The 60,948-nt window shown below is 44.5% G+C and overlaps 2 protein-coding genes and 1 long non-coding RNA gene across 3 annotated transcripts; 1 reads left to right on the top strand and 2 right to left on the bottom strand.

The window, feature by feature from the left end:
• Nucleotides 1-1,229: 1,229 nt before the first annotated feature.
• Nucleotides 1,230-8,290, bottom strand: LOC102507471 (cytochrome P450 2A13). Its single transcript, XM_032485994.1, has 9 exons — nucleotides 7,992-8,290; nucleotides 7,557-7,719; nucleotides 6,360-6,509; nucleotides 5,954-6,114; nucleotides 4,579-4,755; nucleotides 3,710-3,851; nucleotides 3,057-3,244; nucleotides 2,500-2,641; nucleotides 1,230-1,968 (listed from the first exon to the last, which is right to left on the bottom strand). The coding sequence occupies exons 1-9, from the start codon at nucleotides 8,274-8,276 to the stop codon at nucleotides 1,787-1,789; spliced, it is 1,590 nt and encodes a 529-aa protein (XP_032341885.1). The 5' UTR covers nucleotides 8,277-8,290; the 3' UTR covers nucleotides 1,230-1,786.
• Nucleotides 8,291-10,244: 1,954 nt separating this feature from the next.
• Nucleotides 10,245-38,801, top strand: LOC116665694. Its single transcript, XR_004322331.1, has 3 exons — nucleotides 10,245-10,307; nucleotides 27,473-27,563; nucleotides 38,678-38,801. It is a non-coding gene; the product is annotated as an uncharacterized LOC116665694 (long non-coding RNA).
• LOC102507195 (cytochrome P450 2G1) lies at nucleotides 21,772-31,836 on the bottom strand. Its single transcript, XM_006189824.2, is given in 10 exon segments — nucleotides 21,772-22,745; nucleotides 23,843-23,918; nucleotides 23,920-23,985; nucleotides 24,112-24,299; nucleotides 25,574-25,715; nucleotides 26,995-27,171; nucleotides 27,422-27,582; nucleotides 28,915-29,064; nucleotides 30,392-30,554; nucleotides 31,150-31,836. Coding segments are annotated over 10 exon segments (1,485 nt in total). The 5' UTR covers nucleotides 31,330-31,836; the 3' UTR covers nucleotides 21,772-22,563.
• Nucleotides 38,802-60,948: the final 22,147 nt, after the last annotated feature.

Genomic DNA, 60,948 nt, shown 5'->3' with positions numbered 1-60,948 from the left:
TCTCTCTCTTCCTTCCTGGGCAAAGACCTACTAGCCACTGTATCTGCCCCTGGAGATGTGCCTCATTGGCCGAACCCAGTTAGCTCCAGCCCCTCCCTTCCTTTATCAGAAGGAACTTTCAGCTTGGAAAACTGATGCTTGCCACCAGAGGGACTGGGAATGCCGTTCTCAAGGATGCATGCAGGGAGAATCTCTGATGCTAAAAGTCTGAGCATCAAGAGTTCCAACCATCAGTAAATTCGAATACTCTGAGTATAAAGCTCTAGGAATCCGAGGTTCCAAGGTTATGAATTGTGGACTCTGCAGTTCCAAGATTCGGCCATTTAGTTATGCCACAATTCTAAGATTCCCCTAGTTGAGGTTTCTAGAAGCCTCTTCAAGGGACATGCACATAGATGGATAAGGTTTAATTCTGACACTGGATTGTTAAATAGTGTGTTTGTAATAATAAAGAGTGTGACCTCATGGATCCTTATTCCTCTCCAATAAACTGAAAGCAGCCAATTCACGGATCCCAAGTTACCAAATGCAGATAATGGCAATTCAGAAACTTGAGCATCATAGCCTGTTATGAAACTTGTAGAGTTCAAAGGATCACTGATGTCACTTGATCTCAATCACTGGCCCTTCAAGTATGGCAAATTTTGTGGATCTAAATCTAGATCTAACACAAAGATCTAAAGCTGATGTGTATGAATGTTCAGACTGGGCAATGCTGAAGGATACCACTGTGAAGGGAACATCCACTAACTTATTTGAGAGTCAGCAGGTGATTCGGAGACTCTTAGCTAAATCTTACCGCAGATCCCAGATCCGTCAGAGAGATCCTCACCTTCCGAAACTCATAGGAAATACGAGTTCATGTATATATACTCATGAGATTATGCAATCATATACTTGCATGCTTGTGGGCGCGTGCGCGCACACACACACACACACACACGGCTGTGCTGTGACCAAACTTATCTCAGCATTCCCAGAAAGTGTTTCTCTCCCCTACCCGTTTCATTAAGATGCCATCTCCTGTCCCTGGGTCTGACTCTGATTGGCCTTATCTGTTGGTGGGCACAAAATATGCCCTGGCATTCAAAGTGTGCCCGTGTGGGTAAGGTGTGGGCAAGTGTATAGAGAAGTTAGTGAAGCCAGGTCGGCTGCCTATCAGGGCTCTGCAACAGTGCCCTGGACAGAGCTGTTCAGGTTGTGTAACATCATCAGTTTTTTTTTTTTCCCCACTGGAGGAAGGGGTACCTTTTAGGAATCGACCCAAAGAACTGTGGGCTAAGTACAGCCATCCCTGCACAAATCTAGGTTCACGTACATGCTGAGTATTTACTTGTGTTCTGTGGGACCTCAGACAGAGACTTAAAACACTCTCTGAGCCTCATCTTTGTCACCTGTAAAATGAGTGTGACCACTGTTCCCCGTCACATAGGTTCGTGAGCATTAAGGGAGATGAACGTATGACGCTTTTAGCATAGAGCTGACACAGAGTATTTGCTTAATAAATAATACGTTATTCTTCTTAAAAGTATAGTATAAGGTCTCTCTCATCCCACCTCTGAGGGCTCTGTCTCTAGCAAGGTGAACAGACAGAGCCTGTTCTGCTTCTTCCTCTTCCAACCACCTTGCTCCTTCTCTTCCCCTACAGTCCTCATCACCTATATTTAGCCCCGCCCCCAGTCCCTCCCACAGCCCCGCCCTCACTAACCCTCCCTAGCCCCGCCCTCCATAGCCCCACCCCTCTTATTTGCTCCTCCCACCAGCCCCGCCCAGGCACAGCCCAGGCTCAGCGGGGCAGGAAACTCATGGTGTAGTTTCGTGGGATGGTGGCAAAGCCCACGTGTTTGGGGGACACATCGATGTCCTGGGGCGGCTGCGGGAACTTGAAGCGGAAGTTCTGCAAGATGGCGGTGAGGAAGAGGAAGAGCTCCATTCTAGCCAGGCCTTCTCCGAAACAGTACCGCTTTCCTGTAGGGACAAGATGGGAGTGGCCCGGGGATGAGGCCTACTCTCGCTGCTGCCTCGCCCCACTACCGAATCCCAGCTGCATTCTCCCAGGGAGGAGGGGCTGGAATATCGAGGCCTGAGAGACTATCAGAGAAGTCTCTAACCCTCTCTGAGCGTGTCTCCCTGGAACATAGGATAGGGCTGAGCCACACCAGGCTGTAGCAGTGGGACCATTAGCTGCCCCCTCCCTCCAAATACACACTCAAATATGGCTACTCTGCTGTCATGGCCTTCCTAGGAATCTGAAGAATTTAAGTAACCTTGGACAAATCTCTGACAAAATCCAGAGGTTTCCCCCATCTCTGAAATGGGTGCGATCATCACTTTTCTTTTGCCTGGGCCCAGGTTCTTACCAGTTATGGTGGTTGCAGCTAGTTGGCTCCAGAGTAGATGGTAAGAGGGACCTCCAAGTTGGACAAAGATACTAGGCTACACCTTAGTGATGAAGGAGGTCCCTGCTGGTGTGAGTGATGGCTTGGAGTGATCTCTTACCAATGCAGAAGGGCATAAAAGCATCATTCTTCTTAAACTGCCCCTTCTCATCCAGGAAGTGCTGGGGGTTGAAATCTTGGGGGTTGGAGAAGAACTTGGGGTCTCTCAGCACGGAGCCCAGAATAGGGAACACTTCGGTACCCTGGTTGGGAGAAGGGAGAGAACTCTGAGAAAGTGGAGTGGGGGTTGGGTGTGCTGAAAACACCTGGTGGGTGGAGGGGGAATTCAGGTGTTCTAGGGGAAGAGAAAAGGGAGGCACGGGAGTTGGGGTGCTCTGACAGAGGCGCTTTGGGGGGCGTGAGATTCATGTCCCTGAGACAGGAAGTTTGGCAGACATGGGTTTAGGTCCCCTGAGAAGGGAAGTTTGAGGAACACGGGTTCTGTGTCTCCTGGGGCACAAAAGGTTTGGGGGACATGCAGTTCATATCTGAAGGGACATAGTGGTTGGGAAAGTCTTTGACAGAGAGTGGGACAGGGCTTGGGAAGTTTCTAAGAGGGATGTGTGCTGGGTCACAGGGAGTGGGTTGGAGGACCCTTTAGGCTGAGTGGGGCAGCACCTTGGGGAGGAGGAAGTCCCTAAACTTGGTATCCTTGGTGACTCTGCGGGCCAAGCTCAGGGGAATCATGTCTCCAAATCGCTGGATCTCGTGGATCACTGCCTCCGTATAGGGCATCTTGGCCCGGTCCTCAAACTTGGGCTGACGGTTCTTGCCAATCACGCGGTCAATCTCCTCCTGGATTTTGGCTGGCGGAAAAGGGGGCATGTGTTTAGGTTCTAGGTGTCTCAGAGCAGGGATGATAGTACAAATACGTACAACTGGATGTATGACATGCATGATGTCCATGTGGACATAGACATAGACCGTTCCAACCAGATGTCAGCTTTATGCACTGTTGGTGCAGGGTCCTGTTCACCTGGTCCTTCCAGAATCATTGGGGAGGTGCAAGGGAGGAGTCTTGGGGGATGGTCTGGAGGAGCAGGTGGTGGTGGGCTCGGCACAGGAGCTATATACCAATCAGTTCCGATATTTTCAATATTTTAACAGCTACTGAAACTCAGCTGGTGCCTATCAGCCAAGTATCACCTAGTCTCTGAGTAGCAAGGCGTGTCTGAGAGTGCAAGGACCCAGGAGAGGTGGGACCACTGCAGCAGGCTCAGAGGACTTTTGTGGGTCTGTGGTCCCCACTTCCCTGCCCCATCCAGCCTTACCCTCCACATCTGGGTGCTTCATGAGCAGCAAGAAGCCATAACGCAGGGTGGTGCTGACCGTCTCGGTCCCCGCAAAGAAGAGACTCACTGTGGTCATCACCAGGTTCTTCATGTAGAATGCGGTGTTGGGGTTCTTCTTCTCCTGCATGGAGAGAGGGCTTCAGGCTGAGCTCACCACCCCGGTGCTCTCAGTGCCCTTCTGGGGTTTTTCCCTTTGGACCTGCCTCTTTTAGATCCAGACCAAAGGTGGAAAGAGGGACCCTAGTTCTGCCAGGCTCTCTCAAGGTCTCCGAGCCTTTGCCCAGACTGCAGGTTTGCCCCAAATGCCCTTCTCACAATCTTTGCCAGTCTACTATCTGTCCTTTAATTATCAGCTTCATTGTCACTTTAATAAAAAGTGGGATAGAAACAGACAGTGAGTGAGAAATAGGAACAGAGATGGCACGTTAGAACGAATCAGACAGAGTTAAAGAGAGGCAGATTTTTCTGAGACACAGATGCAGAATTTTAAGCAACATCCTATTCTCTCTCTCTGGGCCTCAGTTTCTTCATCCGTAAAATTGGGGTCATAATAAAGCCTACTCCCAAGAGCTGTTGTGGGTGCTAAGTAGGTGAATACCAGAAAGCCCTTACAGTAGTGCTTGGTGCACGGTAGTGTTACAGAAAAGCTTGTCATTACGGTTTGCACGCACAAGTCCTGCTTGTGGGCAAGGGCTCGGTATTTGGAACAGTGATGGCTAATTATAATTGGGATTGTGGGGATTATTAGGGTGGGGGATGATTTGAATGTACCTCTGTTCTGCCCCCCTCCCAGCCTGATTTCCCTCTGCCTGGCTTTGGACCGCTCCGTCCTGGCTGTTGGGGTGTACCTCCTTCATGCGGATGAGGAAGGAGTCGATGAAGTCCCGTGGGGAGTTGGGATCCAGCGTGCGTTGGTTCTGCTCCACTTTCTTGACTATGAAGTCCTCCAGCCCCTTCAGCTCCTTAAAGGCCTGTTGCTGTGGCCCTGGCAGGTGTTTCATCACTGAGTAGAACATCTCATAGAGCTGAGGGTGGAGAGAGAAGGCAAGGGAAGGGAAGGACAGCTGTCAGAGGGCAGGACCCAGTGGGGGTGTGGGACCCATCTCAGGAAGACACTGGGCGAAAGGCACCTGTCCAGATGTTGAGGTATTTCGATGGGGCTGGATGGGAATAGAGACCTAAGTGTTCGTGTGAGTTAAATGTGAGGGCTCCTGTCCAAAAATTAAGGTGAGATAGATTGGGACACATATGCAGGTCTCAGATGTTCAGGTGATGCTAGCCTGGAGCACACATCTGAGTGTTCATATATTCAGGTGAGGTTGGGTTGGGAGACACCTGGCTAGCTGTTTAGCCATTCAGATGGGACTGGTATGAGGGGTCACCTGTCTAGGTGTTTGGGTACTCGGGTGGTCTTAGTTGGAGACAACTGTTAAGATATTTAGAGGATCTGGATTGAGGCAGTCTATACAGGTGTTGAGGTATTCAAGTGGGGCTAGTGTGCAGGCGTTAAAGTGGGGAGATACCTGTTCAGGTATTCAGATATTCACATGGGCTGAGAGGATACTTCTGTAGGTGTTTGAGTGACAATTATTTGGGTGTTTGTGGAACAATCTACTTAGGTGTTTAGGGGTCTTGCCTAAGGACCACTGTCTAAATGTTCAGATATTTAAGTGAGCTGGGTAGGGGACACTTGTCTAGATATTCTAGTGGGCTAGTTTGGGACACCTGTGTAGATAGCAAATGATTTTGGTGGGCTGAATTTTGCAGCACCAGGTGTTCAGGTGGTCAGGAAGGGGCTGAGGTGGTCACTTGTCCAGGGGTTAAGAAATTCAGGTGGAAAGATGGAGTATCTTAACTGAGAGAAGCTGTTAGATATTAAGGTAATGAGGGGTGAGAACATCTGCCCCGTGAGAAAGCTGCGTGCAGGGCATGTGTTTTGCCTGTAGGCTCTGTTTTCTCCTTCTCCATCTCCTTCTTTTTTTTTTTTTTTTTTTTTTGGTGGGAGCATCTTTTGAGATATCCAGGTGTCCTTGGAAACTGAGTACTGGGCACCTGTCCTGGGTTCTGGTGCAACTGTTCAGTTGTCCAAGAGTTGGGAGGGTGGCTGGTTTTGAGGGCACCCTGTCTGGAGGAGGATGGGAATTTGGAGCACCTGTCCCCGTGCAGGAGAGCACTTGGCAGGTTGTGGTAGGGGCGTGGTAGGGCCAGGCTGGGACGAATTACCTGCCCGGTAGACGTGGCTGTGAACTGGAAGACTCCCAGCATCATACGCAGCAGTGACAGGAACTCTTTGTCCTCATAGTCAAAACGGTCCCCGAAGACAATGGAGCTGATGACATTGCAGACGGATCGACTTAGGAAGAAGGTGGGATCGATGAAGGCTCCTGGGGGATGGGGTGGGGTTGGGGAGAGACGGGGATTTGGGGGAGAGTCAACTCGGCGGTCTGATGCCAGTCAGAGAATCTGAGGAGGGCCCATAAGTGATGAGCCGAACTTCCAGCACAAAACACCGGAGCTGGGAGCCCGGACGCCTTCCCCCGGTCCTAGCCCCCTTCCCGGGCCAGAACGCGCGTATTGGCGCCTGGTGTTTTCCTCCTCCTTCTCGCACAGCCCGGGGGCCCGCACTCACCGCGCGTGCCCCGGAGGGCCTCGATGAGGAAGCCCGCCTCCTCCTGGATGCGCTCTTCGATGCCGCGCTTGCCCACCCCGAAGTCCCGCAGCGTGGTGATGGAGAAGCGCCGGAGCTGCTTGGCGATCTCCCCGTTGCTAAACGCCACGCCTGCGGAGGGAGCGGAGTCGGGGGAGGGCAGAGAGGGTCGGAGAGCCCCACCAGCCCCCCTTCGATCCCCCCGATAGGTAGAGGATAGGTGAGCGGAGAGAGTGGGTGGGAGAAAGGTGGCAAGGGAGAGAGAGAGAGAGAGACAGAGAGAGAGAGAGAGATGAGAGAGCGAGAGAGAGAGAGAGAGATAGAGAGATAGAGAGATATAGAGCAGAGAGAGTAGACGCAGATATATAGATACGTAGATAGAGAGAGATCAGAGCGATACGACCCGAGAAAGCCAGATATACGACGAATAGAGATAGATAGAGAGAAGAGCTAGCGAGAGAGAGAGGAGATATAGCGAGAGAGAGAGAGAGAGAGGAGATACTAGAGATAGTATAGAGATAGACTCCCGACCTCCTTTACTCTCAGAGTCAGATACAGAGTTAATCGAGGAGAAGTAAATATCAGGAGAGATGCAAGACAGAGACACTAAAGAAGAATTAGAGTACTAGAGACACTACACAGACAAGAACAGAGACAGTAGGAGGAAAGAAAGGAGGGGGAGTGAGAAATGTGGAGATCTGGGGACTAGATATAAAAATTGTGAAGGATTCTAAAACTGAGCTGGAGAAGAGAGAAAAATAGAGACAGAAACAGAGAGGGTCTGGGAGGCGGAGAGACTGTTCCCTGGAGATGGAGGCATGGGGATTTTGAAGCAGAAGAAGAAGAGATGGAGAGGGAGAGGGAGAGAGAAACATGGGGAAGCACAGAAGCTGAAAAGGAGAAGAGAACCAGAAAGGCACATGGAACTAGAGGACAAGGGCTCTGAATCAGAAATCCCCAGGGCTTCTAAGAGATACAGAGAAAGAAGAGACATCTAGTGAGAGAGGCAGGGAGAAGTAGAGATGCTGAAACTCTAAGACAAGTTAGAGACAAAGGCAACGATGGTGCAACAGGGACAGAGAATACCAGGGGAAGGTGAGTCTGGAGAAGACTGGGAACACTGAAGCCATCAAGTCTGCCTGACCACATCCCCCTGCCCCCCCACAATGTTCCCCTCACCATAGCCTTTGAAGAGCCAGTTGAAGGTGGCCTGATCCCCTCGCCCACTGAATTCCTCAGCCTGATCCAGCAGAGCCTCCTTCACAGCCTCGTATCCACACAGCACCACAATCCGCCGGGACCCCAGGTGGACCGTGAACACAGGGCCATAGTGCTCCCTGATCTGATGGAGGTGGACAGAGGTGGTTAGAGGGAGCAGCCGCTACTCTGAACTGGCCCCGTACCCAGACCTCACATACTAGGATCCGTTTCTCCAGAGGTTCTGACAGTCAGGGGGCTGGACATCCTGAGATCTAGTTTTCCTGGCTAGGACCTCGATGTTGTGTCTTCAAAGACTCTGGTCTAACATTATCAGTCCCCTTCCACGAAGCCCCAGCTAAACTGAGCAGGTCCCCACTCCCATCTCGTTCCACCCATCTTCCAGCCTCGTGACACCTTCATGAAGGAGTTGTACATCTGCTCTGTGTTCAGCTGCAGGTAGTTCCCAATGAAAGGCAGTGGGGTAGGTCCAGGAGGCAACTTCCCCCTGAGCTTCCTCTGATGCCAGACGGACATTAAAACCGTTATGGTCAGGCAGGCCAGCAAAGCCACAAGCAGCAGCCCTGAGGCCAGCATGGTGGCACTGAGAGTGACAGTCAGATGGTGATGTCTGTGATTGTTTGCTTTTATACTACCAGGAGAGAAGGGCAGACTTTGATCCTTATTATGTAATTGTCTCATTTCACCTCCCAACTGCACCCTCCACTAGGCTCCCCACCTAGCTTGGGACACAGCCAGCAAGGAAGGAGATTAACAGAATGTGAACCTCAAGATGGAATTTGTGGTCAGGAAGGGCCATCCCCCCTGGGCTGTGGACTTTGGGGGGCAGTAGAACTGAAGATTTTGGAATATTTGCATGGGGGAGCCCCAAGGCTTTGGATTTGGGGTCTCAGAGTGAGAAGGGACCCCAAAATTGTTGATTTGGGAGTCTTGGGAAAGAAGAATTCAAAGATCTGGATTTCAGGATATTGGAATGAGAATAAAACCAAAATAAAAAAGAAAAAGAAAGGATATTGGAATGAGACAAGAGGTACAGCTGTGGATTTGGGGGTCTTTTGGTGAGAAGAGATGGATAAGGGTCTTGGGGCGAGGGGAAATTCCAGGGAATGGATTTGAGGGTCTTGAAGTGAGGAAGAACCCTGGGCTGTGGATCAGGGTTCATGGGAGGAGGGTCCAGCTGGATCATGGAGTCAGCACCTGATGCCAGGTGTTGACTTGCTTTAATTTTGGACGCAGGGCTGCCTCTTGATGCCCAGAATCCTTGCTGGAGCCTCAAAGCGAGGTCAGGATGGGTGTCACAGAACTGCCTGTCTCTGGTTGAAAACCAGAGCTGCATTTCAGTAGAACTTTCCACAGAATTGGAGGAGAGTAACTCATGATCTCAGTTGGCAGAGGGACTGGCTGGGGCTTAGGAAATAGTAATAACCACAGATATGATCCCCAGAAAATCCCAGTTGTCACAAGGGTCAGAATTCACAGAGGGCTCCATTGGGTCCCTACCTTGATCCTTAGGGAAGCCCGCTAGGGTTGATTGTATCATTTCCAGTATTATTGTTATTATTATGATTAATATGACTGATGTTTCCCATTACATATATGGGTATCCTGGGGACTGGAAACAGAGTGGGCATGTGGGACCGCTGTCTCTCCTGCTCTGCTCTCATTTCTCCTTCCTGGGGCTGGGTTTCCCCCCAGTGGAAAGGGAGTATTTGGGAAGAGAACATTGTATTTGAGGGTGTGTGAAATCCCCTTTAGGGGTGATTCTTGCTTTGTCAGGGCTGCTGTTGACAGGCAGAGGGAACTCCAGCGTCAGGAAGAGAGAAGGGCCCTGGGATGCTGAAAAGTGGGAGCTGTCCTTCCTTCACCGACACGCTTCCTTAATGATGACGGTTACCCTTGGCAAGCACTAACTGTGAAGATTAAGGGTATGGCTGCATGATCTTACTGAATCCTTATAACAGTGGGGCTGGTTCATTATCAGCTTCATTTTGCAGTTGAGAAAACCGAGGTGCTATAAAGCCACTTGCTGGGGGTCACATAGGTATTAAGTGAGGGAGCTGGGATTTTGAACCCTCCTTCCCTCTTCTTCCATTGACTGGCCCAGCCCACCCTGGGGGCCAAGTGGAGGTCAAGCTGATTAGTGGGTGGATGCTGAGATTGGTATCAGCATTGGACACAGGGATTGCATTAGCATGCCCTACTGTCATGTTGGCATCGCGCTTGCCCTCAGGGTAGACGCTAGAATTGAAAATAAGTTGACACTGAACTCGATACCAGGAAAACAGTCATAGAACCACCTCTGGTGTCAAGAGGGCTCTAAGAGTAGGCACAGGTGGCCGTTGGCAGTGCCTTCAGGAGGGCATGAGGGTGGCACTCATTTAGGCTCTAAGGTTGGTCCCAGCAGCCTCTGACATGAGCCCCGTGTGGGTGCTGAGACTGGTCCTAGGTGGGCCTGAGGGGTGCCACAGATGGGCACCGGGCAGGCTCCGACAGTTGGACAGCCCTGCTCAGGTGCCACCTTTAAACTTGAATGAGGCCAGGTGAGTGAGGTTGGCACTCCCAGGGCTGGCATCTTGCTCAAAGTTTTCCAGGCGGCTGAGCTCTGAGTCCTGTTGGGAGGGGACAAAGGGCAGAGAACAAAACAGAGAGATAAAAGTTGTTTGTTGGTTTTGGAGCCGGAAGAGAAGAGGAGGATTACTACAGGCTTGGCAGGTATCAGCCCCCCTAATCCTGATCAGCAGCTCGCACCTGGGCTGGCTGGAAGCCCGGCCCCTCCTCTTCCCGCTTCTTCCCCGACAGGGAGGGAGCTAGAAATTTGGGGAGTTTGTTTTTTAATGAGGTGGACACCAGGAAGAGCATTGAGTGTTCAGACAGGTTGCTGGGAGCTGGGTGGGGAAGGGGGTGAGGGGATAAGACCAGGAGAAGCACCTGGGACAGAGAGGTCAAGGGTATTTGGCTTTACTGATGATCCTGCAACATGGAACGAGAGGTCAGTGCCAGTCATCACATGCCTTATCTCCTAGGGGCAGGACACGTGCCAGCATATGGTGGCCTGGGTCTCGGCTTCTAGGGTATCCAGTGGTGAACCCAGGAAAATCCTTTTCCCTCTCTGGGGCTCAGTTTCCTTCTCTGGACAATGGAACAGTGGTTAGGAGCAAGATTAAGACATGGATTGGAATCCCTTACCCCTTTTTTGTTGTGTGACCTTGAACAGGTAACCTCACCACTCTGAACCATATGGGCCCAATGACAGTAGTCTGTTTTGGGGAGGAGTCAATAGGTTAATGCACATGAAGGCCATGGCAATATAAGCACTCAATAAATATTAGCTGTTCTTATCATTAATCAGAGGGATGAAGGCAATGGATAAAAGTTTCTCTAAACATGGTATAAAGTTCCAAAATGTTTCCTTTGGAAAAGGAGGAAGAGAGAAAACGTTTCGGGGGAATGTCCCACCCCATTCTCTCCTCAGTACAGCCTGGCCTTACCCTCTACAGCTGTGCTTAGGAAATTGATATTCTAGGTGCCTCCTGCAGGGATGGTAGTTTAGGCAATAACTGATGATGGGTGGGTCAGGATTAGATCCTCTGGAACCTGCCCATCCATCCCATTCTCTCTCCTTCCCCTCATCTCTGACTTTCTGTGTGTCTTGCTCTTTCTCCTTCCCTGCAAGTCAGCCAGCCCTTCAACCCTCTTGTGTGTTTCTAATCTCTTTATGTTTGCACCATCTTGCCCAATGAGTTCTCCTAGATGCCTCTGTCTTGTTTCTTCTTATTTATACATCTGCATACGTGTGTCCTTCTGGCTGCATGTTTCGTGTGTCTGTGCGTGTGCATGTATGTTTCAGCAGGTCGGTGTTGAATTCATGCATCTCTGTGGAGGGTGTGTCTGTACATAAGTGAGTATCCAGACCTGTGTATGGCTGTACGGGCACACCTGTGTGAGTACATGATGGAACGTGCACGTATACATTGCCAGTGCGCCCGAATGCATGCCAATCTTTGCGTCTGTCTGCGGATAACATTAGTACGTGCTTTCGGGATATGTCTGCTGGGGGATATTTACATGTGTGTCTCTGGGTCCAACCTGATATGTGACTATGTATTCACACCTGTGTGTATGCGTGTACAACTCACGACTGTATATGAGTGCATGGGTGTTTTTGTGTATACGTTCTGGTATAGCATGTAGGCACATGAGCCATGTCGTAAACACTGGAATGTCTGAAATCTGCTGTGTTTGTATTCCAACAGCCCTGGCCCTGCCCCATTTCCCTTCTTAAAAAAAGCAAAAAGTTACCTTATTCTTCAGGGTATTACTTCTTTCAGTTTTCAAGGGTCATACTAAGTAGAAAAAGCCTCCATAGGACAGGTGTGTCCTGAGAGCATTCTGAGGTAGGTCACTCCCACTGGATCAGCTTCTCAGAAAATTCTTTTCCCCACGGTATTATCCCCAGGCTCCTAAGCCATTTAAAAGAGTCAGTGTTCACTGAACCCACTACTCCATGCCAGACTGTGTTGGGTGATGCTGAGGACATGGAGGTGACCAAGACAGCCCTGGGACCTGCCCTCATGGAGCTGTCACTCTAGAGGGGAGACAGACCAGTCACCAGACAATGACAGTTTAGAATGGATGGTGCTGGGATGAGAAGGCACAGGCAGAGGGCTCAAGGCTAGCAGAGGGGTCAGGGTCAAGATGAAGGGCACAGGCAGAGAGGTCAGGGCTGGGAATGAGAAGGAACAGACAGAAGGGTCAGAGCTGGGATTGGAGAGGCATAGGTGTCTATGGGAGTCCAGAAATGGCACCTGATTCAGCCTTGTAGATTCAGGGTGAGCCACTAGAGGGTTCAGTAGGGAGTTTTCCATGGAAGGATAGAGTTGGGAGGGAGAGTTCCAGGCCGAGGAACCTGAGGCCAGTGGATTATGGTTGAGCTGTTAGAGCATGGAGATCTGGGGCCATGTTCACTGATGAGTCTGGAGCTGTGAGCAGGAGCTAGATCTGGTGAACCATTTGGGACTTGGTGGGGAGTTTCAGGACTGTCCTGAAACAATGGGGAGCCACAAAAGGGCTTTAAGCGGGGAACAAAATGGTCAGATTTGTGCTTCAGAAAGATTCATCAGATTTTTGGTGACAAGACTAGAGGCCAAGAGATGAGGAAGTGACTTCTATAGGCGACCAAGTGAGAGAAGATAGGACCATGAGGATGGGGAGAGACGGTGGGCTGGAGAAAGATATGAAACATATGGAAGGAAGAACTGTTTCTTACTTGGTTATATGTTGGCCCTGTGGGGGTAAGTGTGAGGGAGGAGTTGGGGAGAGAGGGGGGTGCTGTTTACTGGTTTGGGGACACAGATCAGAAACAGGTTGAGACAGGAGGTAATGAACTCAACTTTGGACATGTTGGCAAACCAGGCATAGTTCCTGCTCTTAGACTCTTGGGAGGGCAGACCTGGATCAATTAAAATCCTCAATGATCTTATTAGTATTAATTAATAATTATTAGTAATAAATTACTACCTAGGGTTGAGGATTGAGAAGGCCTCATAGAGGAGGCATCATTTGAATTTGGTCTTGTGGGATGAGTTCACAGGTAAGGGAAGAGAGGAGGGCAGTCCAGGCAGAGAGAGCTACACAGGCTAGGTCTTAGACACTCGAGATGGATGGGACAGAACCGATATATTTGACAGCATCACCCCCTGCTCCCTCTGCCAACCTCGTCAGTCAACTCTCTATTCTCTACCCACAAGCCTGACCCAAAACTCTCAGGAAAAACCCGATTCATGCCCGTAAGTGTGCCTGAAATCTATGACCCTGTCCAGATGAAAATCTTTCTCAAGAAATTAAAGTGAAATTGACCTAACATAAAATGAACCCTTTACAGCAAAGCGTTCAGCGGCATCTGGCACATTCAGTGTTGGGAAAGCACCGTCTCTAACTAGTTCCAGCTCATTTCCAAATGAGAATCCTAAGTGAGCCTTCTTGTTTTAAATTTAAATACTATGCAATAATGATATCATTCATCAAACTTACCATCTTACTGTGTGAAGCTTTTTATGAGTGTGATCATATTGAAGTCCTCCTAGCAAGCCTATGAGGTTGGTTTTTTTCACCTCCATTTTGCACCTGAGTTAAGCTTACTTACTTAAAGCCCACCCAAAGGGTTGGAAGTGAGTTGCTTTGGGTTTCACAGCCAATAAAGGTAGAGCCTGGACATGGCTTTGTGTGACTAAATTTCATGCTCTTTGCCACTTGGCTCTGGACTGCCAAGCCCCAACTTTTTCACTTTATGAGTCATCAGAAAACTGCCCCTGGTAATCCCTGTAGTTTTTGAAAAACTTCCCTGTAAGCCTGAAACAAAACATTCCAAAATATTAAATATACATACATACATATATATATATATATATATATATATATATATATATATATATATATATATATATATATATATATATATATATATATATATATAATCTCTTACTAGGAGGGAGACTTGACCTTCTGTCATTTTTGCATTCTTTGGAACATTGACCAAAGACCTGGTCAACCAGTGTTACTGCCCAGGCTATTGGCAGCAGATGGTGAGTGAGCCAGGAGAACAAGAGGTCAGGGAGTGAAATGTTTGTGTTTCAGATTTCAGTGACGACAGGATTAGGACAGGGCTGGTGGGAGTGTTGACTGAAACAGAGTGAAGAAGAAAGTCAAGGTTCTTTTTGATTATTTGGCCAGCTCATGCCCATGGCCACTGAAGGAACTCCTTCCCAGAGGAATCTTGGGTCTTAGAGTAGAGAGAGGGGGAAAGGTTTGCTAGATGACAGGGATGAAGGGGACAGACTCAAAAAAGAAAGGATTTTTATAAGTGGGTGGAGGGGGTCATACTCTAGAAGTGCTCTGAGGAGTTTCTGATTCGGTAACAGCTGAGTAATTCCTATTGGGTCAAAATAACAACTATAACCTCAGAATAAGACATTTAAAACCCAATTCCCTGAAATCACTGGAGAGGGAATAAAAGCACGCAGGTACTGAAGGGAGCTGGAGGAAGAGAATTTCCTGTTTAATAGAGATTTTAGCCTGAAGGCAGGCCCTGGATGGGGCCATGCACGTGGCTAAAACCCAGATAGAAACATTGGAGATTTTCTGACTTGAAGAACCAGAGGACAGAGTTTAGGATGATAACAGCACCTGATGGTAGTGGTGGTAGAATCTCAAAAAAGGGAGCGACAGAGAGTGGGACATCCAAATTCCACGTATAAACTCTGTCCAAATTTTTGACCGATGAACTATTTATGTGCTGGAAAACTCCAAGTTGTGCCAGCTAAGGCAAAAAGAACTGACGGGAGACTACTGCTCCATGAAAACAAAAGAAACCAATATCCTTCAACAGAACATAACAGAATCCAGAGATTCTATGATGTATCACTGCAATATCCAGAATAAAATCCAAAATTACTAGGTACCTGAAGATACAGGAAAATATGACCATACTCAAGAGAAAAGACAACTGGTGGAGAACAACCCTAACATGACCCTAATGTTGGAATTTAGCAGACAGAGTTTTAAAAGCACCTATGATGTCTATGCTCAAGGATGTCAAAATGGTATTGAGAAGCGAGAGGTACTGACCCTAATTCTGACCCTAGGTCTCACTGAAAGTGATTAAATGAATAACCTTCATTGGAGAAAGTGCTAGAGAAAGCTGTGCTCTTGAGAGGAGAGCCTATTCAGAGTAGGACTAAGAAATGGAGAGAAAATTTGGGCAAGTGGTTCACTTATTAAACAGCTAGTAATAGAACACCTGTTAGAGTGGCCAAGATGGCAGAGTAGGAAGACCCCAAAAACACCACCTCCCATAGGCACACCAAAATTGCAATGATTTGCAGAGCACCTACTGATCAGAAAGACCTGAAGACTAGCAGAAAAGATCTTCTACAACCAGCTGTAAAGAAAGAAACACAATGAGATGGGTAGGAAGGGTAGAGATGCAGTGTGGTCAAGACCCACACCCCCAATTGGTCATCCCACAAATGGGAAGATAATTAAAGTGGCAGAGGTTCTCCCAAAGGATTGAGGGGTTCCAAACCCCACACTGGGCTTCCCAGCCAGGGGGTCCTGCACCAGGAAGTTCAGCCCCCAGGACGTTTGGCTTTTTAAGACCAGTGGTGGTTACTTTCGGGAGAGCCAGAGGGCTGTGGGAAATAGAGACTCCACTTTAAAGGGCACACACAGAATCTCACATGTTTTGAGACCCAGGGCAGAAGCAGTCATTTGAAAGGAGCCTTGACCAGACCCACCCCCTGCTGATCTTGGAGAGCTTCCCAGGGAGGCAGGAGGCAACTGCAGCTCACCTTGGGGATGTAGACACTGGTGGCAGCTATTTATGGGACACTGGTGCTGGCAAGTGACATTTTGGAATCCTCCCTCTAGCTTATGAGTGCTGGGACCTGGCCCTGCCCACCAGCCTGTTGACATCAGTGCTGGGACACTCTCAGGTCAAGCAGCTAGCTGGGCAGGGATACAGCCCCACCCACCATTAGGCTGGTGATCTTAGAACCCCCTGAGTCCCCAGCTGCCCTAGGACACGGCCTTACCCACCAAAAGGCCAACAACAGCTATGGGACACACCAGACCCTGCATCCAGCCATGTCAGGAACTGGCCTAACCCACAAGCAGGCTAACAGTAGATCTGGGAACTCTGGCTCTGCAACCAGCCAACCCAGAACCCAGCTTTGCCCACCAGTGGACCAACACTAGCCCCAGGTCCACCTAGGGCTCCACAGCCAGCTGCTTCATGATCTGGCAAGACCAGCCAGCAAGTGGCAGCCTCTGCATGAAGTAAAGCCTGACAACCAACCAGAATGGGGCTGGCGGTGCCTACCAGACCACCCACAGTAGTCAGTCTACCAGGACAGAAGGGCCCAGGCCACTCTGAGGGGCCGCCTTCAGAGCACCCAGCTCTGGTGACCAGTGGGGAGTGCACTGCTAGGATCCACAGGATGTCTCCTACAAAAAGCCACTTGTCCAAGGTCAGGAAACATAACCAACCTACTAGATACATAGAAATAAAAACAGCAAAACAGGCAAAATGAGGTGACAGAGGAACATGTTCCAAATGAAGGAACAAGATAAAACCCCAGAAGAACTAAGTAAAGTGGAAACAGGCAATCCACCGAATAAAGAGTTCAAGGTAGTGATCACAAAGATGGTCAAAGAACATGAGAGAAGAATGGATGAACAAACTGAGAAGTTTAACAAAGAGTTAGGAAATACAAATAAGAATTGAACAGAGCTAAAGAAAACAGTAACTGAAATAAAAAATACACTAGAAGGAATAAAAAGTAGATTAGGTGATATAGAGAAATGGGTCAGTGAGCTGAAAGACAGTAGTGGAAAGCACAGAAGCTGGATAGGAAAAAAAAAAAAAGAATAAGAAGAAAGGAGGACAGTTTAAGAGACCTCTGGGACCACATCAAGCATACTAACACTCACATTATAATGGTCCCAGAAGGAGAAGAGAGAAAGAAAGGGGCAGAGAACATATTTGAAGGCATAATAGATGAAAACTTCCCTGATCTGGGAAAAGAAATAGACATTTAACTCCAGGAAGCACAGAGAGTCCCAAACAGAATCAACCCAAAGACAACCACACAAAGGCACATTATAATTAAAAATCAAAAGTAAGAAGAGAATATGAAAAGCAGCAAGGGAAAAGCAACGAGTCACATACAAGGGAACCCCCATAAGGCTATCCGCTGACTTTTAAGCAAAAACTCTGCAAGCCAGAAGGGAATGGCTTGATATATTAAAAGTAATGAAAGGGAAAAACCTACAACCAAGAATACTCTACCTGGCAAAGATCTCGTTCCTATCTGATGGAGAGGTCAAAAGTTTTACAGAGAAGCAAAAGTTAAAAGTGTTTAGCATTACCAAACCAGCTTTGTAAGAAACGCTAAAGATACTTCCCTAAGAGAAAAAGGAAAGATCATGACTAGAAACATGAAATTATGAATGGAAAAAGCTCATCTGTAAAGGCAAAGGCAAGTATACAGTAAAGGTAGTAAATCAACCTTGTAAAAGCTCGTAGGAAGGTTAAAAGACAAAAGTAGTGAAAGCATCTTTATGCACAATAAGCAGTGAAGGGTACACAAAACAGTCAGATGTCAAATATGATGTCCGAATCAGCAGTCATGAGGAGAGGAGAGTAAAAATTCAGGGTTGTTCAAATGCATTTGATATTAAGAGATCAAAAACTTTAATCATATTTTATATCATGATATAATATGATTAAAGTTTTTGATCTCTTAAATTAAGAATTAAGCCCACCATTGCCATATATATACCTCAACAGTAATATCTAAATAAGAGCACACCACAAAAAGCAATGGAATACTACTCAGCCATAAAAAAGAATAAAATAATGCCATTTGCAGCAACATGGAAGACCTAGAGATTATCATTCTAAGTGAAGTAAGCCAGAAAGACAAAGAAAAATGCCATATAATATCACTCATATGTGGAACCAAAAAAAAAAGAAGGACACTAAGAACTCATCTACAAAACAGAAACCGACTTGCAGACATAGTAAACAGACTTACGGTTACTGGGGAAAGGGGATGGGAAGGGATAAATTTGGGAGTTTGAGATTTACAAATGTTAGCCACTATGTATAAAAATAGATCTTAAATAAGTTTCTTCTGTATAGTACAGGGAACTATGTTCAATATCTTGTAATAATGTTTAATGAAAAAGAATATGAAAGTGAATATATGTATGTATGTGCATGACTGGGACATTGTGCTGTACACCAGAAATTGACACAGTGTAACTGACTGTACTTCAGTTAAAAAAAAAAAAAGGGTATACCATAAAAAGAACATGTAATCTTTAGAATAGTCAAAAGAACAGGACTTTAAAATAACCTTTGTAAATTAAAGCACAGTTGATAAAACTGTCTTAAGATAGTTTCAGAATAGCTAGTCTAGTTACTGTCTCAAGTTTCAGACTGAGGCTGGTTGATAGAAAAGTGACTTTAAATAATGAAATTGAATTCTATGGAAATTCTCTATGGGGCAGCAGTTAAAAAAAAATTCTCAGATTTAGTATGTCCTACAGATATTTGGCACCTTTGCGAAATTCACCCCTGCTACCACCATGACAGAGACAAAGAAAACAAAACCCTCTGTTCTGTATATATCAATTGTCACATGTTCAAATATACCTTATCTACTTGGAAAACTTCTTTCAAACACAAGTTTGTCTCGCAAACACCAGCCCTTATGTTCATCAGCATCTCAGTGGAAATAAGCTAAGTCATGAGCCATGGCCAAAGTTTCTGTTGTTTTTTTTTTAAAGCTGCCCAGTTTGTGATACTTTGATAGGTACCTAGGGCTACCAGCCCTAGGAAGCTATTACATCCATCAACAGATGAATAGATAACCAAAATATGGTATAGCCATACAATGGAATTTTATTCGCCCATAAAAAGGAATAAAGTACTGATACATACAACCACTAGCAGGAACCTTGAAAACACTGTGCCTGGTGAAAGAAGCCAGTCACAAAGGACCACATGTTGTATGACTCCATTTAAGTGAAAGTCAGGAACAGAGAATCCACAGAGGCTGAACATAGATTAGTTGTTGCTTAGGGTGGAGAGTTGGGTGATGAGTTAAGGGAGTGACATCTAGAAAGTCTGAGGCTTATTTTTGAACAAAGTGATGAAAATGTTCTAAAATTGACTGCAGTGATGGTTGCCCCTATCTATGAAGGTATCAAAAACCATTTTGTTCTACACTTTGAGTGGGGGAATTTTATGACATGTGAGTTATATCTCAATCAACTTTTTTTAAAAGATCAAAAAAAAAAAAAAAGAAAAGAAAAGAAAAGAAAAGAAATCCAAATACCCATAGTAAAGACAATGTCCTCTCTGACTTGTATATCCTGATTGGCTCGTCCTAACAGTGACCGTATAAAGACAATTGATTCACCAATTTCTGAGAAAGAATTCAGTCCAAGGAAATGAAAGGGATATCGATTTCTCAAACCTGTCTCATACCACCTGGTGTCACCCCAAACCCCCGGGCTCCTCTTCTTGCATCGTAATCTTCAACCGTATCCTGTCCTTCCATCAAGGCTCTGGCCACCCTGGGCTGTCACTGTCCAGAGATCAGTCAGTCTTCCTCTCTGGACCGTTTGAGCCCCTTGTGGTCAGTGAATGACTCCATTCTAGTCACCAGTAGGTCATCAGGTCCTCCCACAGGGCCCCATTAAAATAGGGACGTGTGTTGAACAACTCCAGCCTTATAGCCCTCGGAATTTCTAGGAAATTTCTAATCGACTCGCCTTATCAATAAGGTCAAGGCTCTTTTGAGGGTCTAGAGCTCTTCCATGCTTTACCCAGGGAAAATCCAGCCATTCTCTGCCCTGCCTTATGGATTAGACTTGTATACCAGGTAATTTGAGCAAGGTTTTTCACAGCTAAGCATGCTAGATGACTACTGGACTTAGAGTGGTGCCTGTAACTCTGATGCGCTATGTTCACAAAAAGCTTTACTGATATATGTTTGTGACGGTGGCAGGCACAGGGATGTGCTGCTAAGATCTCCCTTCAAGGGAGAACTTGCCATTCAGCCTCAGGAGTGCCGTCAGCTGACAGCCTCATCTTGCAGCAGCATCCACGTCCTTCCGGTAACTAAGAGGAATCGGAGACAAGGCTTGACCATTTCTAGCCCAATGTGCGACATGCCTAATAGCAGTCTTCACTTCAGATGGGGCTGTGAGTCAGCTATCTTTCCAAGTCTCTCACTGCCCAATTTTTCTTCCTCCCTTCTTTCCTTTCATGGGTATCAGATCTGTATCCTGGTCTGAAGACTTTTCCTGACCCATCCTCTTCCATCCTTCACACACATTACCCCCCAGTAAAAGGACACCCTCCCAGCTCTGTCTGAGCCTCTGCTTCCCAGAAGACCCAACACACATTTTGTCCCTCATAGCATTTGTTGTTTATCACATACCCAGTCTCAAAATTCCCTTCCAGTTTTGGAAAAGCCCCTGTTGAGTGACTCCTCATCAGGGGAAAGGCTTTGCCTCCCACCACAGCAGCTGAAGGGGTGCCATGACTTCTTCCTCACCACACTCTGAGCCCTAAAGTTTTAACATCGAATAATGGCTGGGCTAACTGGGTCCATCCTGCTGGGAACTTTGAACCTGGCTTGAGGAAGTGACACAAAAATGCAGGGGCAGTTAGGAAGTCGTCCACAGTGGCTACGATGGGTCAAGGCTTCCAAGACAGTAGTGTTAATTCCCCGGGGGTTGGGTGGGGTGGCAGTGGTGGCAGCAGCCCCTAGTTGGGTGGTTCTGCCCATTATCTTGGCTAATGTTCTCCAGGCACAACTCTTTTCCCCCCAATCATATTCTTAGCCTGGTTTTCCAGAATTCCCACTCATTTTGAGAGCTAATCAATCATCTTCAGGCATCAGGGTTCTGCTGAGCCAACATCACTGCTTGTTGAAGCTTCCTAATTGGTCCTTGCTTTTGTTCTCAGTCCCTCAGTTTATTCATCATACAACAGCTTGTGTGAGCCTTTAAAAACATGTCAATACACGTCACCCTATGTTCACCAACCTCCATTGCACTCAAGTCCTCACCAAGGCCCACAAGGATCCCACACAATCTGGCCCTTTAACCCTCTGCGCTCATCTCATTTACACCTACACTCTTCCTTCCTCCTCCACTTCAGCCACACATCTCTCCCTGTGGATTCTTGAGTGCACACACAGCCTTGTCTTACAATTCTGCTCTTCTTTTAAAAAAATTAATGGAGGTACTGAGGATTGAACCCAGGACCTTGTGCATGCTAAGCACGTGCTCTATCACTGAGCTATTCCCCTCTTCTCTCTGCTCTTTTAATTGTTCTGCCAGGAACACTCCCTTCCCGGATATCTGCACAGCTCGCTCCTCACTGCCTTGTGAAACCACCCATGCCACCAATTTCAAATTCCAGTTCTGGAATTCCCTATCCCGTCTCCCTACTTTGTTTTTCTAATGCACTGTATCATTGATTGATTGATTCTTCGTGGTCTATCTTCCCCACTAGAATGTAAGTTCCACGAGGGCAGGAGTTTCGTCTCTCTTGTTCACCTGAAGAGCGTGCCCACACATGTTGGGTATTTGAAAAACATTCATTGAATAAAATAAACAGGAAGGAGGGCTTTAATCAGCTGAGCAAGTTGAAGGAGTTTAGAAATGGAATGACAGCGCTGTGGGCGATTTAACTATGCCTCAGAATGGATGGGAGAGTGTTTGGAACTGGGAGTTCTGATAAGAACAACCAGGAAACCAGGTTTAGAAAGTGAGATGAAGGGGAGGAAGAGGCAATGAGCCCAGCAAGGTGGTGGAGGTGTTACAAGGAAGGCCCAACCGGTGGGAAACCCCTGGTGATGAGCAGGAGGAAAGGATCAGGTAAAGATAAAGGAGTTGAAAAGACTATTTTATGACTTTGCTTTTGTTGCAGTGCTTACTGATGTCACACAAATACGCCATAAACTTACTATTCGCAGCAGTCTTGAGCTCTTTGCTGCCTTTTTGAGAGTGGTGAATATGAGAATCAAAGAGAAAGCATTGTGACTCGGATTTTGGTCATTATCAGTGAAAAGACAAGGGAACAACATACAGACATGGAATCTACAACAAGAATTTGGTACAGACAGAAACCTAACTGGAGGTGGACAAATGAACGTAAAAATCTGCAAGCTTTTGCCAAAGTCTTGGACGAGACATTGCTTTTCTATTGGATGTAGAGAAGATAGACAGCTCTATATTTTGGGGTGACCCCTGCTGACCTGTGGTCCCATGACAGTGTAAGAGTGCCTTTTCTTAGGGCTGTTGTGTGAGTTTAGGGAGAGGAGATGGGTGCGCCTGTGCACGTGGGCAGATTCCTTCCAGCGATTCCTTCTGCGCCCAGTAGGGGCGCTCAGCGGGCCATGAGGCAGAGCTCATAGGTCGGAGGGATGTTGCCAAAGCCCGAGACCTTGGGGGTGATATCGATGTCAGCGGGTGGCACCAGCGAGCGTAGGGAGAAGTTCTGAAGGATGGAGGTGAAGTAGAGAAAGAGTTCCATGCGAGCCATGGCCTCACCCAGGCAGATGCGCTTTCCTGTGGGCACAGGGGAGGGCGGGAGGGAGGGTTACACCTGCACCGGATAATGGGGGCATGGGGAGTGCTCTGGCCTCACCACGCCTCCGAGCCTCAGCTCTTTCCTCAGCATCTCTGGGATCGGGATAATAGCCACTGTTTAGGGTTATTATAAAGATACAGTGAATTTCTACAGTTGGTGTTCTGCTAAGAACTGCCACTTATGGGGCTCAGTACATGGAAACGACTTCCCTGATGGCTTGAATTCCATCAGATTCTAAGATGGAATGGTTCTAAAGGATCTGCGAATTTGAAGACTGTTCAAGTTCTTAAAGGTTTTCGAAACGCCTTCTGGATGCCAGACATGGTGATAAAAAAAAGTGTTTACTGTTTGTCAGTCACCTTTCTAATGGTTTGGAGAGATTAATCTCCATTTTACAGCTGAAGCAACTCAACCATGGCCCCACCGTTTGTAAATGGTGAAGTGGGGTCCTGTTTCCTAATCACTGCACTGACTCCAGATTCAAAGTGGCTTATACTTAAAATACAATTGTTCCAAGATATTATGAGTCACAAAGCTACTGTTCATTGGGCAGATCCTCCCTGCTGTCTGTTTTTGTCCTGCCTGCAAACTAAGACTCTTTGAACATTTTTAAGTGGTTGAAAAAAATCAGAAGAAACATAAGCTTTTGTAACATGCGAAAATTAAACAAAATTCAAATTTTAGTATCTATAGTTTTTATGGCATCACAGACATGCTCATTTATTTACGAATGTCTATGGTTGCTTTTGTAGTACAATGGCGGTGAGTAATTCAGACTGCATAGTTCAGACAGAGACCATATGACCAGCAAAACTTAAAATATATTCCATTTGGTCCTTAGAAAAAGTTTGCCGAGCTCTGTTTAGTGCTATTCTTCTAATGATCAGAGTCAGTGGTTCTAATATTCCATGATTCTGGCATTCTGGGATTCTGGGATTCTAGGATTTTATGATTCTATGAAATAGCACTGAATTTCCCATTCACACCTGAATGTCAAATACAGATCAATGGTTGGAGGACATTTCTAGCATGTTCCTGGGGTGGGGGTAGGGAAACTCAGATCATAAACACCTACCAGAAGAAAAAGGCACAAAGGCTTCATTCTTCTTGAAGCGGCCCTGCTCATCCAGGAAGTGTTGGGGATAGAAGGCAGTCTGGGTAGCGGAAGTATTTGGGGTCTTTGAGGACCGAGCCAAGCAGAGGGAACACATCAGTGCCCTGGGGTGAAGATGGGGGCAGTTAGGAGAAATCAGTGCTGGAGTGTGAAGTGTGGAGTACAGTAGGGAACCAGGAGAAGAGAAGGATACAGGGGAAGGAGGGGTGACAATGAAGGTGCAGCCCCACCTTGGGCAGAAGGTAGCCTCGGAAATGAGTGTCCCGGATGACATTATGGGGGACACCCATGGGCACGATGTCTGTCAGTCTCTGTATCTCATGGATCACGGCGTCTGTGTAGGGCATCTTGACCCGGTCATCTACACTTGGGATCCGGTGCGGTCCAATCACCTGGTCAATCTCTTCATGGATCTTGGCTGGAAGAGACCAGAAAACATAACAGACAATGACAGAGGAGATGTTTTTGGAGGCCAGGGTTGGGCCATGGGATTTTACCTTTAGCACCTGTGGACCCTGAGGGAGCAGGCCATGTGTGTTTGGATTGTCTCTTAATTCTTAACACTTGCCATGTTAGTGGGGCTAATAAATCCTCATCAGACCATTGGGAGACACGCAACCCAGAGACTTGAATGTTAGCTGGGACGTTTGATGTTTATCTTGAAAACCCTGAGGAACCACGGAAGGCTGATGGTGAGGACAGTGTCCTGGTCCCAGCTGGGCTTTCAGGATGGGAAAGAGGCACGATCGATAACGAAGACAGGACTGAAGCCAATGACAGCAATTATGTGACAGTGACTAAGAACACTACTGGTGCACTTACTCCTCTCTGCACTTCCCAGATGAATGATCTTGCGAAAAATGACTTTACCTTCTGAACCTCCATTTCTTCATCTTCAAAATGTCTAATAAGCTCATAGAGTTATGAAACTTTACATAAAATCCAGTGTGCAAGTAGCTAGGTCAGTGCTTAGCACACAGAAGGCATCCTTTAAATATCTGATGATTTAGGTTAGTAAAAGACAACTCAGTGAAGGAAAGACTAGATGAGCTGGAGTGGAAACAAGTTAAGTCTCTCCCATCATCTGTAACAAGAGAAATTTGTTGGCTTGTTTTCAACTGCCTTAGAAGGGAGAGGGGCCAAAATTGGGGATTTTCCTTAAGCGAGTAATGAGTTCCTCATTTACTGGAGTTACCCAACTAGACCAGATGGCAATTTATTGGAGATGGATTCTATTTGATTCTGGCACTCCAGCTTGGCTAAATAATGGCCATCAGAGATATCCACCTCTTAATCCCTGGAACCTGTGAATGCTACATGACCAAGGGCACTTTGCAGATATAATTCAGTTAAGGATTTTGAGATGGGAAGATTATCCAGGATAATCCAGGTTGGCTTTAAATGTACTCACAAGTGTCTGTATAAGAAGGAGGCAGGAGGGTCAGAGTCAGAGAAGGAGATGTGACAATGGAAGCAATGAGATACTAAGTCTCTGGTAATTTGTTATAGCAGCCGTAAGAAGCCAATACAGGCACCAAGCACAAGATTAAATTAAATGGCCTGCCAAGCCAGAGATCCTGAGATTCCAAATTGTGAAGAGTCTAAAGCTGTGGGGTGTAAATTTTCAAGATTATGTCTTCTTTCCCATTGGGAATGAGAGTTACCAGGTAAGCAGCTCAGGTGCACACTCACCTTCCACCTCAGGATGCTTCATCATTAGCAGCATTCCATAGCGCAGTGTAGAGCTCACAGTCTCGGTGCCGGCGAAGAAGAGGTTGAGAGTGGTGAGGACCAAGTTCTTGAGGTTGAATTCCGTGTGGGGATTACTTTTATCCTGAAAATGAGAAGGATAATGAAGAGAAACACCCTCCTCTGTCTTTACCTTATGTTCTCTCTGTGTAGAGGGTAGGCCTTAGGGAAAACACAACAGATGGGAAAACTAGGTGAGTATGTGGGAGAAGAAACAGCCAGAGCAAAGGCCCTGAGGCAGAAGTGCTCCTGGTGTGCCAGAGGAACAACAAAGAGGAAGCCAGTGTAGTTGGAGTATAGTGAAAAATGGGGAGGATGGGGGAGAAGAAAGTAGAGATTGCCTTGACGGAATTGAAAGTTCTAGAAAAGTTTCTTCTGTATAGCACAGGGAATTGTGTTCAATATCTTGCAATAACTTTTACAAAAAAGAATATGAAAATGAATATATGTATGTATGTGCATGACTGGGACAGTGTGCTGTGCACCAGAAACTGATGCACTGTAACTGACTGAACTTCAATTAAAAAAAAAAAAAAAGAAAAGAAAGTTCTAGAATATTAGGGGACATAATTTTAAACTGCTAAGTACAGAGGGTCTATAAAATACAAATTTTGCAGAAATAAGAAATATAGAAAAATACAATTTTCTAAATTTCTAAAATTGTGAGACTCTATGATACAGAGATACTAAGCTTCTAAATTTTTATATCTCCAAGACTTTAAAAAAATTTTTTGTGGGGTGAGGTAATTAGGGGATTGAACCCTCCTGCACGCTAAGCATGTGCTCTACCACTTAAGCTATATTCTCCCCTCCACATCTCCAAGGCTTTACGCTCTAAACTTGGAGTTTACTTTTTAAATTTTTTATTCGGGGGGAAAGGTAATTAGGTTTACTTATTTATTTTTAGAGGAGGTACTGGGGATTGAACCCAGGACCTTGTGTATGCAAAGCATGCACTCTACCACTGAGCTACAGCCTCTCCCACTAAAGTTGGAGTTTAAAGTCTGGAAATATAAAAAGCTTTTGAGTAAAAAACTCAAAAATTTAGACTATAAATGTCTAAGCTCCTCAGATTCTAAGTAGAAGATTCATCCTACTTTTCTACAGTTGTAAGTCTCTGGCACACATGATTAGAAAGGTGTTAAGAATTTAAGTTTCCATGTTCCTAGAATTTTTTGATTCAAAGTTTAAGAGTTTAAGAGTTTATGCCTTTATAGTTTCTATATCTCGTCTATAAATAAAAGTAAACCATGTGAAAGAATGCTTGCTCTTTTGTCACCAACATGTTTACAGAAGAGTTTAAGGTTGCAGATGCTAGGGGTTGAGGCCATGAGAGGAAAGGGTTGGGAAAGGAGAGGAGGTACCTGGTGCATCTTGATGAGGAAGCAGTCGATAAAGTCCCGTGGGTTTTGAGGATCAAGGGATGCTTCGTTGATCTTGACCCTAGATGCAATGAAGTCCTTGAGCTCCTCTACCAAGTAATAGATGCGATTGTGTCTTCCTGGCAAATATTGCATGATTCCAGAGTACATGTCATAGAGCTGGAGGGGATAAGCAGAGCAGGGCTGTCAGCAATGGGCCCTGGAGGCCAGCAGGGGCTGGGTCTGGAGTCAGATAGCTGGGCTCAACATCCAGCACTGGGTCTGAGAATTGGAGGAGGCTCTTTGCTTCTTGGAGACTCAGGGCATTTCAATACTTGCCTCCCAGGACTGTGGGGAGGATTAAGTGAGGTATAGGCAGGGGCTTAGTTAGCTGAGGTGGGGGGGTGGGCAGGGAGGTGGCGGGTGGCACCTGGGCCCAGGGTGTGCTCATCTCAATGAAACTCTCATTGATCATCTGCAGCAGCTTCAGGAACTGCTTGTCCTCATAGTCAAAGCGGCTTCCGAAGACAACAGAACTGATGACGTTGGAGACAGTGCGGCTCAGGAAGAAGGTGGGTTCGATGGGGGTACCTGGGTGATGGAAATTGTCTTTGTTGGGGGCCATGCTTAGGAACATGGGATGTGAAATCATTCAGTCGCAGATAGGAATCCTGGCTCAACTGCTTAATAGCATTGGTTGGTTACTTCATTTTTGGGTTTTTAATCTAGCTTTCCTAATTTGCAAGTTAATTTAGTAGCCACTTCATTGGCTCATGAAAATTCAATGTAATTATCCATGTAAAATGCTTAGCACCTCGCCTGGCATGTAGTAAACACCCAAGAAATGCTGATTGAGCTTAATCATTATTTTTTGTTATTAGTATTTAATTGTTTGTACTGGAGACTCACAGATTTGGGAAAGAAGTGGTAAAGGGCACATTAAAACAAACAAAAAAAAGGATGGCTGGATTCTGTCTACCTCTATGATTGAGCTATTAAGAAAATCCTTCCCTTGGTCTCAGTTGCACCATCTGTAGAACAGGACACCAGTCAGGTCAGTGGATCTGGGGACAATTTCTCAAGGACAATGCATATATTCACACATATGCAGTTTTGCATATAAGTTTCTGGGGGTACATGGACATTTGAGTCTTTGTGCAGACCATTTAGCCTCCAGGGAGCCCAGAGGAGGAATCTTTAATTTAGATTTCTGTATCTAATCTATTCATCTCTGTATTTCTCTACCTCTGTGTCTTTTTTCTCTAAACCCCAGCCTTTCCAGACCTTATTTTTGTGTGGGCAATGGATTCCTTTAAAAATATAATGAAATGGTATAGAGTTTCAGATTTGCACGATAGAAAAGTAGTTCTAAAGAACTGTTTCTCAGCATTGTGAATATATGTAACACTACTGAACGGTACACTTAGAAATAGTGTTTCCCAAAATTACGTGTTTTTGTATGTGTATGTGTGAATATCTACCCAGCTAGGTAGAAGACAGGTAGGTAGGTAGACCGATGTAATAAAATTTAAATCTTGTCACCAGAAAAAGGCAGAAACTCACATATTGCCCAAGTGATATCAGGAGCTCAAAAACTCCTGCAGATCCATTGATTAAATCTTCTGGTCAAGTGGTTTCTAAGGATCTTTCATGTTAACTTTTTTTGTTTTTAAGTTAAGAATTATGTTTTATTCTGCAGACTTTCTGAGAACTTCAAGCCCAGGAGACAGCTTCTCAGCTCAGAGGGACTGCTCTCCATGTTAACTTTTAACATGAAACCTGGCTGGAAACCTCAATAAATCTTTAATCTTTTTCATCCTCTTCCATCTCAAAGCTTTCTCCCACCAAGGCCCATCTTCTCACGACTGAGCGCTCCACAGCAACCCAGTCCCCTTGTAGCCCACCCCCTTGCATCCCCCATACCCTTGGTCTTGCGTAATTCTTCTAGGAGAAAGCCAGCCTCCTCCTGGATCCGCTCCTCAATGCTCCGCTTTCCCATCCCGAAGTCCCGAAGAATGGTCAGGGAGAAGCGTCGGAGAATCCTCCATCGTTCTCCGTTAGCCAGAGCTACACCTGCCAGAGTCTCAGTGTCAGGCTCCTGTCTCCTCTCCTTTTTGTGCCCAACTGTGTGCTGGACTGGGAAGGTGCTAGAACGTGGCATCTGTAGACTCTGCTTTTGAGGAAGCCCCTTCAACCTCCCAGGCTTAGTGGGGAGAGCTAAAGTTCCATCCCTAGAGGACCCTCAAAAACAGTCCAGGACTGAGGTGAAGGACAGGGAATCAGGCTAGTGATGACTGGGGGAGATCAAGGAGCATTTCTTACAGGATAGAGACCTAGCACTGGACAAATCACTGGATAGATGCATGGGAACATGGAGGGAGCTATAGACAGAATGGCACATAGAGAGCCCTGGAATGGGGACATGCCTATTTTCTCCATACTACTTGGATTCTCTAGAAGATCACATCTGTACCTCAATATATCTAAACAAAAGGACTTACCAGGCAGTAAGAAGTATTTAGAAATTCCTGGATGTGCGTGGATAGGTGAATTAATGTTTGGAAGTTTAATGAAATAATTTTGGCAGATTAATGAATGGGAGGAAGAGTTTATGACTAGAATGACTGGTGGTTGGGTGGATGAAAAATTTAAAGAATGGGCAAAGGGTTAATGGATGGATGGTCTGAGATGGATGGATAAATCATTGGAAGGAACATGGATGACTGAAATATTAATGGGTGGATAAATGATGGAAGGATAAATGGATGATGGAATGATGGATAGATGGGTAAACAGAAAGTTACTTGATAGCTGTATAGATAAATTGGATGGAAAATATTTGTATAGAAAGTCTGATTAATGAATGGATTTTTTGGTGGATGTATGGATCAATGGAAAAATGGATGGATGGAAGGGAAAGTATAAGGATGGAAGTATCAAAAAAATAGTGTGAGGCTGCTTGGAATTGAAGGATGTGGGCAGTTAGAGATGGATGAATAGGTAACATTAGAAAGGTGTCTGTCTGAATGGAGGAGGTAGAGACCAATGAATTGGGTGTAAGTGTATGTTTAGGAAAATAAGAAGTAAGGTTGGCTGTGAGGGCTTGAGTGAGTGCACAATGTCACTAATCCATTAAAAATAAGAACACAAGTTACACAGAAGATACTCTGGAGTCAGATGGTTTAGGTTTGAAATAAAATGGTTCTACCACTTACTGTTATAACCTAAACTTTCTCATCCTCAACTTCCTCATTTGCAAAATTAGTAGGGCATTAATAGCTCTCTCAAAGGAGTCACTGCGATAATTCATTTAGAGTACTTACCAAAGAAGCTGGATAGGACTTAGGAAGAGCATTACACCGTGTGATTACATTTTGTTTTTATTGCTGATGTTACCTACCATAACCTTGGAAGTTTCGCTCTATTGAAGCCAATTCTCCACGGCCACTGAACTCATCTGCTCGGTCTACCAGGGCCTCCTTCACTGCTTCATGTCCACACAAAACAACTACTGGCCGGGGACCCATGTACACGGTGAAGACTGGACCATATTTCTCCCTGAGCTGGAAGTGAAGGAAGACATAAGAGGAGGGGGCTGATTTGCGTACCAAGTAACAACCAATTGAGGATTTTAGGGGATGGAGATTTCAAGGAGATAAAAATGCAGAAATAACAGTTAAGGTGAGTCCTGGGCTGGGAAAGACTATTGAGAAAAAGATACAGAAGTCTTGACTTCTGTGATCCTGGGCAAATTCCCCCAACACCTCCACAAGCCTTGGTTTCCACGTCTGTAAAATGATGGACCTAGATGAGATGGAACTCCAAGATCCATGCTTCTCCCTCTGAAATGCTAAATTTCTAGAATCATAAGATTTCATGATACTGAGTCTCAAAGTTTGAAGACCAACAGAGTGCAAGAGTTCTGTGTTTAAAGATAGAAAATACTTTCCTTCCAAAGTCTTGAGATTTTGAGAGTCTTAAGTTCCAATGTGCTAGGAGTCTGCGTTTCCAAGACTTTAAGATTCTGGAATTCCAGAAATCTACGGCTCATAAAGTCTGTGTTTCCAAGAGTCTGTGTTTTAGAAGTCAGAAAGTCCTACATGATCTGTTTAGAGAATTAGTTGCTTCCAGCTCTGCGAGAGGAGTAGACAGACTCACCTTCATGAAAGACTGAAAAGTGGCATCAGTACGAACTTGCAACAGGTTCCCCAGGAAAGGTATCGGTGTGGGACCAGGGGGTAGCTTTCCCCCCTTGCTGATCCGTTTCCAGGCGATGAGGATGAGGAGACAAGACAAGCAGAGTGCCAGAAAGATGGTGAAGGCCCCTCCCAGCTCCATGGTGCCAGGTGGAGGGGTGGTATCCAGGGCACCAGATCCTGCCTAAATACCTTCTGGGAAATCAGCTGTGCAGAAATCTGAACACCCTGGGATTCAAGGTTTCCGGGTATGGATACCATCAGGGAAGAGATTGCTTTGTCTGGGGGGTGGTTATATAACCTATAATCTCCCACCTGAATAAAGGTGGATTAAATTCACCCAGGGAAATCCACTCGGGTCATTCTCCTTTCTTCGTGTTTCCAGTCCTTCGGTTCTCCCTCAGCTCAGCCTCTGGTTCAACATGTCTGGTAGGACGTGGGAAGCAGACGAACAACATGTTTAGGCTATTTCAGTAAGGAATCAGAAAACCTGAGTTCAAATTTCAGTTCCAATTTTTTTTTTCTTCATTGGGCAAATCACCCAGCCCTCCTGGCCCCAGCTTCTCTGTCTGTAGAGAGGATAACCACACTCTTTTAGAAAGTCTTGATAGAGAACAGGGGTGGCTTCTCTCTCTTTACCAGGGTCTTAATTAATCAGTTAAAAAAAATAAAGTCAGGAAAATGAAGATTTAGAATAGCAAAAGAAATAACTCCATTGAAAGGGCTTAATCCAACATGTTCTATTGTTTTTACTGAGGATAATATTAAATAGTAACAACCAGAAATTGCCTATATTGGTTTATCAGAACTTTTCGTGTGTGTGTGTGTGTGTGTGCACACATTCATTTTCAAAGTCTAAGATGCAGGGACCACCTCTGAGTTCCAATCTAGAAGGCCACCTCTAGAGACACGGGCTAGTGATTGCTCTCTGTAATCATCTAAATAAATGGTTTTCAACCCTTTTTGTACCAAATATTTGTAAGTCTTCTTTACTGACCTGAAACAAAATTCCTGGGTATTACATCTTACCTATACATGTTATTAAATGAGATCCAAAGCCCTTCTCATGCATCTGGATTCTCAGACTTGGAAAACGAATCCCTTAAGGAGCCCGCAGGTCTGGAACACGGCTTGGCTGTCTAGCCCGAGCCCATGTCCAGAAGTGGCAGGAATTCTGGGGAAACCGAGCGACTCACACAGCATCACCTTCTGGATCTCGGATCTGCTGCTAGACTGTCCTTCATGGAGTAAAGTCAGCTCTCGGCTGCCTCCTTCTTTTGCCTCTTTCTTCCATTCTAACCTCCTCCGAACACACAAACTTATACCCAATCAGAATGTCTCTTAATTATCTGTGATGGTGGTGGCTGTGAGTCTGGTCTTCCCATTCAGCCAGGAAATGAAAGAGAAAGCATTCTTAGAACAGCCCCTCTCACCATCCCACTCTGTTGTCTTCTTTTCTGGTTAAGTAGACGGGAGGCTAGCTAGAATTGAATTTTTTTTTTTTTTTCTAGGGAGGCAAGTTAGGTGAGCCTGGGAGATCCTCATGCACAGTCTAAGGAGACCTGTTATAATAAGGAGGTGTTTTATGGTATGGTTCCAAGAGCGAGCTAAACAGCCTCCACCAGGTGGCATTATTCTAAGATTCTGTGGTTCGCCAAATCTGTTGTTCTAAAGTTTGAGGATTCCAGACTTCTATCATTTTAAGCTCCCAGTGCTCTGTGGATTCTTCCAGCCGGCAGCGGAGGATCAACTTTAGGAAAAGGAGGCGCTGTGGGGAGCGGGGCAGGATGACCTTTCACCTCCCCCTGGATAGTTTCAGTGGGAGCAGGAAGGTACAGCCAGTGCACAGCTGTCGCTCTCAGTTCCAGAAAGCAAAACAAGACAAAACAAAAACAAAACTTGGAGAATCTTAGAAACTGAATTCTAGAAGTTGAGTTTGGCATGGGGTCACTCTCCTATCAAAGGGTGAAAAGGATAGTGAATGGAGGTTCTGGATTTCTTTCCTCCTGCTAAGAAAAATTATCCCAAACATGGAAATTTTTAAAAAGTAATTATGACTTTATATAAGACAAACAATAAGGTCCTACTTTATAGCACAGGGAACTATATTCAATATCCTGTAATAAACCATAATGGAAACACATATGAAAAACAATATATATATTGAATACTTGAATCACTTTGTTACATACCAGAAACTAATACAACATTGTAAATCGATTGTACTTCGGTTAAAAAAAGTAATTATGGGACTTTTTCATGTGAAGCTAAGCATATTTCCTAACAGGCACATTTAACGATAATCCCATTTCAAAATAGAATGTAATTTCCTTTACACAATTGATCGGATCTAAGCATTTTACAATCCCATAAAACTAACTCATGGTGATGATCCTTCCTATTTGTTAGAGAAGGTGACCTTCCCCCTAAAATGAAAAAAAAAAAAAAAAAAGCAGTAAATTAGACATTAACCAGTTTTGTAGTTAGCTCAGCATTTCTTTTCCCCCCACTTTTTTTTCTCTTTATTTACTATAAAAATCCTAGTGTTTCATTTATCTTTTGGACTAGTTTTCTTTACACTTGATTCCCTCAGTTGTGAATTAGATAATCTTTGACTCATGGTCATCTATTTTGAGAATTATGCTTTTTTATTTCCCTCCTCCTCCTCTTTCTTCCTCTTTCCCCTCACTTTTTCTCCTTTCCTTCCTTCCCCCCTCTCTTTTCTCAAGTCCTCCTCTCTGTATTCCCTTTCTCTCTCTCTCTTCTCTATTTCAAAGACTCTCCCTTCCATATCTTCCTTCTTTCTTCCCTCATTTTCTCTCCCTCGCCTCTGCCATCACCACTTTTCGCTTTCCTCTCCTCTCCTCTCCCTCCTTCTTTATCCTCTCCATTCTTCCATAGGGATGGAAGAACTTTCTTAGTGGTTACGCTAAGATAAAGTTACTCCTGTATCCAGTGGTGTAAAATGTGCGTGACTGGAATACCAGAAGAAGAAAGAGATAATGAGGCAGTGGAAATATTAGAAAAAAAAATACCACCTGACATTTTTTTCCCCAAAAGTAGTGACAGAAGCCAAATCACAGATCCAAGAAGTTCAAAGGACACCAACAGGATGAACACCCCCAAACCCACATATAAGCATATTATATTCAAACCTCAGGAAACCAAAGACAAAGAGAGAATTTTGGAGGCAGCCAAAAAAAAAAAAAAAAATACATGTTTACCCATGAAAACTAAAAACAAGTATTCTAGCAGACATCTGATCACAAATCATGTAAGCAAGAAGACGGTGGAATGGTATCTTTAAAATGTCAAAAGGAAAAAGAACTGTTAACCAAGAAGTCTATATAAAGCAAAAAAGTTATTAAAAATGAATGAGAAGTGGAGAGTTGTTTAATGGGCACAGTTTCAGTTCAGGATGATAAGAAAGTTCCGGAGATGGATAGTGGCAATGCCTGTACAACAAAGTGAATGTATTTAATGCTGCTAAACTGTACGTTTTAAATGGTTAAAATGACAAATTTTATGTTGTGACTATCTTACCAAAAATTTTAAATGATTTTTAAATTTTTAGACAAAAAGGGGCAAGAGGGGGTTGATTCACTGCCAGCATGCTTGCCCTAAAAGAAATAACTAAGGCAAGATATTTAGGCAGAAAGAATATGATTAAGTTTTACATAAAGAAATGAGCCCTAGGACCATTCGCAACCCTGCAGCCACTTTGTGAATTGGCCCCAACCACTAGGGGCCAGCAACTCCATGTAAGAGCCTGGCAACCAACCAGACGCTTAGCAGCCCGCAGCCCGCGACCACCGAAAGTCCCGTGCAGCACACAGAAGCGGCACCCCTGGATTAGGCAGTACTGGTGACCAGAGGGGAGTGTACTGCTGGGGTGCAGAGGACATCTCCTACAAAAGACCACTTTGCCAAGATCGGGAAATACAACCCACCTACCAAGCACATGGAAAGAAAAACAGTGACTTAGGCGAAATGAGGCCACAAAGGAATATGTTCTGAATGAAGGAACAAGACAGAACCCCAGAAGAAGAACTAAGTGAAGTGGAAATAAACAATCTATCTAATAAGGGGTTCAATGTAATGATCACAAAGATGGTGGAAGAAGTCAGGAGAAGAGTGGATGAACAGAGTGAGAAGTTAGAAGTTTTTAACAAAGAGTTAGAAAATATAAAGAAGAACCAAACAGAGCTGAAGAATATATTAACTGCGATGAAAAATCCACTAGAAGGAATCAACAATAGATTAAATGATATGGTGGAGTGGACCGTTGAGCTGGAAGACGGAGGAGTGGAAATCACTGACGCTAAACATAAAAAAAGAGGGGAAAAAAAAGAAATGAGGACAAGGAGGGAAGGTAGAGCTCAGCGGTAGAGTGTATTGCTAGCATGCATGAGGTCCTGTGTTCAATTCCCAGTTCCTCCATTTAAAAAACAAATAGATAAATAAACCTCATTACCTTCCCCCATCACACACACACATGTGCGCGCGCACACACACACACACAAAACACTAAAAAAAAGAAATCAGGACAGTTTAAGAGACCCCTAAGACAACATCAAGCATTTCAACATTCACGTTCTTAGTCTCCCAGGAGAAGAGAGAGAGAAAGGGCCAGAGAACCTATTTGCAGACCTAATAGCTAAACAGTTCCCTAGCCTGGGAAAGGAAACAGACATCCAAGTCCAGGAAACACAGACAGACCCAAACAGGATCAACCCAAAGAGGACCACATAAGGCACATTATAATTAAAATGGCACAAATTAAAGGTAAAGGGAGGATATTAAAAGCAGCGAGGGAAAAACTACAAGTTACATACAAACGATCTCCCATAGGCTGTCAGCCGATTTCTCAGCAAAACCTCCGCAGGCCAGAGGGTGAAAGGGGAAAACCTCCATCCAAGAATACTCTGCCCAGAAAGGCTTGCATTTAGATTTGATGGAGAGATCAAAAGTTTTACTGACAAGCAAGATGATAATAATAACAATAACAATAATAATAGCAATAATATAAAAGAATGGAATCCAATTTTACAAGAAATATTTTTGGTTTTATTTTTTAGGTTCAGAACTCTTTATTAAAATGAAAGAAACAACGTTGGCTATAAAATGACACAGCTAAAATTTAAACTTAAATCTGTATTCTCTAAGTCAAAAAAAATTTTTTTGGTAGGGGGGAGGTAATCAGATTTGTTTGTTTATTTATTCACTTATGTTGATGGAAGCACTGGGGATCGAACCCAGGACCTCGCACTCTACCACTGACCTACACCCTCCCCCCTGTCTAAGTCTCAAGTTCTTAAACATGCTTCTCTTGAGGGCTAAATGTCAAGCCTATATATTACCTGGAAATGTCCCCTCACACATTAATGATCAGAGGCCCCCTTTCTCTTATTACAACCATTCTCCTTTCAGTGTGTTCACACAGTCAGTCCCCATGCCCAGTTTCTCCTGACAGGAGAATCTCCACCCCTCCTCCAAGTCTTCACCCCTCCTCCCCTCAGTTTATAGGTCTGGTTCGCTCATGTTTCAACATATACACAGGAACTAAACTGTCATGTTCCCACGACATTTCACCACATCTGCTTATCACAGATCATTCCAAATACCTCCCCTTCACACAGGCTACACCTGTGCCAGTGCGTGATGAAGATACCGGAAACGGCTAGTTACAGTGTCACAGACACCCCACTGGCTCTCACAATTGTCTGGCGTTCTGCTATGATCACCTCCAGCTACAAATCAATTAGATAATCTGAAGAAATGATTCGGCTCCCTGCCATAAAACCTGTGAATATCCCTCCATTGCTAATTACTAGTAATTCCTCCTTTCTAAATGGAAAAATCACCTCTATCCGTGGCTTAGTCCAATCATATTTCTTTCTTCCTGCTTTCTCTTTTTAACATTGAAGTATACTTAGTGTACAATATTATATTAGTTTCAGGTGTACAAATAGTTATTCAATATTTTTATAGACTATACTTCATTTAAAGTTGTAACAAAATAATGGCTATAGTTCCCTGTGCTGTGCTACAGTTCCTGGTGCTGTGCAACGTATCTTTGTTGCATCTTTATTTTATATGTAACAATTTGTATTTCTTAATCTTCTGCACTTATTTTGCCCCACCCTCCTTTCCCTCTCCCCACTGAAAACAACTAATTTGTTCTCTATATCTGCGAGTCTGTTTCTGTTTTGTTATATTTATTCATTTGTTTTATTTTTTAGGTTCCACGTGTAAGTGATAAAATACATTATCTGTCTCTGTGTGTCTGACTTATTTCATTAGGCATAATAGCCTCTAGATCCATCCATATTGTTGAAGTGGCAGAATTTCATTCTTTTTTATGGCTAAGTAATCTTCCATTGTGTATATATACCACATTTTCTTTATCCATTCATCTGTTGATTGACACTCAGATTGCTTCCTGAATCCTAAAGAATACACCAAAAAAAAAACCTGGAGCTAATAACTGAGTTTTGCAAGGTCACAGAATATAATGTCAACATACAAAAGTCAAAGGTATTCTTGTATAACAGCAATAAAAAATTGGAATCTTAAAAAAAAATTAATATTATTTAAGTTAGTACCCAGAAAATGAAAGTACTAAGTTCTAAATATAACAAAATTATAATATAATCGAAAGCTCACTTCTGAGTCTTCCCACTGTTTTTTTCTCCCCATAAGGGCCCAGTTCATTGTTCCTCCTCCACCTTCCCGTTTTCTTCTAAAGTTGGACAAGTAGATCAGATCCCAACCTCTCCCTTCCTATAAAAAAAAAAAAAAATCAAAAGATAGGTCAGGAACTCATTGAGAGGGTTAGACTGGGAGGAAGTGAAAATGAATCAATCAGTGTGGAATTTCCTGATGAGGATGGCATGGGTAGAGGGAAAGTAGGTGTTTAGAAGGATGTATGATTGAATGACAGGGATAAGAACGAACGGATGGGAGGATGGACGGATGAATGTAAGGGTGCAATGATGGAAGAAAGAGTGGATGGCTGGTAAATGGAGGCTTGGTAGGAGGGATGGATGAATGTATTAGAGGACAAATGATAAAAGAATGGATGCTATTGAAAGGGTACAAAGCTGTAGTTTGAGATAATTGGTTGGATGTGAATGGATGGAAGAATGTCCGAATGACAGACTGAAAAAGGAAAGATTGAATGAACCACCCTGAATGGGGAAGATTTTTTGAAATTGGCACATGGGCAGGTGGGGATGGATGGATGTATCTTAGATGGGCAAGTTTCTGTCAGGGTAGAGGTGTATAGTTCCTACATATTTAGGGTTGGGGGGTGTTCAATTAGGAAGTCATAAGAGGTAATGATGTTGTATCTGATAGTATCAGAGACCCCAAAATAACAGTGGCTTAAGCAAGATAGCAGTTTATCTCAACATACTAGTCTGAGTATAAGCAGTCAGAGACTGATATGGCAGCTCCAGTGCTAAGAACCATGTTTCTTCTATCTCTAGCACCACAGTTTCCCAGGGCATCGCCTTAATCCTTACAGTTGAAGATGGACTTCCACCTCATGTGCCAGGTCTACATTCCAACCAGCAGGATGATGGGACACAGGAGTGGCACAACCTGGAAGCAGTAGGCATCACTTCCCCTCAGATCTCATTTGCTCCCAGTCTCAGTGTCACATTTAGCTGCAAGGGAGGCTGGGAAATGTAGTCTTTATCTTGGATGATCTTGAACTCAGCTCAAATTTGGGATTCTATTACTAAAGAAAGGAAGGATAAATGAATGCAGGGGAACAACTAACAGTGTCTACCATAGGGAATGACTCAGCTGATGGGGAAACAAAAGGAAACACTCTGCAAAGAACAGGGTTGATACCCAGTTAATGCACTCATCTTTATGAAACTGTGGGATGGGGAATGTGGTCCCAGATAGGTTCCCAAACTAGCAGAGACAAGTACCTTTGGGCATCTTGCTGCTTTAGTTCATGTGCTTCCAGGTGGTAAAGATCACCAGGACGGACACACGGCAAACAGAAAGGGGGTGACGACCTCTCAGATCTCCATGTAACAAGGAAGAAGGAACTGCCCTTGGCCATAGGCCCTGGCTACAAAGATTCTGGGATTCAGCTTCTTCAGTAACCTGAGCACCTTCAGATTAGATTTCCTGGGGGTTGGATCCCACTTGGGAGCTTGCCAAGGTGTGGAGTTTATATAACTTGTAGTCTCCCCCGCTGAGCAACCACTGAATGAGCTCATGAGACGATTCTCTTGTCTTTCTCCCTTCAGCCCCCTCCTCGCTCATGTCCACACCCTCCAACTTTGTCCTCTGAGAGCATGGAACACTCTAGCGTCAGTGGGAACCAGATTCAAGTCCTGCCTCTGCTACTTTCTTGGTTTGTGTGATCCTGAACAAGAAAGACGCCTCATTTCTTTGAGCCTCTGTTTCCATTTCTGAAAAAATGAGGATACCATTAACAGTACCTCCTTTGCAAAGTTGTTGTACGGATTAAATATACTGAAAGCCATCAGCGTGGTACCATCACTATCACTCAAGAAGCTATCCTCTAACCCGGGCTCCTCAGCCCTTTGAAATCTGTTCCCTGGGAGAAATTTACTGTAAGTGGGGCGGATGGTTGGGATATGAGGCTGAGTGGGGTTGAGCATGGACTGGGTCTAATGGCAGGTAGTGGGCAGACAACCGCATGGACTGTCGATTGGGTGCTGGACCAGCAGGGGAGGCAGGGAGGAGAAGGGCGGGGGGGGGGGTGCCTGTTCCTGAGCCTCGTCCATGCGCCAGCTCTACGCTAAGGTCTTTACTTTCGCACTCCTGTGGGTCTTCAGGTCCTTGAGGTCATCCCCACTTTATATACGAATGGACTGAGACTCACCCGAGGTCACTGGGCTCTCAAGGGGCAGAGTTAGGATTAGCACACCAGTTTGTCCCTCCAGGAACTGTCTCCCACCAGGTGTCTTGCCTCGGTTTCCTCTGCTGCCTTGTGGGTGGAAGATCTATGGATGGGACCAGCTGGTGTGTATCAGGGAGGGAATAAGAAGTGGTGAGGCTGTGAGTGGAGTAAGGAGAGCCCTGGTGCTGAAGTGTAGGTGTTGGGAGGGTAAGATGCTTAATATTTTTCTCTGGTAGGTGGGGCCGTGACCTACAGGATTTTCAGGAGCACCATGTGCCCAAGAATCCCCAGGAAGGGGATAGGCAGTCATTTTTCTCTCTTGTTGAAGCCCAAAATCTGTGGAGTGGGGAGGAAGCCGGGCATCCCCCTTCTGTCCTGAGAGGTCTTAGTTTTGGCTTTCAGTAGCTGGATGTTAAAGGCCTCATTCAGTTGGATCGGACGATTCCCCCAAAGTTTCCATCAACAACTTGTTTCCGTGGTTTCGCACCTTTCCCAGGGGCTAGGGGAGTGCCCGGGTCCCTGCCTGTCTCCTGTGGGAAGCTCTCCTTGACTGCAGCCTCTGTCTCCTCCTCTAAGCCCCCTCCCCGCTTCCGATCCCCTACTGTTCATTCCCTGGCTGTCTCTACGTGAGGGGGCAGGTTATCTGATCTCTCCACCCAATCCAGGGAGAATGGAACTGGGAGAGGCGTGTCTGAGGCCAAGTTGATGGAATGAGGAAAAGGAGAGGGTTAATAAGGGTGAGAAGGGAGAACATGTTCCTCCCTGGCTTCCTCTTCATCCCTCACCCCCTTGAATTCATAATGAACAGTTATATAATCAGCTCCACCTTCCTCCCTCCGGTGGGCAGAAAGCCAAGGGGAGGTGTCTGGGCAAAGAGGGTGTGTAAGTCAGAAGGGAGCAAGAGACAGTAATTTAAGCAATTTCAGGGTGACTGAACGCAAGAGAAGGAGTGGCAGTGGGCGGAGAAAGAGTGAAAGGGCCAAGGAGAGGGAGAGGAGAGGAGAAACAGACAGAGTGTCAGAGAGGGATGAAGAGAGAGATGAGGGGAGAGGATGTGAAGGAGGCAGCGGGGGAGGGAGTGTTGAACTGGGACCCGGAGAAACAGGAAGAAAGCATCAGAGAAAGACACAGGACACAGACAGAGGGAGAGACGGAGCCAGAGATGGAGGGAGACAACAGAGAAAGGAAGAGACAGAGCTAGAGAGAGACACTCACTCAGAGATGTGTGGACAGAGGCAAAGCCTGGGAGAGACCTGGAGAGATCTAGAAAAGCAAGCAATAGAGATTCGGAGGAAAGAGCCGGAGAAATACAGAAAGACTGAGATAGAAAGAAAGTGAGAGAGCAGGACAAAGAGACACAAAGAAAAAGAGAAATGGGTCAGCAAGGGAGACAGAGCAATGCCTGAGGCAGAAACAGAGGCGGCAGCTGGGAGGAGAGATATAATCCAATCAGAGGGCTAGGAGCCCTGGCTACGCCTCGGGAGCAGCCGGCACAGTCAATATTTTCCTAGTACAATTTTCATGCCAGGTGCTGACAGACTGGATCTCTCTTAATCCCAGCAACAAGTCTCAAAAGTGATGATTATGGCTAACACTTAGAGAGCACTGACTGTGTCCCAGGCACGTTCTAAGTCCTTTGTACAACATCTCACCTGGTCCCCCAACAGCCCTACATGGTAAGTGCGACTAATTATCTCCACTTCACAGAGGGGGAGACTGAGGCATGCAGAGGGGTGAGGTCACTTCTCCAGGTCACCAGTTAGTAGCCAGGATTCAACACGCAGGCAATCTGGCTCTAATCCATCATTTCAACACCTCTGTTCCCAAGAAAGATTGCTGAGGACCCTAAGGACGTGACTCCCAAGTTGGAGAAGTGATGGTTCTTCTCCTGGAGTCCAAAGATGCTTGGCGCCCACTGAATACCCCGCTATGACCGTGCAGTGTGGCCAGCATGCCCACCTGGAGAGACTGCACCCAAGTGTTTTGGATCCCTGGAAGAGACTGGCTCTTTTTTTTTTTTTTTTTAATTCCACACGTGGTTATGATGAACCCCACTACGTGCACTGTTCTGGAGGATGGGGGATCTCAGGGAGCAAAGCAAACAATCGCAATAATAAACAAATCAGTGAGAATCCTTGTCTTCACTCAGCTGTTTCTTGGGTAGAGGAGTCGTCGTCACAGGCAACATCTGATTGCTCCTGGAGTTTGTCAGGCTTGCTGTCACCCCAAGGCTGTGGCCCTTGCTGGTCCCTCTGTTGGAAATGCTGTCTCCTGTCTCTCCACACCATCCTGTGACTGACTCTCAAAAGTCACCTCCTCCAAGAAGCCCTCTCTGACCACCCAGTCTGAAGCAGCACCCTCCCCCATCAGTATCCCTCCTATTTCCTTGTTTAATTTGCTTCATGACATTTATCCCCAGCTGAGGTCATCTTATCTGTTCAGTACGCTGCTTGCTTTAAGTCTGTCTTATCTGCTAGAATTTACCAACTCCAAAAGGGGAGGAGCTTTGATTTTCTTGTTCTTTGCCAGAGTCCCTGTGCTTACATAAGTATGTCACGCGCGCTCACTAAACCTTGGTGGATCAGTCATGACAACTGACTCGTGCCTCACGCTCCCCGCGGGCCACTGGAGGCTGCATGTTCCTCTCTTAGAATAACTCAGTTAATCTTCCAGTGGCTCTTGCAGGAGCGGATCATAGGTGAGAAAAGTGAGAGCTTAGGAAACTCGCTCAGACTCACAGTGTTGGACAAAGGCAGGCTCAGGATTCAAACTCAGCACTGGGCTCAGCCCCTCGCTCAGCCCTGCGGATCAACTGAGCCCCATGAGGGCCAGGCTGCTGAAGAGGTTAACATCATTCAAAGAAAAAAAAATTTTTTTTCTTTTTTTAGAGATCTCTTTTTTTTTTTTTTTTAATCCTCCACCTATGCTTTATTTTCTCTTGGCAATAATTAGGTTTATTTACTTATTTAATGGAGGTGCGGGGAATTGAACCCAGGACCTCATGCATGCTAAGCACACACTCTACCACTGAGCTATACCCTCTCCACCAAAGAAGGGTACAGCGTCAGCCACATCTGCCCAGAGATGAGGGGCACAGCGCGCGGGGCCACAGGGAAAAGCGGCAGTGCCGGTCAAGAGGCAGGAAGGAATGAGAGGAAGGCACAGGCGCAGCCCGTACTGGGGAAGGCGGGCAGAGTAAGCAGCACAGGAGGCTAACTGGAACCTTTTCAGTGGGCTCTGGGGCCCAGGGACTGTCCTGGGTGACTGGTACCTGGTCCTGGGTTGATTGAGGACTGGGAAAATATTGGCTTGATTGTCACTATTCCAGGGCAGGTGCCTCTCCCACTGGACTGTCTCAGTCTTTGCTGTGTCCCCAGCCCTTGAGAGGCTGCTCAATAAATAGTCACTAAAGGACAACTTAATTAAAAAGAGAACAGGCAAGGGCAATATTCCAGGGGAGAGGCCTGAACTGGGGCTGGAGAGACCGTTCAGGGTGAAGGCAGCTTCCTCCTTCCCTTCCTCCTCTGCCTGCTCCTCCATCTCCTCCTCCCTGCTCCCTCTCCCCATCCTCACCCATACCCATCTTGGCCAGACCTCCCATTACATAACCTCAGTTCTGGTTCCTGCTGTTGAAACTGTTTCCTTTTGAAACAAAACAAAAGCTAACTTTGGCGAGGCCGGCCCCTTCCTCACTCCCACACAGATCTGGCCCGGGGAAGAGGTTGGGGGTGGGGGTGGCTGAGCCCTACAGCTCTGGCCAGATGCCCCCGCAGGCTCTGACTAGGTAGGGGACCTGCGGGCAGAGCGCGGCTCTGGACCCAGAGCTGGTCACCCTGGCGCTGGTGCTCCCCCTGCAGGACAAGGGCTGAAACTGCAAGGCCAGCTGGGAGGTGAAAATGCTCACCTCCAAACACTGCTTACAACGGCCTTTCTGCCTCTCTCCGGCTGACAGGATTTGCCCTGAAGAGGGGCTACCATCTTAGCTGTTCTGTAGTGTTCTAGAAGAACCATACTCAACCTCAGGCTCTACTGACAGGCTCTCTCTCTTCTTTAAGCCTCTTACATTCCCTTCTTCTGTCTTCTCTTTAGGGGGAAAAATGCTTCAGTGGGGCCTTCAGTTGTGTGAAAGGAAAGCCAAGGACTTATCTTCGATCAGAAACATCTAAGCCAATGAGGCAGAGACACACTGCACGGTAATATTTACCCCCTAGATGTGACCCATCCTGGTGAACAAGATGCATCACCTCCCCGACCCCCCCCCCATCCCCACTGTGGGATGGTCCTCAGCCTCCTTCAGAGTCCACCGCAACAAAAAGAGCCTTTTTGGTAAGCTGTTGACTTGAGGGGAAAAAAAGTTTAAAAGAAAAAACGGGGAAAGAGAAAAATAAAACTGTAAAAAATGAAATAGTCTGTTTAGCAAAGCCACCTGTTTAGCTGTACTCGTTTGCAGTTACTTTTTGTTCGGTGGGCCCACAGGTGAAGTTCCCTGATGCTGGTGTTCAGTGTGTGTACTTTTATGTCAACCCCAGACTCGTTTTCTTCTACTTTGTAGCTAATGCCAATTGGGTGTCTAGTGCTGAACGCAGGGAAAGAGAATCAGCTGATCACACTCATTTTTCATCCCTTTCCAGTATTGTGTTTGTTTCTGTAGCCATGGCGTATGCCAACTTTTCCTGTATATACACGGCAGCTTAACTTCTCTCTCTGCCCCCTGCCTTTTCTTCCTCTCCCTTCCACAGGTGTTGGCTGAGCCCAGGAACACTGGCTAATAGATATCCTGCCCACCAAACTCCATCACAGAGTCCGTTTCCCAAGAACCCAACCTGCAATGGCCATGTCTGCGTGAACACAGTCACCTGTGTGCTTGGAAGCCAGCCATGTGTTCCACTGGGAGTGCATCCCTTTTGGTGGGTGCATTCAGATGTCCATTCAGGACATGCCTACCACATGTTATGTGTCTGTTATGTTGTTTTATGCCACCTCTGTTTCATAGACTGCAGCAGAAATCACTGGAGACACCTGGAGGGGGATTCAGAGACTGGTACATTTTGGGGAGCTCCTAAGACCACTGAGACTCTTCAGATGCCACCAAGGTTCCTTGGCCTGGACTCAAGTGTTTCTCTGGAGTCAGGTGAGCCCAGGTGAACTGTGCCAAGAACATCCACTCTGTGCTGTTTTGTTCTCATAACCTGAGCTATTGTAAACTGTAAAGCTATACCAAGTACGACACAGCTGAGACTAGGTAAACTGGGTAGCTCTGATACAGATGGAAACTTGATCATTAAAACATACAAACAAATGTGCCCTGATGGGTACAGCTAAGTCACACCTGTGTGGCTCATTTCACCAGAGTGAGGTAGAAGCACGGTACATGCTGTAGTCAGCTCGTGATGTTATAACAAAAGACCGTAGACTGGGTGACTTAAACAACAGACATTTATTTTTCACAGTTCTGGAGGTCGGGAAGTCCAAGACCAAGATGTAAGTAGATTTGGTTCTTCGTGAGGGTGCACTTCCTGGCCTGTGGATGGCTGCCTTCTCCCCATATCCTCCTCCTATAAGGGCACTAATCTCATGATAGGGGCTCCACCCTCATGACCTCTTCCTAAACTTAATTTCCTCCCGAAAGCCTCATCTCCTAATACGATCACATTGAGGGTTAGGGCTTTAACCTATTCATTTTGAGGGGACAAAAATGGTACACCATCTTTATTTTCCAGTTAATCACTTGAGATTACACATGCCCATGTTAGCAAGAATCCAGCGTTTACCTCTTTTTCCCAAATTGTCCAGGAATCCAGGCATTCATTCTCAAAGGTGTCAGTTAGATCCTAGAAGCGAGGCAAAGAAAAAAAAAAGATGGGATTTTCCCATGTGTTCACATCTGCCTTCACTCCTAAAGAGTCTGCGAATTGGGTACACCTAGGGAAGTGTCCCCTCTTGTTGCATCCATCAGGCCCCAGCAGGATGTAGATGGCACACTCACAGGGCTTAACCAAAGGGAGGTTAATGGTGAGACTGTCTACAGATGGGTAAGCAGGGCTTGGGGAACCACCGAAGACCAGTGATGTGCTCCGGGGAGTGAATACCAGAAAGCAGGATCATTGGGGTCACCTTGGTGTCTGGCTACCACAGCACCCTTTTGTCCACCAGCCATCACCCTGCATCTGGCCTGCAGTTTGGAGATGGTGGCCAGAACTCCAAGAGCTGTCTTGAGCCATGAGGTGACCTTGAGAATTGTATCAGAGTTCCATCAGGGAAGAGAACTCCATGAGGATTATGGAATAAGGAATTCATTATAGGGGTTAGATCTTACACAGTGGTGGGAGGGGACAGGAAGATAAAGATTTGAACAGGGAATCAAAGAATCAGAGAAGGGACACTAACCAGTCCTGGCAGGGATGAGTGAGTCTGAGCTTGCAGAAATCTGGGTGCTACGCTCACCCACCATTACAGAAAGACTATGAAAGGGCTGAGGAGGAATTTCTCTGGGAGATGGTTGGCTTTGAGGGCTACCTTCCCTGTAGTTCACCATGAAGTACCTGGTAGTGGGCTTGGGGGGCCACTTTTGATCAGCAGGACCAGCATTCCAGAAGGAGAGATGGATGCAGAAAAATAAGATGGAGGACAGATTAGAATCCATCACTGACTCTGCTTCCGACTAAGGACAACCTTCAAACAGCACTGTCCGCTAGCTTCATTCCTGCCTCCCAAATCTTGCACATCATCATGGCTAATTCTAACCTTGAACCATGTGGGAAAGTGAAACCTGGTGGATAAAGATGCAACATAGGATTGGAAGCCATTTGATAAAAGTGGCAGAGCAGAAAGAAAGCACTTAAGTCCTAGAAGATTTCATGCTGCTGTCATCCTCGGACTAGCCACCTCAGACAAACTTTACCCAGAAAAGAAATAAGATTTTAACGTATTCAAACCATTCTTGTTTTGTCAGGTTTTTTTTTTTTTCCTTTACATACAGCTGAGCCTAATCCTGACTTATACACCCAGTATTTTTCTAATTTATTCTTTTTCTTGCCTACGTCTGCTCACTTGAAATCCAAAGAATATTAACCAATACAGCCCTACAACATGGTGACAGGAGTCAAAACCAGTAAGAGTCAACAGCACGCACTTACCTCACGCCAAGCACTGTTCTAAGCACTGGGCATTCCACTTTCACTTAAGTCCCAGAGCAGCTCTGTGAGGTGGTTTCTATTTTTATCCCCATGTCACAGAGTGGGAAATAAGGCACAGAGAGCTTGAGTAACTTGCCCCAAATCACACAGCTAAGAAGTGGCAAAACTGGGATTTAAACATAGGCAGCTTGGCTCCAAACTTTCTGTTTTGTTTTTTAACTGAGGTGAAGTTCATATAGAATTAGCCATTTTAGAGTGAATTAATTCAGGGATAGTTAGTATTTTCACCGTGTTGTGCAACCACCACCTCTATTGAGTTCCAAAACATTTTCATCATCCCAAAATGAAACCCTGTACCCATTACAGGGTCCCTGATCCTGGCAGCCACCAATTCACCAGCGATGAAGGTCCTGTGTCACTGCCTAGGATTTTATTTCTTTGTTTCTAATTCTCTCTCTCCCTCTCCCCCTTCCTGTCTCTGACTCTGTCTCTTCTATCTTTCCCTGTCTGGATCAGTGTGGAATTTCTTCTCCTGCTTGATTCTGGGCACTGCTTGTCCACGCAGAGTTCCCATGGAGTGAACAAACAAATTACAGAATGTTGGGAGGTGGAGATCTTGAGTAATATCCTCTGATCTTTTGTAAAGGACCTTTGAGACTGAAAAACGATGCTGGCAACTCCATAAAGTGCAATTATGAAGTGTATTGCGAGTAACTTACAACCAGGCAGGATCAGACAGATGGATGACCCAGAGGCATTCGCAGCTGCACTCCGAGGTGCCAGAAGGGGAACAGGGGATTTAAAAGGGCCAAAGCTAAAAATGGAATCTGACTACCAAGTGAGAAGCACGTCCACTCTGACAGGAACCAGGGTTTTTTCTCTCCCTTGGGAGGTGGGGAATCTCATGACCATTAACCATCTGCATCAGCAAAAGGCACTTTTCCAGTTTCCACATCAGATGAAGGCAAGAGGAAAGGGGGTAGGGAACTTACCTGGCCTGGGCGCAGTCCTCATGAACAGGCTAAAGCTCAGTCGTGCAGAGAGGGGAGCGGGTAGGACTGGGGGCCTGAGATGGAGCTGACAAAACGGAGTCAGTGTGGGTCAGCCACACACAGAAGAACCGTCTAGATTTCTTAGCAGTGAGGAAGCTCCTTGGGCAGGGAGAGGAGGGACGGAAGGAGAGAGAAAGAGGTTTGCTTTGCTCCCCGTGACCAAGTCATTACCTTCTTCCACCAAGGTCCCTCCTGCGCAATAGTGGATCCTGGGGGAAGAAGGTAATGACTTAATCACGTTAAGTCACGTGACTTAACGACTTCTTCCTGCTCTATCCCCATTCCTCTTGCGACGATCCCAGTGGGAAAGGGAGGGACCTAGAGCCCCAGAATAGACTTACTGTGTGACTTTGGAAAAGTCTCTTCCTTGATATCCGGGCCTCAGTGCTCTAAAATATAAAAAAGCAGAAAATGTTTCAATATTAGGATGTTTACTAGTGTAAGTCATCATAAGCGCAGATCAAAGGGGAAAACCTGTGACCTTATCACATGCCAGGCGGTGTGCCAGGAGCGGGTGATACGGCAGAGGGCAACACAGTTGCAACTTCTCTCTGCTTCGGTGATGCTTGTAAGTTGATGTCCCCCCCCCCCCCCCAGCTTGGGCCTCAGCTTGAAAACTCCCAGCTTTCAGTCGGATTCAGGTTTTACGAACAGATATTCCTGTTTCCAGGTATAATACACATGGTCAAACCAGCTGTGCTGTAGTGAGCTCGCCCACTAAACTGCTGGTGCGTAAAAGATCGTTTTACTCACTCACTCACTCATTCATTCATTCGTCATCTTCCTCCTCCTCGCTTTCCTCTTCCCACGAGTCTTTCCTCACATCCTCCCTTGGCCCCGTGTCTGTCTTGCCATCAATTCTCTGACACCAACCATGCATCCTGAAATTCGGTTCCATCCTGACACCAACCTGGAGATTGTCAGATGTGGAGTCTGACTACCTGGAGTTAGTGTCAGCGTCCACAGGCTTAAAGGCGCCACAAGACGGCTCTCACTTCAGGTGCCACCTGAAGGTTTCAGGTGTCCCCAAGCCACCCTCACTTCTGCCCAGATGGCTACAAATTCAGGACTTCCTACAGACCCTTCATCAATCATTTATTCACTAGAACAACTCACAGCACTCAGGAAAGTACTATACTTAGAATTATAGTTTTATTATAAAGGATACAACTCTAAAACAGCCAAATGAGGAAGGAACACAAACAGCAAGGTCAAGAGGGGGATACAGAGCCTCTCTGCCCTTCCCTTATGGGATCCGGGCACCCTCCCAGCACCTCAATATGTTCACCAACCAGGAAGCTCCAATGAGCCTCGTGGTCAAGATTTTTTTTAAATCAGAGTTTCATGATTGATTAAATTGTTGGCCATGTGATTGGACTGAGTCTCCAGCTCCCTCCTATGCCCAGAAGTCAGGCTAGCCCAAAGATCCAAATCCTAATTCTGCGGTTGGTCTTTCTGGTTGACCAGTCAGCATCCTATCTAAGGGCCCACCATGAGTCATCTCATTAGCATAAACAAAGTCCCAGGAACCAGGGACAAAGACCAGCTATATCTTTTATCATTTACACCTCATTTTCCCCTATTTAAAATCTATCCTATCATTTTCCCATGGGGAGACCGAATAAATAGGAAACAAGGGTCTAATTCTTCTCCCTGATCCTGCAGAAGTCAGTCCCACACCAACTCCATAAGTGTGGAGGGTGGATGTGGTCCCCAGACCTCAAGAGGTGGGAGTAAAGGTTGACTCCTCCTCAAATGTCTCTTCCTCATCCAGGTAGTAGCTGGGAGACTAGGTGCTTAACTTCTCACAGCAGGGAAGTCATGAAGGGCTGAGCTTGGGGTAGAAGATATCTTGGGGTTGAGAGAAGATTCTAGGAGAGTTAGTTACACCACGGCACCTTCTAAAAAAAACGCTGTGAGAAAATGCAGGTGTATTTGAGTGAACAAAGGAGTCTCTCATTAGATAAAGACCTTCATTCTGAGTTTTCTTGGCCCTAACTAGTCTCACCTTGGGGATGGACTATTCCTAAAACTGGGTCTTTGGGGGATGGTGAGGCACTTCATCAAGTGGGAGCTACAGGGTCTCTTGGTCTCACAAGTAACAGCTTCAGTTCAGATACTCTTTTCTGGGTGGTCAAGTGTCTGTGGGTGAGCTGGCCAATCACCTTGTAAATCTCTTCCTATACTTCTCCTGGACAAGCTAAGTCTTAGAAAACCTCATTGCAAAGGAGCAGCTTTCCAAGAAACCCTCAGAAAGGCTGGTGAGTCTGGAAAGATTGGTAATGAATAGTTGAGTCATTTTCATTCCACATCTAACCAGTAGGATCAAAAGCCGTATCTCAGAGATGCACTGTTTAGTGAGACCGTCAAGTGTCATGAGAGTAAAAGTCCTACATGGACATTTCTTGGATACCTCATTCAGGTTATTTTTGTGAGCAAGCATTTGTGATGGAGAGGGGGAAGCATGCGGAGCCTGAAACCTGTGTTACAAGTTGTGCCCACCTGTTGATCTCCTTTGAGATACTGGATACCCACTTCCCTTCTTAAATCTTAGTCTCCTAATGTCTGAGATATGGGGCTGGACTAGATAACATCTTTCAGAATCAAGACTAGTTTATGATATTTGCTCACCTCCCAAAGTTATTTTAAGAGCCAAGTGTAGTGATGACTTCAAAAGTGCTTTGCAGATGGGAAAGTTTATACATAGCCAGTTGCTTGGGAAAAGATTTTGTATGCAGCTCTCTGTCACTGAAAAGCTATGCTCCAAATTAACTCTGCACCCCTTCTTATTCACTTCCCACCACTGCCAGTTGTGCTCTCTCTTCACAGCGCTTATCACTGGCTCCATTATCTCACTTGTTTATTTTCTCCCCCAGTTGATGTCACTGCCAGTAGAATAGGGGCGTCTCCCTTGTTTACTGCTTAATCCCAACCTCAGCACCGTGCCTGTTCCATGGAAGGCACTCAGCAGATATTTATCATCTGGATGCTGGAGGATTTTGTAAACTCCCTTCAAGTGCTTTGGAAATTTTTAAGCCGTCATCAAGATCTGTTCTATTTTGATGTGTCTGAACGTAGAAGTAAAGCCTTTTGTGAATAGCAACTTCCGTGTGAACATTCCAGAGGAACTGATAAAATACATACTTTGTAATGTGGAAAATCACTTAATAACAATGCACTCTTCTAATGTATTTTGTAGACTGAAAACTTGTTATAAGTTACGAAATGCTTTGTAAACCACACAGTGTTTATTTATACTCTATCCTATGTGCATCCTAGAATCTTTGTAACTATTAAAGTGCTTTGTAAATTTCCAAATACTTTAAAAAGTCGAAAGTGTTCTATAGACAATAAGGAGTTCTGTATACTGCAAATATACTCTGTAAACATCACAAGGTTTTCCTTAGGGCAAAGGTGTTATTTATTTTTAATGTGAAGTGGTCCATCTACATGGAATTGTTTTGTAAGTGCAAAGTGCTCTTAGACTATAAAACACTTTATAATTTGGAAAATAAAGAAATTGCCATATGCTTTTGATGGGGCTCAGGACAGACTACTCCAAAATATGCCACAGTGGCATATTGATTGTTTTGAATCTACTTGAGAAACACTTGGTACAAGAACACTCTGCCCCTCCTTTATTCCCCTGGCAGCAGGAAACAAAACTCCCCTGGGAAGATGGAGGGTATGCTTATTGCTGGAGATAGGGAATTTGAGGCCACGAAAGCTGCATAAACAAATTTTGTTATCTCTGCATTAATTTGCTACCCCCCACAAAAACCTCTTTGTTTTGTCAAGTCTTCACAAATAATTGATTCTTTGTCTAAAAAGGTATATAAACAGCCTATTTCCATCATTTCTTGGGTCCCATACCTGTGGGGCCTCTGTATGCACAAAATTAAATTTGCTTGTTTCTTTCCTGTTACTTTGTCTTGTGTCCACTGGATTATTAGTTCGGCCAAAAGAACCTAGAACCAACTGTTGGCATCATCAGCGGGATATTCACTGGCTGGAAGCTGCTTTCTCCCAGGATGCCTGGAGCTGAGACCCGGGGGCAAGTAAAAATTCTTACCACACCAGTCTCCTGGATCTCTCTCTGTGGGGTCCCATGGAAGCAAAAGTGATGACAGCCCTTTTCTTTCTTTCTAAATTTAGATTAACAGGAGGAAATATTTGTGGAACCAGTTTCTCAGACATACCAACTCTGGTATTTGGTAAATGAATACTCTTGATTTTTATTGATCCTTTCCCTCCCAGAGAGGGTCATTATTTTTCTTTGTCTCTGTCTTTTGTTTTATTTATGACTGATGAGAATATTCCTCTGGTCTCTATCAGCCAGAAGATGTAAATGCCTCAGGCAGGCAGCTGAGTAGGTTGTGGATCCAACTTTGGGAAATCTATAGAAATGGGTGAACTTTTCTTGGTCAGTCACTAATCTGTTTATAAGAGGGTAGAGGTAACACATGATTCCCTGTGCTTTCAAACGGCTGTTTACAAACCTGCCCTCATAGTTACTGCCTTTGCTTTGTTAGGCTAACTCTGGGAGTAAACTTCCTGCACGTGATGAGGACTGCATCATTTTGAACTCTCTTTTGGAGACACCTCTTGTGTCCTTAGTTAAGCCATCAAAAGGCTTGTTTGTTTGAGTTACTGTTAAGAAGATCTTATTTGTCAACAGCCAAATTTAGATGATGGATCCTTTGAACTGGAAAAACTGCTAATAAATTTGAAAAGTGAAATTTAGAGAGCTTTCATACTGATATGACAGCTAACCATGAAGACTCCCTTAATAACATGGAGGGACAGATATTAGAACAAAAATCAAAGTCTATTCTAAACCCTTTCCTATTTTCCTTCAGACATTGGCAGATACTGTAAAAGATCAAGACATTAGAAGTACAATTGTTCCATACTTCAACAGAAAAAAGAGGAAAAGATAATGACGTAACAGGTAGACTGAGGAACCCCTAACAAAATAAAAGGACAAAAAATTAGACTAAAACAAAAATCCAACATAAGTGCCCCTTCTTAAAAGCTGCTGGAGGGGGAGGGTAGAGCTCAGTGGTAGAACACATGCTTAGCACACACTAAGTCCTGGATTCAATCCCCAGTATCTCCATTAAAAAAAAAAAAACTAATAATAAATAAATAGACCTAAAATAAATAAAATTAAAAATAAATTAAATTTAATTTAAAAATAAATTAAATTAAAAAAATTTTTTAAAAAGCTGCTATGTCTCCTTAGCAGTTCCTTAGGCCTTCCTACAGACAATCAGAAAATAAATCAGCTGGAGACCAATATAAAAGGGCTGATAAAAACAACTGTTTTTATCTTGCAAATCTCTTCAAAACCACAAATACAACTCCAGAAACAAGTCAAAGCCCACCTAACTTTACGAGTCCCAGGACCTCACCTCTCCTCTCAAAATACTTATAGATATTATAAAAGATCAAGATATTAAAAACAAAAGGGTCCTATACTTTTAAAAAGGAAGAACTTTTTTTACACTTTTTTAAAATGTCTTTTTTTGTGGGGGAGGTAATTAGGTTTATATATTTATTTTTAGAGGAGGTGCTGGGGATTGAACCCAGGAACCTTGTGCATGCTAAGCATGTGCTCTACCACTGAGCTATACCCTCCCCTCTAGGAAGAACAATTTTAAACAAAAATTACTCTGAAATTCCTAGGAGAAAACTTGCATGCTTTCTCTGTCCCTTGAATATAAATCTTACCATGTTTTTTGAAATGTAAACACACCAAGGGGTAATTAAAACTTTGCCTAAACTGAAAAAAAAAATAAAAGGAACTATTTGGAAATTGGGCGAGTGAAAAACTTTAGGTTCCAGACAGAGAGTTGGCCAGCACAGTGGAGCAGGAAGACCCTGAGCTCACTACTCTCACAGGCACTCCAAAATTACAACTATTTACAGAGCAACTATCTGTGAGAGAGACTGGAATCTAGCAGAAAAGATGTTCTACAGATGAAGTTATAGAGAAGGAACCACAAGAAGAAGGATAAGAGGGGCAGAGATGCAGTATAGTCAAGTCCCAAGGGTGGGCAACCCACAAATGGGAGGGTGATTACAATTGTAGAGGCTTCCCCCAGGAGCAGCAGGTCCAAGGCTCACATGAGGCTCCCAGCCCCGGGGTCCTGCATTGGGAATACAAGCAACTAGAACGTTTGGCTTTGAAGGCCAGCAAGGCTGTGGGAAATAGAGACTCCACTCTTAAAGGATGAGCACAAGATTTCACAAGCTCTGGGACCCAGGCATTTGAAAGGAACCTGGGTCAGATTCACCTGCTGATCTTAGCCTCCCAGAGAGGCAGGAGGAAACTGCAGCTCACCCTGGGGACACAGACACTGGTGGCAGCCATCTCTGGGAGCTTGCTATACCACGTGGATACTGGTGCTGGCAAGTGCTGTTTTGGAATCCTCCATCTGGATTATTGGCTCCGGGACACAGCCCCACTCACCAGCAGGCAGGCTGCCTCAAGATCCCCTGTAGCCACAGCCTCCCCAGGACATGGTCCTGTCCACCAAAGGGCACAAGTATCAGCCTCACATACCAGTGTGCCAGTACTAGCCCCAGGGCACCTGGGGCCCTGGAGGGAGAGACTGAGACGACCCAGCTCCACCCACTGGTGGCAGACACCAGCACCAGGACTACTGCAACCCCACAGCCTGCTGAGTTGGGACCAAGCCCATTCACCATCAGGAAGGAGCCAGCCCTGAGAACTTGGGTCCCAGCCACACTCATCAGCAGATCAATACCAGCTCTGAGACAACTTACAGCCCCTCAGCAAGCCACCCCAGGGTCTGGCCCCATCCTTGGGGTGCTTCAGGACACCCCAGATCCTGCAGCCAGCTGTGTCAGGAACCAGCCCCACCCCACCAGTTGGCTAACACCAGCTCCATTACCCACAAGGCCCTGCTGCCAGAGATCCCAGGACCCAGCTTCACCCACCAGTGACCCAGCACTAATCCTGGGATAACCCTGGGCCTCAGCCTCACCAACAAGCAGTCCAACAGCAGCTCTGAGACCCTTGGGCCTTGCAGCCAGGGACCCCTAGAACACAGCTCTGCCCACCAGAGGGCCAGCACTAGCCCCAGTACCTGGCTTCATCTGCCAGTGGGTGGGCAGTCAACAATGGTCTTCTGTGCCCTGAGTCATCCTAACAGCAAGCGGACACCAGACCCAGGACAACCGCAACACAACAGCCCACTTTGTCAGAACCGAGCCAACCACCAGAAGACCAGGACCAGCCCAGGGACCCCTGGGTCATGGCCCTCCCCACCAGCAGGCCACCAGCTCTAGGAAATATATATATACATATCTCAAGAAAAAAAAATACACACACACACACACATATATTATATATTATATACATATATATAATATATATATTACAAGAAATACATATATAACAAGAATTCTCAACAAACCAAAGTCCAAAGTCCAGGATGAGAGAGCTTCATGAATGAATTCTACCAAGTGTTTAGTGACGAGTTAACATCTATCCTTCTCAAACTATTCCAAAAAATTGCAGAGAAACACTTCTGAACTCATTCTAAGAGGCCAGCATTACCCTGATACCAAAACCAAACAAATATAATCACAAAAAGAAAATTACAGGCCAATATCACTGATGAACATAGATGTAAAAAATCCTCAACAAAATATTAGCAAATCAAAGTGAACAACTTATTAAAATGTTCATAAACCATGCTCAAGTGGGATTAATCTCAGGGATGCAAGGATGGTTCAGTATCCACAAATCAATCAATATGATGCATCACATTAACAAACTGAAAAATAAAAACCATATGATCATCTCAATAGATACAGGAAAAGCTTTTGACAAAACTCAACATCCATAAAAGATAATGGGCATAGAAGGGACACACTTCAACATCATAAAGGCTTCATATAACAAGCCCACAGCTAACATCATATTCAACAGTGAAAAGCTGAAAGCATTTCTTCTAAGATCAGGAACAAGACACGGATGCCCACTCTCACCATTTTTATTCAGTATAGAATTGAAAGTCCTAGTTACAACAGTCAGACAAGAAAAAGAAATAAAAGGAATCCAAATTGGAGAGGAAGAGCTAAAACTGTCATTGTTTGCAGATGACATGGTACTACTATACATAGAAAATCCCAAAGACACCACCAAAAAACTATTAGAACTCATCAATGAATTCAATAAAGTTTCAGGATACAAAATTAATACATGGAAATCTCTTGCATTTCTATACACTAACAACAAAATATCAGAAAGAGAAATTAAGAAAACAATTTCATTTACATTTGTATCAAAAAGAATAAAAAACCTAGGAATAAACCTAACTTAAGAGGCAAAAGACCTGTACCTTAAAAACTATAAGACACTGATGAAAGATTTTGAAGGTAAGACAAACAGATGGAAGGATATACTGTGTTCTTGGATTGGAAGAATCAGTATTGTTAAAATGACCGTATTACCCAAGGTAATCTACATATTCAGTGTAATCCCTAGCAAAATACCAATGGCATTTTTCACAGAACTAGAACAAACAAATCTAATATTTGTGTGGACACACAAAAATCCTTGAATACCAAAAGCAAATCTGAGAAAAAAGAGCAGAGCTGGAGGGATCACACTCTTTGATTTCATACTATACTACAAAGCTACAGTAATCAAAACAGCATGCTACTGGCACAAAAACAGACACATAGATCAGTGGAACACAATAGAGAGATCAGAAATAAACCTACACGCTTATGGTCAATTAATCTACAATAAAGGAGGCAAGAATATACAATGGGGAAATAACACTCTCTTCAATAAGTGGTGCTGGGAAAACTGGACAGCCATTTGTAAAAGAATGAAAGTAGAACACTTTCCCACACCATATGCAAAAATAAACTCAAAACGGATTAAAGACCTAGAAGTAAGACCAGAAACCATAAAACTCCTAAGAGAAAATATAGGAAGAATACTCTTCGACATAAATCATAGCAATATTTTGGGGGGGTCTGTCTCCTAAGGCAAAGGAAACAAAAGCAAACATAAACAAATAAGACCTAATTAAACTTAAAAGCTTTGCACAGCAAAGGAAACCATCAACAAAGTGAAAAGACAACCTACTGATTGGGAAAAAATATTTGCAAATGTTATGACTGACAAGAGGTTAATATCTGAAACAATATCATACAATTCAAAATCAAAAAAACAAACAACCCAATTTAAAAATTAGCAGAAGATCTGAATAGAAATTTTTTTAATTACGACATCCAGATGGCCAACAGGTACATGAAAGAATGCTCAACATCACTAATCATCAGAGAAATGCAAATCAGAAACATGATGAGCTATCACTTCACACCTGTCAGAATGGCTATTATCAATAAGACTATAATAATATCACTCACGTGGAATCAAAAAAAATTAAAATAAAAAGAGGACACTGATGAACTCATCTACAAAACAGAAACAGACTCACAGACATAGTACACAATCTTATGGTTACTGGGGGAAAGGCGGTGGGAAGGGATAAATTTGGGAGTTTGAGATTTGCAAATGGTAACTGCTATATATAAAAATAGATAAAAAACAAATTTCATCTGTATAGCACAGGGAACTCTATTAAATATCTTGTAATTACCTTTAATGAAAAAGAATATAAAAATGAATGTATGTATATATATGCATGACTGGGACATTATGCTGTACAACAGAAATTGACACAATGTAACTGATTATGCTACAATTAAAAAAAAAAAAAAAACTACTCAAAAAATGAAGTCTATTAAAAAAAATCCTTCCTAGTCAACCTCCCACCCAAATAATCTCTTTCAACATTTGATCTGTTTACTGTCTTTAAACTTAACTTAGAAAACATTTAAATACAAAATTTTTAAGGAAAAAAAAGAGTACCATAACAAATGAAAACAAATTAAAATTTAAAAAGCCAGAAAAATAGCTTAAGATGATAACTGATTTTGCCTAGTGTCTAATAGTTTTTGTAGATGATTATTGAGAATAGGTGATATGAAGGGATGGAAATGGAATAAGAGTTTTGGGGTGAACCTTTTTTCCCTAATGACTCGTTTATGGTATCTCTACTTAAAAACAGTTTCCCAAATCTTTGGTAACTTCTACCCTTCTAATTTTGCTAAATTGGATTAAATGTTGGGAATTTGTTGAATGTCTGGATCATTTCCAAATAGCATTAACTACTGAAACACTGATTGGTGGACAAGTCTAAATTTACCTACTTTTGATCTCTAACTATAGAAGAACTAAAGATGTTTGAGTTTGTTAGTAAACATGTCTCAGGCCCCATTGAAAAATTGTGCCATGGGAAAATGTGTGTTTCTAGAAATTGTGAAATGCGTTCATAGATTTGCCAGTCCAGAGAATGCTGATGTAACAGATAGTTTTTGGCTCTCTGCTTTCTCATCTTGGCTGGAGGGCAACGATTACAAACAGTGAGGGGAAATTTGAAGGAAGAGCTGAGAGTGCAGGGCAGGCCAGGAGTGGGCATGGGGACAGTTGAAGTGAGAAGCATGGATTGACTCTGCACTGGCTGAGTATACTGATGCTGCAAGGCTGCAGCTGGGGCAATAGGCACCTTTTTGGAGGGTGGAGGTGATGGGCCACCCATGAGTGCTCTCTCTTCCTGTAAAATGAAACAACATATTTGAAAACCACTGCCCTTATACCACAGGGAACTGAGCAACAAAAGGGATTAAGCATCCAGCTAAAAAGGCCAATACAGAAACAACCACCCTAAGCGGGTGGGAAGGGATAAATTTGGGAGTTTGAGATTTACAAATGTTAGCCACTATATATAAAAACAGATTTTTTAAAAAGTTTCTGCTATATAGCACAGGGAACTATATTCAATATCTTGTAATAACCTTTAATGAAAAATAATATGAAAACAAATATATGTATGTATGTGCATGATTGGGACATTATGATGTACACCAGAAATTGACACATTGCAACTGACTGTACTTCAGTTTAAAAAAAAACAACACCCTTTTTGTCCTGCACACACACAGGCTGTAATCACTCCCTGAGAGGCTCATATTTTACTGCCTTGTCTTTTTAGATTTTGCAGCCGGGCAGCAGTCTTTGTTAAAAAGAATAATGCCCCATTTCTTATAACTACTACATGGTTAAGAATTCAACTGGCAGCTTCCCAGATATTTATGGCTCTGCCACAAGTTTAGGACTTACTGTCTCATCTTTCAAATCTTTATTCTGTCTACTCAACTTAGAGAAACCCTTTTCAACAATAATGAGATCTTGCTGCCCCCGCCTGTTCTGTCATTCCCAGTCTAGCAGAGCAATGTCATGATGAACCTGTAGACACAAGTAAATCTCCTACTGAAATTTTCCAAGAGCCTGTGGATTATTTTAACTATATTATGTAGAAGGAGTTTATATTGATTCACTGTAGTGCACAGGCAATTATGCTATCCTCCCAGAGTAAATCTGTAATTATTCTGTAACAACTGTGTTGCATCATTTCTTTTCTAGGAAGCTTTGTAAAGTTTTTGAAATTTAGAAAGTAATATTTGACCAGTAAAGTTGAAACTGTCAGCAAAAAAAAAAACAGGAAGATTTTTTTCTGTTTTCTGTTTTTTGTTTTTTACTGCAAACCTGTCTTCTAAAAGAGCCAAGGTTTTCTGTTTTGTTTTGTTTTGTTTTATTTTGTTGTTTTTGTGGTTCCTTCTTTAACAAAACTAGTAGAAATAATAAGGATGAAAGAAAATGACTGTATATGAAAATAGGATATATGTTTTTGGTTCAAGGAAGTATAAATAATGAAGGTGCCTTTTTGGTAAGGGTGAAAAAAATAATTTTGTCCTAAAGAAAAAAGATTGTTCCAGAATAAGAAGGGAAAAAGATAGGATAAAACCTAAATGGACATAGAAAGTTGTAGAAGATGGTGGAAGAGAACCTTGTGAAAGGAATTATATGTGTGATCAAGCTGAATAAGATTGAATGGATTAGATATGGGATTTTTAAACTAAGCTTTAGTATCAACACTGTACTTACGTAAAACTGGAACTTAATTTTCTTTCATCTGTTAAAAGGGCAAAGTTTGAGTGAACTATTAGCTCCTGATAAGAGATTATGAAAGGGTTTTCCTTACCATTTTAAGTAATCTGCTTGAGAGCAAAGATTTTATAGTGCATCACACTGTATAGGTAGGTCTTTGGTTACATAAGGAATTCTAGCCTTTTCAATTTACATTCAAAGAGCTAAGTTTTGCTCAGAACTATGTAACTTTTTCCATTTGCCTGTGAAGTCTTTAACTAGATAACTAAGTACGGTGACACAGTGGCTTATGATTCTATTTGACCAAGTGTTTTGAAACCTTTTGATTTTTTTACAAACTCACCCCCTACTCAATCAAGAGAATTCAAATTCTAAATGAAACCTTTTGACCTCAGACTAATTTTGGGATTTTTCGGAGAGTCTTTGGAACATCTCAAAAGATTTGTTCTTTCTTCCTTATAAAAAGAGAGATGTTACAGATTTCCGGTCAAGTTGGCAGAGTAATAGGACCACGAGCTCGCCTCGCCCCATGACTACAACAAAACTGCAACTGACTTTTAAACAACCATCAGGGGGAAAAAAAAGAAACTGGAACCTAGCAAAAAGGATCTTCAACTGGAAA

Source organism: Camelus ferus, chromosome 9, assembly GCF_009834535.1.
Source record: "Camelus ferus isolate YT-003-E chromosome 9, BCGSAC_Cfer_1.0, whole genome shotgun sequence".
In the NCBI taxonomy this organism is placed as follows: Eukaryota; Metazoa; Chordata; class Mammalia; order Artiodactyla; family Camelidae; genus Camelus; species Camelus ferus.
Note: the sequence above shows the minus strand (reverse complement) of the source record. Positions and strands in the feature narration are given on the sequence as shown.

Bases quoted from the DNA above. Each gene is read 5' to 3' on its own strand.
- LOC102507471 (XM_032485994.1), bottom strand. From the start codon at position 8,276: ATGAGACAATTACATAATAAGGATCAAAGTCTGCCCTTCTCTCCTGGT. The intron at 4,756-5,953 runs GTAATTCGTCCC...CTCCACCCTCAG, and splicing joins CAGCCACGTCTACCGGGCAG to CTCTATGAGATGTTCTACTC. The intron at 3,852-4,578 runs GTACACCCCAAC...CTCTCCATGCAG, and splicing joins TCCTCATCCGCATGAAGGAG to GAGAAGAAGAACCCCAACAC.